Source organism: Dermacentor variabilis, chromosome 3, assembly GCF_050947875.1.
Source record: "Dermacentor variabilis isolate Ectoservices chromosome 3, ASM5094787v1, whole genome shotgun sequence".
NCBI lineage: Eukaryota > Metazoa > Arthropoda > Arachnida > Ixodida > Ixodidae > Dermacentor > Dermacentor variabilis.
This window is the reverse complement of record NC_134570.1, coordinates 153045293-153117381: the sequence shown is the minus strand read 5'-3', so window position 1 is coordinate 153117381 and position 72089 is coordinate 153045293. Positions and strand designations below refer to the sequence as shown.

At 48.0% G+C, this 72089-nt stretch overlaps 2 pseudogenes; one reads left to right on the top strand and one right to left on the bottom strand.

Moving 5' to 3' along the window:
• The first annotated feature begins 33380 nt into the window (after window positions 1–33380).
• On the top strand, window positions 33381–35144 carry LOC142574816 (uncharacterized; annotated as a pseudogene).
• A 31808-nt stretch (window positions 35145–66952) lies between these two features.
• The window catches only part of LOC142574815 (uncharacterized), a 15637-nt pseudogene continuing 10500 nt past the window's right edge, over window positions 66953–72089 (bottom strand).

The following is a 72089-nucleotide window of genomic DNA, read 5'->3' as shown; positions in this document are numbered from 1 at the left end:
GCCCATATTTTCATTGTACCTTGCGATTAGTGCAGGGCTTTTGACCTCAACGTGTTTTTTTTTTGTTTTCGGTCAAACCGCCTCACCTTTACAAGTGGGTTGACACCATGCACATTTGAGGCCACCATTACAAGCCTGTTATCGTACCACTCACAAACAATGATGCCATGCTCTCTATCGACTTTGTAGTCGAACGAGCCCCTGCCTTGTTTTCTCAGCTCTTTTTCAGGCATCAACGGGCATTTAGCTGCCCTGTTTCTGCGCAGGGTGCATGTCGCATGCAGTCCCTTATCCTTTAGGTGTGCCAGCAGCTCTGGGGACGCAAAGAAATTGTCAAAAAAAGGAACGTACTTGGAGGTACAGCTCTGGCAAGGCGCAGCACTACGCGTCCTGACGGGCCAATAGTCTGGGGTGCGTCAGGCGGGTCGGACTTCAGGTTGTCTCCGTGAAACTCTATTTCGTGAACATACCCGGACTGACCGGCCCTTACCCAGACTTTGTATCCCCATTTTTTTGGCTTGTTTGCCATGTACACCTTTAGCGAGTGCCTTCCTTTGAAGGGGATGATCTGCTCATCTATTGCCTGGCAAGACTCTGGTTCAGCCAAATTCTTGAATGAAGCATTCAGTTGGTCGATCATTGGACGAACTTTCTGGAGGCGATCGAAGCCTTCCTCAGAACTCTTCTTTTCTAAAGCAGCATCCTTGAGGTGAAGAACTGATAATATTTCCTCCCATCTGTTCACCGTCATTGCGTCAGCAACCATGTCCTGCCTAGTGTTTGAGGACCAGTACGAACGCCAAAAGGAGATGTCGACTATTGACATGTACATGCATATGCCCAAAAAAACCTCCATTTCATTCTTTGTTATCACCTTCATTTTTGGACGATTAGATATTCTGTGCCTGTTAGATTCAAATGTTAGCAGCTCAATGAGATCCTCACCATACATGAGCTTGAACATTTTCAGTGCAGTTTTGCCTTCGGCAGCTGCAGCCTTAGGCTTCAGCTCGTTATGCACTTTGGTGCAATGAGGAATATCTCTCTTATCCCAACGCCATACCTTCGGCTTTTCCTTCTGAATGCGACGCTGTTTTGGTGCGCCCTCGCCTTCAGCATCGCTGTCAACGTCTTCCTCCTCACTCGCACTGCTATCGGTTATATCACTCCATCTGTCCACTTCTGCTTCGTTCTGGCTATCATCTTCACTGTCAAGGCGATCATCGTCACTACCAGATGGCAAGTCTTCTCCAAGTAGCGCATTCACCTGGTCCCGTGGCAACGGGACATCCAATAGTTTATCGATTTCCGCATCGGTTAATTTCTTCTTTGAAGCCGGAATCCTCCTAATGAGAACAAAGTAAAGCTGCGTTAAAAACTATATAGAACATAATAAATAATGCACTCAAATCTGAGCAGCAGCAGTAAACCCTTACGAAAAGCCTCACATGGGCATGTCGTTTTCCCGCCATGCATGGTGTCCACCACAGTGGACATTTGAAAGAAGTTGTTCGGAAAACTGACCTATGTTTTACTCAGTCGTAATATCAATGGTGCGTACCTAACAGTATCACTTTTCTTGTTTCCGCATAATTATACATCGCAAATTAGGGAAATGTGCGAATGGTAAGCCAAAAAGTGAAGACAAACGTCACTTACCCGCTCGAGCAGGCGGCAGCCATCTTCGTAGCAAAATTTCGAGGCAGCCGCAGTATGGTGGCGCCATCTAGCGCATCGAAAACGCACCTTTTTTGTCCACTGTAGTGACCAGCATGCACAGGAGCACCTGGCGTACACTGAACTTGCTCTAAAAATCGCAGAAATTTGTCCACTGCAGTGGACACCATGCAACAAAGGGTTAAACTTGGAGCCAAATTCACCCTTTTGACCGTCCTTAGCTCCGCAAGCCCGACGCGTCACAAACTCCTCGGCTAGCTCGGCGGCTTTAGCCACCGTACTAACGTCTGGCCTATCCAAGACCCAGTACCGCACATTCTCAGGTAACCGACTATAGAACTGTTCCAGCCCGAAACACTGCAGAACTTTCTCGGGGTCACCAAACGCTTTCTCTTCTTTGAGCCACTCCTGCATGTTTGACAAAAGCCTGTAGGCAAACTCTGTATATGACTCACTTCTGCCTTTCTCATTTTCCCAAAGCTTCCGACGGAACGCCTCCGCTGACAGCCTGTACTTTTTTAGCAGACTCGATTTCACTTGGTTGAAATCCTCTGCCTCCTCTCTCTTCAAGCGAGCGACTACGTCGGCCGCCTCGCCGGGTAACAAAGTGAGCAAGCGCTGTGGCCACGTTTCCCAAGAGAACCCCTGCTTCTCGCACGTTCGCTCAAAGTTAACCAGGAACAAACCAATTTCCTCTCCAAGCTTAAACGGCCGCATCAGGTCAGTCATTTTGAACGATACTCATTCTCCTGCACCGTGTGCCTGACTTCCATTACAAGCACGTTCCATCTCTACCTTGAGACACTTCATTTCCAAAGCGTGTTGACGGTTGCGCTCCTCTTTCTCTTTTTGCTCTTTACGTTCGCGCTCCTGTCTTTTTGCCATCTCCCTCTCCTCAATGGTCTCAAGGCATTCCGACAGCTCGTCATCATCAGCTTCTAACTCAAGAATAGCCCTTAGCAGTTCTGGTTTTCTGAGTTTGTCTGAGACAGCCAGACCCAACTCTCTTGCAAGCTCCAGCAATTTCGGTTTGCGCAATGACTTCAAATCCATGGCTGCTCTGAATGCTGCTTTCTCTACTGCCTACTATTGTCTTGCCGCAAACTAACCCGGCAGCAACGACAACCACAATTACCAGCTCTGTTTCTGACACTAACAAAAGCCTTGCAAAACTCAGAAGAAGAAAGTCCCGCACTCACCAAACCTCGCATCCAAGAATTCAGCGCAGTCGTTCCGCTGCAGGCAACCAGTCATCACACAGGGCTCGTTGCACTGCTCCCTGATGGTCGTTGTGCTGCTCAGCATGCAGTCGACTGCATATCTTCGCTGCTGGCCTCCGTTGTCGCGATCCCACCGCTGGCAACCAGTTGTTGCAAATGGGTCGCAAGCCCCAAGGGTAGCGTTGGCCTAGCGGCCTGGGGCACAGCTGGAAGCATCCGAAGGTCCTGGCAAAGGATGAGTCGACTGCTAACAGAACAACTTGTTTATTCTAGCATCGCAAAAGAGCGGCAGGTCAGGTCGACTGAAGTGGAGAAACGGGAGACCACGTTGCTTGACTGAATAAATCGAAGCTTCTCTTTTGGCGTCCGGGGGCAGCTGCTTTTATACTCTCGGAGTCGAGGGCAAGAAGGAATGGCTCGGATGAGGCACACATGACGGCGGCGCACAGACACGTTGTGACAAGTGACAAGTATCCGCCGGGCCGGCGCCGGTCAGACCTCGCTTCACAGTTGGGGAGCTCCTTTCCCCGGCTGCTGCGCTTTGACAAGCGTGGGCACCAACATGCACACACACACACACACCCACGAAGACATGTGGCATTGAAACATGCCTGCACGCGCTTAGCAGGAGGTGTTGGGGCAGCGCTGAACTGGCCAAAATGTCCGCCCCTGTGAACAAAGCCCCGGCGTCCGTTGCATCCGCGCCGGCTATACCGCACGTCGGAGGCGAAACGTAACAATTGGTACTTAGCGTGCGTGCTCTCTCTTCGAAAGTGTCAAAGAGAGGTCGCAAAGAATTAACGAAGCCTTCTAGAGAGCTCAGCATGTCTACAGCAGTCTTCAGTCTAGGCCTGGTTTCTGAAGTGCTACGCTCGTCTTGTCAAAGCGCTCCAAGATTTCACTCCAGATAATCGCCATGAATGCAGTCTCTAGTTTTGTCATTTTCGAATTAACGAAGCCTTCTAGAGAGCTCAGCATGTCTACAGCAGCTGAAATGTCTAGGCCTGGTTTCTGAAGTGCTACGCTCGCTTTGTCAAAGCGCTCCAAGGTTTCACTCCAGAAAATCGCCATGAATGCAGGCTCTATTTTTGTCATTTTCTTGAAGAGAGAGTGCGCTTCGTTCCTAGTGTCACTGTTTTCTTCCGCGTTCTTTGATATAGCTTCAAGGCAACACAAGACTGCACTGAAATTTTTCAGAATGGCCTTACATGATTCAGCGTGTCTTGACCACCTGGTCTCAGAGAGACTTTTCAAAACAAGCTGCTGGCCAGTTCCGCCCATGCTGTCCAAAAGATACCTCCATCGCTTAGGTGAGGTAGCAAAGAACACATACAGTCACTGAATTACAGTGAAAAATTTGACTGCCTCAAGGCAACTGTCAATGCTACACGCGCCAACTAAGTTCAGTGAATGACCAGCACATGGGACGTAGACTGCCAATTCATTCAGGTGTTTGATTTGACCTTGCAGTCCTTTGTATTTTCCTGACTCGCATTATCATAAGCTTGGCCCCTACAGTCATCAATTGAGATGCCATTGGTCGTCAAAAGGGACATCACGGTACAAAAGATACAAGCCGGTATGCGATTCAATTGGAACGAATCCAAGAAAGCGTTTGTACACTTTCCCATTTAAATAGTATCGCTAAACAACTGACAGCTGATCAACATTCTTGATGTTGATCAGCTGTCACAATTGTTGATCACAATTGATGTTGATCAGCAATCACAATTCTTGATTCGTCACAGAGAAGTGGGTGCTTTCGTCGCCTCGTGGTAGCCACGTGGTGCAGGTAGTAAGGCAGCTCCCATGGCCTCGTGGTCGCCACGTGGTGCTCGTACTATGGCACCACACCGTCCTCCATGCCTGTTTCTGTGATGCTCTGGATTTTTGCGTCATTTTCCAGCTCTTCAGTTGTCACAGCACGTCCATCGTTGAAGACAAAGTCCTCGAGCATTACGTTGCTGGAAGCAGCACCCTGATCGCAGAGCATCTGCCACAAGCCAACGATATCCATGATGGATGCCAAGCTTTCATCGCCGTCATTTGCTTCTCACCCCACTTCATTCAAATAAATGTTCTCATTGAATCATGGCTTGTTTACACAGTTGTCCGCAATCTCCCTGTTTGTCGGCTGCCACGACCGTGAAAGCATCTCCAAGGCCATGAACACGTTCATATCTGTTTCTCTCTGGAGCTCAATGTTCAGCAGAAGCCTTTCGATGACCCACTTGTGGTACGCACACTTGACACTGCTTATTATTTCCTGGTCGAGTGGTTGTATCAGGGAGGTGCAGCTGGGAAATACTTCAGCTCAACATTGGAGAGCACACAGTCCTGAACATGATGAGCTGAGTGATTGTTTAAAAGGAAGCAGCTATTTCGTTCCGCCTTGTGCATCTCAGCATCCAGGTCCTTCAGCCAGTGGCGGAACCAATTCTGTGTCATCCATGCCTTTTTGTTTGACGAGCATTTTATTTGCATGCTCTTCCTGCTGAAACAATGTGGATTCTCACTTGTTCCAATCACTAATGGCACACATTTATCCCTGCTGTCCATGTTCATGCACAACAAAACAGTCAGATGCCACTTACTGTGTTTGCCACTGGGGCACTTTTCATTTTTGAAAGCCATCTCCCTTGGTAACAGCCGGTAGAAAAATGTAGTCTCGTTGGCATTGCTCATGTTGGGGACACTGTAATGTGCCAATATGTAGGGAGCACAATCACGCAGCCAGTCCTGCTTCAAATGCGTTCACCTATGCTGACTTGCCACTGACCATTTTGCCTACAATACCGTGCCGTTCCTTGAATCGTTGCAGCCAACCACTGCTGGCCTTGATATCGTTGCACCCAAGGATGCTTGGGAAGTTAAGGGCCTTTTGCTTGAGATTGGCCCCACACAATGGCATGCTTTTTGCTCACATGTTAAGGAACTATGAGTACAGGGCTTTTTCTACATCGACATAAGCTGCTTCCTTTAGCTTTTTTCTTTGTTAGTCAGTTGCAGACGCAGACCAGTCACTGTTGATCCGCTCAAGAAACCACCAGCTCCACCTGCATGCTTCTCCTAAGCCATCTGGTACTCCAACAAAACCTGAGAGAGCTTCGATTGAGGAAGAGTTGGGTCGCATTGCTTTTCCTGGGAACCGAGATGTCATGATACAGATGAGGCAGTTGATCCTCCTCTAAAAAAATCATGTGACTCATTACAAGTTTGAGCTCTTCAAAACATAGGTCTTACTTTACACTTTACTTATATTATTGCAATAGCAATTATAGGGACACTCCAAGTGAAAATTTGTTGTCATCGTCGCACTGATGCTATTGCTATCTGTGCTTTACCTTTTGGCTGAAACTGACTTTTTACAGCTGCACTTTAAATTCGAGTTAGGTTAAGAAACGCACATACACTAGTACACACACTTATCTATGTACATAAAAATAGGCATACATACTAACAGTGCAACCACCACATTCACTTATTCAACGGCATTATGACAATCTCCAAATTGTTACCTCAAAAATTCCTGTTTGCCATTTATAGGCCTAGTCTTTGCCTGAATGTCAGCCTTATAAAGGTGAATGCCTTGAAGAATTCTCTTACCGAAGATTTGGAACACGTAGGAAACTCTTCACTGTTCGAAAGAATTTGGCTGTTGATGGCTTTTGTTATTCCCTGCATTGCCTTTAACGTAAGGCTGCTGGAGTTGATCTTGTAAGCTTCTCTGACGTGGTGCATTGTTACCTGAACAAAAGTAAAAATATTACTAGACTTGTAAATACGTAAGCGAAATAGTCACTTTTGCTCAAACAAGCAATTTGGTAAATGTGACATCTGAAGGATTTGGTTTTATAACCATGTCTCCCTTTTGTCTGTTAATTACTGAAGAAAATAGCTTGCGTGCCCATCTGGTATGTTGAAAGGGCACTTCAACAGGCTGTTCCTCAAGAACTTGATAAGCCGCGGAAAGTCCAAAATTAAGTGAGTGTGATGGCTGTCATCAACTGGGTGTTCCACTTAGCACTTCGCATCTCCTGCTGTCCCCTGGGCGCTAACTTTCTACACACGGTGGTTTTATTTAGCACCATCACATGTAGTAAAATAAACGAAAAGCTCACTCTTTTCTGTGAGTGTTGTGGCTTCTATCATTACTTGAGCCAGCAAATCTCTTTTCATGTTGCCTTTTGTTACAAATGTCCCAATCACTTGCATCCACTCGCCAACCAATGGCACATATAGAATCTTCATACACATTAGATATCACGCACATTAGATAAACGCAGATGTCATGCATATTATATATCTTCATAAATAAATATCCAACTGTCCATTCTGAAAAAGCTGTGAAACTTCTTGATCTTACGAAGGCCTCACTAAAGCCATTTGAGAAGGTAAATTGCCTAACACAACTGGTCATTTCAGTATTTTTGTATAGTGCACCAAATACTCGTGAGGTTTCTTCGGAGTCCTGCAGGCTGGACGGGCTCATTCGTAAGTGGATCAAAAAGGTTCTTCATCTACCTCCAGGTTTTCCCAATATCCATGTGTAAATGAATGCTCGCGCCTTTGGGCTAACTCTAATTGCTGTCGCTCTTGGACAATTCCGCTAACTTTTGCTGCGTGTGAACTAAGGTGGACGGCGTCGGCTGTGCACGCAGGAGCCTCGGAGGAAGGAACTTCACTCGTTGGGATTCGTTTCGAGACTGGTTTAATTACAAAAGATAGATCGAAGAAAGGAGAAGGGAAAGGTAGAAGTTACACAAAGTCCACGTTCTCTTTTGGCCACACCGAGGCCTTCGTCCTTGTCGGGGGCGTTTCCACATCTGGCGTGGAGCCCGATCATCCCCGAGGAGAACTATGTCTCCCTCACCGATGCCTCTTCCTCTGCCTGGCTTTGTAACATGTGCTGAGCGAAGCTGCAGTAGGTATTCACGTCTCCACCGTTTCCAGAATGAGTCAACAAGCCCGGCGCGTCTCCCGCCAACAAGCCCGGCGCGGCGGAGTGTCTGTGCTGACGATTTGACTTCAGTGGTCTCTCGGAAGGGAGGCAAGCTCGTTAGCCTGCGACCGACTAGGAAATGTGCTGGAGTCAAGGGCATAAGCTCCCCCGCGTCCGAAGAGACGAAAGTCAACGGACGAGAATTTACGGCCGCCTTGACTTGGGTTAGAACCGTGGAGAGGCTGTCATGGTCAAGGCAGCTCCTTCCGAGCACTCTGCGAAGGGTGGCCTTCACGGTTCTCACCATTCTCTCACAAAAGCCATCGCACCACGCCGCTCTCTCAACAATAAATTTCCAACTGATATTTTGTGCACTAAAAAAGGACTGGACCTCGCTTCCCTTTATGGCGTGGAACATCTGGTTCAGATCTTTAGATGCCCGTTTAAATGTCAATGCGTTGTCGGACAGAACCATCTTGCAGATTCCCCTCCTTGACACAAATCTCTTAAACGCCATCAGAAATGACTTCGCCGAGAGGTCTCTAACAAGCTCCAGGTGAACGGCTCGTGTTGTCGCACAAGTAAACAAAGCAACATAAGCTTTGTGTTCGGACCCGCTATCATTGTAGAATATGAACCCCGCCAAGTCGATACCCGTCGTCTCAAATGGCTCAGCCTGGGTCACTCTGTAGGGGGGAAGCGGGGCAGTGGGCTCTTGTGCAGCTCGGCAACTCTGCCTCTGGCACGGAAGACAGCGTCGAATGACCGATTTGATGGCCTGTCTTCCTCGAATAATCCAGTAGCGTTCTCGAAGTTGGGATAACGTGTCCCGTACTCCGGCGTGCAGTAGGCGTCTATGCTCCAAAGAAATGAGCAAGCGTGTGAACGGATGAGACGGTGATAATATTACGGGATGCCTAGCGCTTTCTTCTTCTGTGCTGTACTGAAGCCGCCCGCCAACTCTCATTATACCGTCAGCGTCCAAGAATGGGTTCAACGCTATCACCGACGATGCCCGGTCGAGCGGTCTGGCGGCACGCAGCGCGCAAACATCGTTCCCGAACATGTCTAATTGACAGGTTCTTTGCCAAAGCTTTTCCGCGTCGGCTACCTCTTCAGCCGTCACCTCGCCCGTAAGTTTCGACCGGCATCGGCAGTTTAGAATGAAACGCCTGACCCACGCTGTTACGCGGAGCACTCTCGTTAGTGAGCTATAGTCTTCCAGGTTCATTAGTGGTTCCGGTGTGCTCTCTGTGATGGTGTGAAGAATATGGACCGCTCGCTCTTCTGCCATGCAAAGCTCGCCCTCCCGCATATCTGGCACCGTAATGACTCGCTCTTCCCTTTTAAGCCACTCTGGGCCTGTCCACCAGTCCTTGCGTCCGACCAGCTCCGCAGGCAAGATCCCACGGGTAAGTAAGTCCGCCGGGTTCTCTTTGCCGGGACAATGTTGCCACACAGTTGGGTCTGTTAGCATTTGAATTTCCTGCACTCGATTGCAAACGAAGGGTTTCCACCTTTGCGCAGAACTCCTGATCCAACTGAGTGCGACAGTGGAGTCTGTCCAACAGTGCACAGAAATGCCATCTACGTTCAGTTGTTTTGTCAGGTAGCCTGCGAGCCGTGCACCAATCAGCGCTCCCATCAGCTCTAGCCGCGGCAGTGACAGTCGCTTCAGTGGAGCGACTCTGGCCCTTGCCATTAATAGTGCTATGGTGATTTCACCCTCTTCATTTTGCACTTTTATGTAGGCCACTGCACCGTATGCTTTCGGGCTAGCGTCACAAAATAAGTGCAGCTCAGATTTCGTTCGGGCATGTCTTAGGTTACGAGCCAATATTCTTGGGACTGATATCTGCCGAAGTTGAGGAAGTTGTTAGCACCGTTTATCCCATGTCTCCTGTAAATCTGAAGGAAGCCTTTCGTCCCACGCTGTACCCCACTCCCAGAGGCTCTGGAACATGATCTTCGCCGTGATGGTAATGGCCGAGAGAAAGCCAAATGGGTCAAAAATGCGCGCCGAGGCCTGCAATACGAATCGCTTCGTGTCCTGCCGACTTGCCAAAAATCCAATCAGGGCAGTCATCTCAAAAACGAATTCGTCTGTGTCAGGCCTCCACTCTGCACCGAGAATCTTTGTGGGGCCTAGCTCCGGTAGAGTTTTTTGGGCGCTTTCAGTCTCGGCAAACGATGCAATCAGTTCTGGGTAGTTTGATCGCCATTTCCTGAGGTTCATACCTGCAGCCTTGAGTATGGACTGCGATTCCCTGATTATGCGCTCTGCCTCTTCTACACTGTCGGCACCAGTAACCAAGTCGTCTACATACAGGTTGTCACTCAGGATCTTAGTGGTGCGAGGAAATTTCTCCTGTACCATTTTAAGATGATGGCTTAACCTCTTCTAGCCTGAATTTAGCATACTGCATAAAAAAATTATTTTTGCTGTGGCTTTTTATGTTCTGGTTATGAGGAAGTTACACAGCAAGCGTGTCGGGGTTTTAGGAAGAAAGTTACAGCTATGTCGCGAAAACGCGACAACAGGTCGTAATGGATCAAAAAATGTTTATTTTCAAACACACTTGAGAGCTCATTTCTTTGAGTTTAGCACATTTGTATCTCAGTTCTTATGAAAAGAAATGAAACAATTTGAACTTTTTTTTATACACAGATGAACTTTGCACTTTGTGCAGAAGGAAACAGGTTGGCCTTTGCAGCCAGGCATCTTGCATCGTTGTCGTTGCTGCGACACTTCAGGCCAGTGGCCAACATTGTCTTGACGGACTTCAGCATTAGGTGTTGGAGCTGCTGGTCCTCTTCTTTTCTTCTTCTCAAGCTCTCCTTCCACGGAAAGAGACGGCCGGCCCCTCTTCTTCATCACGTCCTTGTTTTGATTGCACAGGCAGCTGGCTAGAGAAGCCTTGAACGCTAGAAGATCCAGTTGATGTTTCTTTGGGATTCCTAGAGCATCACAATCCCTCCGGTAGAGCAGCCAGCTGCTCACAACAGCCATGTCCACAAAATGAAAAAAAAATCGCAGGTAGAATTTCTTCGACTTCAGAAAAATTCTGTAGTACGCCATGAGCCCATCGAGAAGGTCGACTCCACCCATAAAAGTGTTGTAAGCCTTCACAATGGCTGGCTGCTCAACTTCACATCTTTCTTTCTTTTTGCGGTCATACCGCTGGCAGCTTCCTAGAGGCTGGGCACTCCCGAATGTGCTAGCAATATTCACTCCCCGGCTGTCGTACCACTTCACTACTCGGACTTCGACCCCTTCAATAGTAGCCTGCCTCTCCACGTGGCTTCCTCTACCGTTCTTCTTCATTTCTGCATCGCTGGGCAGTCGGCATCCAGAAATTCTGTTTGCGCGTGCAGTTCCCATTGCTGGAATACCACGCTGATGCAAATTTACCAGCAGTTTTATGGATGTGAACCAGTTGTCAAAAAAGAGCAAGTAGCTCTTGTTCTCTGGGATGGAGCGCGAAAGCTCGAGCACAACATTAGAGCTTGCTCCAAGGTCAGGTAATCCAGGAACAGGGCGGATGTCCCCTGTGTATATAGAGAAGTCAGAGACAAGTCCGTGGGTGTCGCAAAGTACAAAAATCTTGTAGCCCCACTTGTGAGGCTTGCTAGGGACGTACTGCTTGAGTGAGGAGCGGCCTTTGAACGGCACAATTTGCTCGTCGACCACCAGCATCTGTGACTTTGGAAGGATTTGAAATTTGAGCAGCAGATTGTCAATGAGTGGTCGCATTTTGAAGAGCCTGTCTTTGCCAGCATTTGCTTGTAGGAGATTGTTGTCGTTGAAATGAAGGCTGTTCTTTATCGCTTGCCACCTGTCACGTGACATAACTTCTGCCACTTTTTCTACTCGCATCTCGCGGTTCCAGTACATGCGCGATCGCGGAAGCCTGTATATGGACATATACATTGTGGCCCCAAGAAACTGCTCCAGTTCAGCGCGTGTTAGGCACAATGCTTTGTTGGCATTCTTCTGCACTGCATAGAGATTGGACTGGTCTGTAATCTCCTCAAGAAGCTTGTCGTCAAAAAAATACCGGAGGTACGCAATGGGAGCTTTCGGCTCATCTGGAGGGTCTGGAAGACCGTCTTCCCATTGAGGGTGGCATGTCCGCGGATGGTTCACTTGCTTCCAGAGGAAACTTCTTGCGCTTGACGTTGACGGCTCTTCCGTTTCACCTTCTTCATCTGCAAACAAAAAAAGAAAAAGAAATCACTGCGAGGTCGCAAACCACATTTGAGAAGCCACAAAAACCTTGGCTTGAAAAAATTGGCTGGGGCTTAGCTAAGGGCCTGGATATCTCGAAGCGAAAAGCTGCGGTGATCCGCGATAAACACGCGCTTGCGGCGAACGTCAAACGATGACGCATAGCGCGCGGCAGCGTGCGCCTGTTCTATGGGCAAGCGCGCCTTATATACCCCTCCTTTCAAATGCGCACGGCTGCGGCGAAAGGTCAAACGGTGGCGCGGAGAAGCGACGGCGCACATGGGCAGTAGCCTGCGCAGTGCGTGACGTCACTCGTGCTCCGACAAACGCGGTGTTGACTATCGTAGTGAAGCTTTTGGCTTCAAAAGAAAAAGACGCGCCACTGCAATACAACACGAAAGAACGCTGACGGCGTTTCACATTGCAGCCGAATGCAACTCGCCCAACAAACAAAAAATTGCGCACCTGTGTCGCTCCCAGACTGCCCAGATTGATCTGATGGGGCAGCATGTACTGTGTCAGGGCTGTATTCCGAATCGCTGTCGCTGAGGCAGCTATCTTCGCTTTCTTCAACGGGTGGAACCCTGATCCCGTAGAACCTTCTGGTGTCCATCACGAACAAAAAGCACCGAATAACTGCAAAAAACAAAAATTACTAGTTTTTTGACCACATGCCGAGGAAGACGAAGTTGTGCACAAATCGGGACGCTACAGCCTGTTGATGCGAAAACGCGACAAAGCGACACACGCTTGAAAACACAACTAATCTTCAAAAACAAATTATTTACGTGATCTGCGTGCATTATTCAACCAAGTGCCTGCAAAATTTTTTTATATTCAAAAAACTTACATACCTTGAATGGAGACGGATGTCAATGGATGGATAGTGAGAAATGTTCTTCGTCGGCATCAACTGGAGAAATGGCAGCCGTCAGCTCTTTACTGAATCGACGATAGATGGCGCTGCCTTTTCCACGTGTTGCCAGACATCTGTGGATTCCCTCTGAGCGCAGGGGTAGCGGCTACAGATGTTTTCTTCTGGTGGTGCGGCTTAAAACCGGTATGATGCGAAATCGCGACAACAGGTCATAAGAGGTTAAGGTAGCTGCGAGGAGGAACGGGCTACATGTAACGCCGAATGGCACCCTTGTCATGCGGTACTCTTTGATTGAAGGGAGCGCGTCACTCTGCCCTGGTGTACTTTGACACCACAGAAAGCGGACAGCGTCGCGCTCACTCTCTGCAAGCTCGATTTGAAGGAAAGCCTTTTCTATATCGGACATTATGGCCACATTATGCACTCGGAATCGAATCAGGATGTCCGCTAGGTTTGGATTTAGATTAGGTCCTGCGAAGAGGACGTCGTTCAGTGACAGCTTTCCCGCCGCTTTGGAGGAGGCATCGAATACGACTCTCAACTTAGTTGTTTCGCTACCAGGCCGGACAACACCTCGGTGCGGCATGTAGTAAATGGGCCCCAGTGGGGACTCACCCAGTTCGTTCGCTTCCTCGGCGTGTCCAGCTTGCAGGCAGTTCCTGATTGCCTGGTCATAATCGCGCATAAGGTCATTGTTGCCCATCAATTTTGTCGTCAACGACCTGAGCCTACTGAAAGCCGTGGCTTTGTTGTCTGCCAAATCGCCAGCATTCTCTTTCCAGGGAAGGGAAACTTGATATCGGCAGTTGTTGCTGGAGACGTTCTCCCGGAATTCCCGCAAAACTTGGTTGTCTTCCCCGTCGGCCTCTCCTTCGTCGACAATGCCAATGTGCTCGAGCTGCCAAAACGATTTAAGTTGAGCAGCAGTGTCGTCTTGGTCTTCCTCACTGATGACAGCCACGCGCAACACTCCCACAGTGGACACGTACGTTGCTGTTGATTCTGTGGTGTGCGTTGTCCCCTACAGGGTCCAGCCAAAAATAGTCTCCACGGCTACGAGACCGCTGTCCAGGCGCCTGACACCATTGGTTGTGACCTCCCAGTAGTAATCGGAGCCCAGCAGCAGCCCTATCTCTGCTCCATCCTGCGTACTGTCGGCGAGTTCGAGGCCTTGCTCTTCGAGGTAGTTGGCGGTGGAAGCTTCAGGTGCTGGCACGATGTCGCAGCAGATTTGTGGGATCTTAAGCGCTTCAACGCGGATCTTTTTTCCGCTGTGTCGACTGCACAGCCATAACTCCACTCGGCGGCACTTCATTCCTGAAGACGGCTTGTCGTTTCCAAATGTCATTATTTTCAGGGTCTCATCTCCCATCACACGTAGTTCCATCTTCTGTGAAACCTCTTTCTTGACAAAGGTGCGCTGACTTCCGCCGTCAATCATCAGCCTGACCATCGCTCGCTTCTCCCTACCCTGAACCCACGCTTGAGCTGTCTGCAGAAGGACACGGGTTCTCTTCTTGGTGCCTTCGACTTGCAGCGAAGACTGTACGATTGTCTCAGTGAGTACAGTCTTCTCTTCCGACTTTCCTGTTGCTGGTGGTCGATTCAGGTTACACAGGGCTGCAACGTGCCGGCCGGAACATCTCTTACATTTAAGCCATCTTGAGTTGCGGCATTCGTGTGCTCGATGACCTGCCTTGGCGCACCTAAAGCAAAGTCTTTCCCGCTGCACAATTGTCCTCTTCTGATCCGCAGTCAAATCAACATCACAGTCGGCAGTTAAGTGGCTGCTCGCTTCGCAAAATTTGCGCAGTGTTTCAGCTTTCATGACGGCAGTTAAAACCGACGCGGATGACTTCTTTTCAAGAATATCCTTGCGGATCGGGCGACTCAGCCTGTCGGCGCTCAGCTGTTGACGGGTTCCACATTCGGCCTCGACTTTCTACTTCGGTCTTGAGGAAACTGAGGAAATTTTGAAGATCATCTCCTGGCGCGACTGCAGATGTTGTCTTTATTCTGCAGTAACCGAGGCAAAGCTCATTCGGTATGTTCTTCCGTAGGACTGTTAATAAAAGCACTCCATAGGTGCTCGATGCCACACCCAATGCCTCGAGACTCCGAACCCCCGTCTGTACCTCATCATAAAGGGTCCGCAGCCTCTCGGTGTCGAGGATGTTATGGACAGGTCAGATGTTGAGCAACCTCGTCATATGTTCTTCAGTTATAACGTCGTCCTTTCCGAATCTTTTGACCAATGTCTTCACTGCAATTTCATAATTTCGGTCACTGAGTGGTAGCCCGTCGATAGCGGCTGCTGCTTTGTCGCTGAGATAGCTCGTCAAGTACTGAAACTTGTCAATTGGATGTAGAGCTGGATTCTTGTGGATGGTAGACTCGAACTGATTCCAGAATCTGTGCCATGAGCGCAGGTTTCCGTCGAATTTGGCGATCTCTAGCTTCGGAAGTCTTGTCGTTGTCGACGGTAGCTGAAGAGTCGTCGTAACTGCATGCTGGACGGAACCTGACTGTGCGACGTGGTCAGAGTTATTTCCTGTTTCTGACGATGTACTTGACCTCGTTTAGCTCGCGGCTCCACCTCTCAGTGCCCTTTTTATTCTTGTTTTCAAGGTGCAAATTCTCAAGCTGTACGCAGCACACTCTGTTAATACAGTGTCGAGCTCCTGTAGGTCCACTTTCTTTTCTATAGCGTCGTTGACTGTTTTAAGCTCTTCAGCTTGCTCAAGAAAAATGTCCAAATGTTCTTCAAGCTCACCCGTTGGTGCTTCTGTCGCTTGAAGTAAGGTGCTGGCCGCTGCGATGGTAGTGTCGATGGCTTGTCGCAGGGCCGCTTGCTTCCTTTGTAGTCGCTCCATGATGTGCAGGCGAAGTTACTCCAGATGTAGCACTCCTGGGTTTCGGCACCAAAAATGTAAATGAATGCTCGCGCCTTTGGGCTAACTCTAATTGCTGTCGCTCTTGGACGATTCCGCTAACTTTTGCTGCATGTTAACTAAGGTGGACGGCATCGGCCATGCACGCAGGAGCCTCGGAGGAAGGAACTTCACTCGTTGGGATCCGTTTCGAGACTGGTTTATTTACAAAAGATAGATCGAAGAAAGGAGAAGGGAAAGGGAGAAGTTACACAAAGTCCACATTCTCTTTTGGCCGCACCGAGGCCTTTGTCCTTGTCGGGGGCGCCCGCGCCTCGCACTGAGTAGGCGGTTCACCGAAAAGCCGGCGGTACATCATCAGGTTGTTTGTAGATGCGCCGGCCGGCACGTGCTGCAGTGGGGCGCCTCTCGTCCGTTCGCCGGCTCCCTCTTTCTCTTGTGTCGTCGGTCTCCCATCCATGGGTGCACAATGTATGGTGCTCGTTTGCGACTTTCAACACCATGTATGGCTACCGTCGAACAGTGGGGGGCTGGGCGTTATTCAGCTGCAGAGGGTGGCTCAGGCGGTTCAATTCAAGAGCCTTGCGCATTTACTTACGCTAGGGGATACATTCGTAAATAATCTTTTTGACAGTATTTTAGATAAGAATTTTCGAAGAATTGCTGAACTTTTCCAAATCCCTTCCGGAATAACTTCTCCGAAGGTGATTGAATCGGCATTAAATAGAGGACCCCTAAAGTGGTGGTCTGATGTAAGGTTAAAATATACCAATAAGGACCTCCTGGCACACCAAGACGAGGTCATGGCTAACACTTGGTTGAATCACGATTCCAAGTGGTTGAAGGAAGGTGATTGTCTTAAGGCTTTGCGCCTTAGGAATAATCTGTATCCAACCAGGTCTCTCACTAACAAACAAAGCAGTGATCCGACGTCACGGCTATGCCATCGCTGTCATGAAAAGCCGGAAACTACATTCCACATTTTGCAGGAGTGTGAGTCTGTGCACCTTGCACGTACTGAGTGACACAACTTCGTGGCTAAACAGGTTGCCTGCCTAGTGCAGGAAAAGACTCCGAGCATTACGGTTCAAGAAGAACCTCGGTTAACGACTCGGGAGGGCACTAGGCTGAAGCCTGATATAGTCATTGATACTGTAGACAAAGTGTCGGTGGTCGACTTAGCTGTTGTATGGGATGCCAATGTAGGGGTGCTTAAAGAAAAGGCATGTGAGAAGGCAGCAAAGTATGCTCCTTTGCAGAGCTGCTTCGATCCATGCCAGAAATTTTCTGCTCATGGTTTGGTTTTCGGAGCGAGAAGCACGACTTGTTGGGAAACTTTGGAGTTAGGCAAGACTTTGGGTCTATTTCGTTCAGATCTGGCTTGGTTAAGTGCCTGCATCTTCTGCAGTAGCTTAATTTGTCTCAGTAGGTTCAGGAAAAGAGTGTAGATGTTCCTCAGAGATTTGTCATGCGTTCGCTAACATTTCTAGTTGTCCTTTGTCATTTAACAATTTTTTTCTTTCTTTCACCTTTTTTTCCTTTTTCCCCCTTCCCTACGGTTTTTGTTTTCCACTGTGTTGCTCCAGTACGACATAATTGAGGTAGGCCACAGCTATAAAATATAAATATTACAGAGACACAATAGCTTTCCTCTAGGTAGCTCACTCACAAATGATGTTTTGGGGAGGCCAGTGCTGGACAGCAAAGGCCGACATGAGGTGGGGTTTCCCCTCCCGTGCTGGTTCTTCCCAAACGTCCGGCACATTAAATCTAGCTGTGGCCACTGTCACCACAGGTTTGTGGTAATGCATGTTAATAGCCAGCAAATCTCTTTTCATGTTGCCTTTTGTTACAAATGTCCCAAGCACTTGCGTCCACTTGCCAACCAATGGCACATATAGAATCACGATACTGTGATCCGAGTACATGGTTTTATATGCTTCAGTGGTGAAATCTCCTAAATCTACAAAACCTTCGAGTTGGCCAGATTGTTTTACAGACAGATGCCCTGAGAGCTTCAGCTCATCTACAAGAAGCCCACTGTGCTTCTTGAATGAGTCCATGTCTTGTGTCTTGCATTTCAGCTCCTCCAACACTTCCTTGCTGAAGCCAAATGCTGACCAGTACAGGGCCATGTATCATTTCACTGCAGATGTACTAGGTAATGCAAGTATTCCATTGCCGATTCTGTCGTCATAAAGACGGGAACTCATTTTCATTATGATGCATTGGAGTATTCACATTTTGCATCAGCGGAAACTTTTCTTTTTCACTGCCGCTGCTGCAAAGCACTGCTTTGCACATTTCTGTTGCTTCTGAATTGTACCCTTGCATCTTTTCAATGTCTTTCTTTCTTGTGGCAATTCGTGAAGCGAAGCGCTTGCTCTGCCGTGCCACTGATCTCAACTTTTTGGCAATGGCCTGGCAGGCGCTTGTTGAACGTTGGACCTCCTTGTAAGGGCCTTCTGGATGTATCTGCAGCTCAAGCATTGTCCACCTAAAAACAATAAAGCGCGAGGATTGTAGAAAATACTTATTTAAACACACCAAAAAAGAAAACTGTTATATGTCACAAAGGAAGCCAAGTACATAGCCACGGGCAAGTGAGAACCACAAAATTTGGTGACTATACATTACTCACCTTTGCTTGTTACTTTGCCGCTGCAGTTGGCATTGAAGTACGTCTCATGCATGATTTTGAGCTGCTTTCAGAGTCCTGCTGTCGAAAAGCACACATCATAATCTTTGGCATTTAGAGCATCAACACACAGTTCAGTAGCTTCCACAGTTTTCAGCATGTTCTCTGCTTGTTCCAGAAATTTCAGGCTGAGTTCTTCAATCAGTCCTCTCATATATACCTGGCAGCAGACATTGGGTTGTCTGTCTCAGAGCTACATGACTAGTTTATCGGACATGCGTCTTCTAGGTAGGTCAACATGCAATGAAGCACTCAGTCAAGCTCCTACAGAACTTGCTCCTCAGCCCATCCTTGCAGCCTCAACCTGATCACATGGCCAAACAGCGTTATAATAGAGTGTGGAAATCATGGCATAGGCCGATAGCTGTCCAGCAGTGTCCTGTCAGACCTCGCTTCAAGATGAGCTGAACATGCACGCATCTCTAGGCCTGTGGTACTGTTCCAGATGCCAGTACTTTATTTAGCATCTCCAGTAAGAGCATTCATGTCAGCTTTCTGGCATGCTTCAATAGCAAAGGGGAAAACCATGTGAGCCTGTCATAGACCTTCCCTCTGCCAGGCACCCCATGGGCACCCTGCAAGGCAGTTTTGCTGTACATGTCGCGCCACCTAGCAGCGGCGGTGAGCACCCGTGGGTAGGCCTTCGCTGCCATAGCACCTTTGTCCGTGCTGCGCTCAAGCACGCCTGACAGCCTAGTTTTCCAATTTTGCAATGGATTTACCGCGGCCTCTCGGCAGCTCCTCCGTGAGAGGTGTGAAAAACAACAAGCGCAAATACTGCTGCATTAAGGATTGCCACAACTGCGAAGGGGATGACGGCATCAAATTTTACCGCTTCCCTTCAAGATTGTGGGAAGCAACCCGGTGGCTGAAGTGGATCGCCGTGGATCGGCGCATCAAGTAAGTGTCGCTCTTGCGAATTTTCATTAAACGTACTAAGGCGTAAACGCCAAATAAAGTGACAACTGCATAAAGGCGTGTCAACTGATTCCTGCTGTTGTAAATTGGTTGAATAGTCGTTTAGCTCGTCTCGCTCCAAAACAAAGGTGCAGTGATTGTTACGTGTCAAATCTAGCTTCGTAAGCGCTCCGTGCTGGAGTTTTGTATGCAGTGTGCTTTTGTTGTGCATTGATAAGCCAACGTGCAGCTCCTGTCTGCGCCGGAATCAAGACGCGAGTGTTGGAAGCGGACTCAATCATGCTGATGCTTTCTCACGCGTAGAACAGAACCAAGGCTGGAGTGCACTGCACCACACGTCGAGTGTTCGCACGCTAGCACGCATTTGTTCAGTCTTCGCGTTACTTAATGTCAGCTGATTGGCCTCTGTCATGTTTCAGCGGTGATGACCTCTCACACTGGAGCCAAAATAACAATTAGAGAGTATGTTCGAGGCACTTTGTCAACGAAGGAAAAAGCAACATAGAGAATCCTCCGGGTTACCTGCCAACAATATTCCCACCCATCTTACAAGAAGCGGTTCCTGCTGCACAGATTTCCAGGTTCAGCAGGTATCTGCTTCACTCGTGCAGCGGTAAATAATTATATATGTTACGTATCGGATGGTCTCTTGTACAGGCGCTTACTTTTGTCGCTTCAGGAGAGTTTGGTGTTGGGCTAGTAGATATATAATGCAAAAAAAACAGCTAAAGAAATAGCATGAAGAAGAGTGACCAGTCAACACAACACTGACTTTCAACTGAAGGTTTATATTTGCAGTAACGCAAAATATATTCATGCAACGAATGGGGTGCTGGGCTGCATGGGACAAAAAGCAGCCACAACAGAAAGGGGGGGGGGAATTCTTTTGTAGCCGGAACTTCAGCTGCATTTTACTTGCGATGCTGAGGTGTGTAAATTTATTCATGTTGAATTGCTGTTATTCACTCATCCTTATTTGTTGTTATGATATCACTTTTGCTAGGGATATCAAATATACCTCATTTTCCTTTGACAACCTTCAACACATAAGCCTTCCTTTCAATGCTGCATTTTGCGTGCCTTCATCATAAATGAAATATGGCCTCTGGTGTGGTGTCACACTTTACAGCAGACATGATTACTGGCCGAATTACATAAAGAGAGGTTGTCACATTTGAGCTTTCCATGCATTTGCAGAGGGATGCACAGATCTGCGGCTTCGGCTACTGCAGCGCCTTGAGCGGCAGAAGTAGCAGAATTTGGTGCTGAAGACGCCAGCAGCAGTGCCATCTCTGTACCAGCCGAGGTGGTCGGTGACTCTATAGGTGCAGCAGCATGCGAGGGCCTGAACCTGTTGTGTGCTGCCGCTGAGGTCCACGTAGCGGTCAGGTCAGTGGTGAGCTTTATAAGAAGCTGTGCACTAGCACAAACACCAGACTACATTTCATCAACGGAAAATTTTGAAGTAAACCTTTCTTTGCCTCTTCTTGCAGTTTGGCATGAGTCTATGGTTTCTTGCCTGATATATTCGTGGATGCATATGTCAAGCTTATATGTGCTCTGAATGGTAGTACCAGCTAACAGGATTATATATACTGTATGTTAACCAACAAGGTGTGCGAGCAAGTGGGTGACTGTTGTGTGTAATAAAACATTATTTCATACATAACACATTAGCCAGTAATGTAGGCCTGTAGGCATCTCTAAAGGGCACCAATTCTTTGATGAAATAGCGCATTGTATTCAATGGCTTCCTTCAGGTGCTTTATTTTTTATGATTTAGCCATTCAGTATGTGCGAATTATTGGCTAATTGTCCAAAATGAGTACGTGCCACTGTTACAAAAGAAATATAAAAGCCTTCAATGTATTTACAATTAAATGCAAACACGGCCCAAGAGATATAGAAATTGTTATGCTTGTGGGGCATAAAAATAACTGTTGCACGAGATTACATGTTGCATATGGATGAAAGTAAACAATTGGTACGCAATGCCATTAGCTGTACAGAATTTACTAACCACTCCATTAAAGTTTTGCTTCATATATACTCCAGCATTTGCATTTGGATCTGCATAATTCTTTCAGAGTCCTCGTTTAAGGTTCTAATTTCTGTCATATCTAAAAGTATGCAGTCGATTATACCGATAGTGATTTTAGAACCTTTCTCACTACTGTAATTGTGAAGCACATTTCAAAAGAATGAGAGCATCTTCTTAAGGGGGTGGTACTACGGCAGCCATTTTGCGAGTAGATCATATTCCCCCACCAGGCGGCGCCACTAAGTCATAACTGAAAAAATGCTCTTTGCGGATGTAGCACAGCGTTATCTCTCGGCCACTCCATGCGCTCAGCGCAGGGCACGCCTGCATGTATCGGAAGTTTCTGTAACTTTATCGATGCTTCTATCCGTTGTCTGTTGTCACCGTCGCTTATGAAATCTGATTGTATGAGCGACGTGAATTGTCTATTACTTCCTGGAAGACATGGGAGCAGCATGGATTACTCTGGAACCTTCGATGACTCGTATAAAAGCCGACAACTTTCGCCGCTGATCAGATCTCGAGGATCGCCGACTGTGTTTGCCGCTATCGTTGTGCTTTGAGTGCAAGTTGCTTTTGTGGGCACAGGTTTGCCCAATCAAGTTCGTTTTGTCATTCACAGTTTTGCGACTGTTTTCTTCACTGTCACTACTACGTGACAGTAAGAATACAACTGAACATTAGTGTATCGTGACGATGAACGGCACGAACTCGGGAAACAATGAATCATGTTTATTGCGGTTCATACATTTATAGGGCCATGGGGAGAGAAGGAAGGAGTTAACAAGGGAGAGGGTAAGGGAGCATGTTGCACTGAACCGGCCGTTGATAGCAGGCAAGTATTGATACCTGATATGATACAACTAGTATGACAAATCCTTCTCACCACGAAGCTTACTGCAGGTCGCCTTTGCAGCGCCAGTTGATTAGTGTCTATTTAGGAATATCCGTAGCGTGAAGGAACATGACACAAAAGAAAAGCACGGTAGTCTGTCGACCTCAACATCTCCGCGACAACGAGGCATGCCTGGAAAGACGAATGCGTCCGTGTCCTGTGTTCTTTTTCTCCTTTCCCTGTCTTTGCGGCCGTCTTCCTGACCGTCCCGTCCCGACGCACTTACCACGTGCAGATGACAAGGCCTGGATTTTATGCGTGGTTGTGAGAAGAAAAGGCTGAGGGAAGTTTTGCTGGCCTGATAATGCGGATGGCTGACAGCTGAACATCGGCCAGCAGGAGGATAGGGTAAATAGTAGACGGGAGGGAAAGTGATAACTCAGCGCACTCCCGCATTGCGTGGTCAGCGCTGTCTCGTTCCGCGGGACATGTAGGCCATGGACAAAAGCGTGCATGTGCGCTTTCGTTTGCCATTCATGAGCAGATGCTGTTCTCGTACACGTCGAAAATTTGAGGGTATCCTGTCAAAAAGGCGCATTTTCGTAGAGCAAACTTCGCTATTACTGCTTTCTTCCTTTTTTTTTTATTCGAAGGCTTCGCTGAAGCAGGCGTGTCTCTTCTTTATTGATATATGATGTATGTAATGTTTTCCCTCTATTACATTCCTAGCTTACTTCAAGGACGTAAAAACTCGCTACAATAAATTGTGCTGCAGAAAAGCGACGATAACGGAAGCACATAACGATGTTCTTTGTCACACTTTCTCGACACGTATGGTACTGTGTAAAGCAAGACTTAAATGGGACACTATAGCTAATAAGGCTGTATTTCGGTTCCTGTCATCATTTACATGTTTCGGGTGGAGGGGGTTATGAGCTGCGCAACTATGAAATAGCGTGAAAAAACACAAATAGACGGGGCATTCACAATAATGCTGGCCACGAGGCTCCCTTTTCATCTTTCATGTACGTTGATTTTGGGACCCTCGTCTGCATACTATATGTACTAAAGAGATGTTCTACGAGGGCCGTTTTTTTTTCAACCTCCGATCGCTCCGTGCAGGCGCTACGCGGGCAGCAGGAAGCGGACATGCGCTGTAGGCAACTGCGCAGCTCTCGCACTACACACTCCACCATTGTTGACATTCAGGCATCAGTCGGCATTGTGCTACAGCCATGTAAACATGGCTGCCATTATTGTTGCTCCCGCCAAGTGTGAATTGCGAAGTGCTATTCGTTTTGTACAGGCTGAAGGCCATGGTGCTGCAGAAATCCATTGGAGAATGAGTCGAGTGTTTGGGGAAAACTTCATGAGTGATGGTGTTGTGCGTGAGTGGTGTCGAAATTTTAAAGATGGACGTAATGATGTGCATGATGAAGGGGTCCAAGGACGCAAATCTGTCGTTTCAGATGACCTGGTTCAACGAGTAGACAGAATGGTTAAAGAAAACCGCAGATTCACCATTACTGCTTTATCTACGGAATTTCCAGAAGTTTCAAGGTCTGTTTTGTACTCTATTGTTACTGAATGGTTACGCTACAAAAAACTTTGTGCACGTTGGGTCCCAAAAATGTTGACGGACGGCCACAAACTCGACGAATGGCGTCAGCTTTGGAGTTCCTTGAGCGTTATCAGGATGAAGGAGACAACCTTTTGAAATCAATTGTGACTGGGGATGAAACCTGGATACAATACGACGCACAGGAAACAAGACGACAATCACAACAATGGATGCATTCAAATTCACCAAACAAACCAAAGAAATTAAAACCTTCAACAACAGAAAGACCATGGCTACTGTGTTTTGGGATCAACAAGGTGTGTTGCTTGTGGAGTTTATAGAGCCCGGAACCACAATCACTGCAGCTGTTTATTGTGAAACTTTACGACGTTTGCGTAGAGCCATTCAGAACAAACGAAGAGGAAAGCTGACCGCTTCTTCTGATCCATGACAATGCCCGTCCACACACTGCTGGAGCAACTCAACGGCTTCTCGAACAATTTGGATGGGACATTTTTGATCATCCGCCATACAGTCCAGACTTAGCAACCTGTGACTTTCATCTTTTTCCTGGACTGAAGACGTGGCTTGGTGGGAAGCGCTTTCAAACCAATGGCGACCTTCAAGCCAACGTCAAGGACTACTTTAATTCATTGGCGGCAACTTTTTTTGAAGAGGGTATTGCAAAGCTTGTCCACAGATATGACAAATGCCTCAATCTCTTCGGTAATTATGTCGAAAAGTAACCGTAACTGTACTAATCTTTTGGTAATAAAATTATTGTTTTAGATGAACTTGTCTTTTATAGCCTATCGGAGGTTGAAAAGAAAACGGCCCTCGTATTATGTATTCTTCATTATCAACATATGAGCTGCTCTTTTTGTGCGCTGCGTCACATGTTCTCTGCTTGACGTTACTTATTATGACAATGCAATATGCGAAACTTTTTGCATTACGTTTGCGCTCGACTTTTAGGGAAGTGTTATAATAGTATATTGAACAGCGAAATTGCACATCAGGTTTGAATAGCCTGCTGAAACATGTTGTAATTGACAAATACGATCTCTGCAGCATTCGTTTTTCGGAACGCTCGATGTTGGTGAGTTTTCTTTAGAAAGTAGCGTTTTAAGGCCGCCAACTTCCATATATTTGCAAATCGTCTGTTAGGTTTGTCTATAGTCTCAAACCAAATCGTAGGGCGTGTGCGATCCCCACTTCAGCAGTGGAATAGCATACTCAGGTCGATTTTACTCTGAAACACTGCCAGGGTGCACGTGCCCAAACGACAAAAAAAAAGGAGCCTATCCATTAGAAACGTGCGTCAAAATAGGGAGGACCCCATTAGCTAAAACACGACAATTAGGAAGGACAGAGTGGAACCTATGACAGCATTTTTTTTTGTTTCTTTTCTATTCTTCAAAAGACTAGTCACTACACAGAGCATTACAAGTCGTCTGTTAACAAACACTGATAAAAGCAATAAAAAACAGCGCTAAACAACAGGGCGAGTGAAGGGACACAGACAACAGCGCTGACTAACAACCAAAGTGTCTTTATTCTTTCAATCAGCATATATATACTCCACCGCTATCTCAAACCACAGAATCAACAGAATTGGGAATGCGCAGGGGGGATTGCAATGCGATAGGAAGGCAACCTCCTTCGGAAGGAGAGACATAGAGGGAAGGCTTACACATGCTTTACCGCTACTATGAATGTGGAAAGCTTCGGAAATAAGGCGTGCGCGGTCATCACAGTATTTTGACAGGTAGGTCACATCTTTGAAAGACGGCTTGCAGCCGCAATCATTACAATGCAGTGATAACTGACTATCTTTAGCTCATTTTTGAACTTCGTTTGAGTGCTTGCGCAAGCGGTCATTGATGCGCCGCCCTGTTTAGCCAATATAAAAATGATTGCATGATAGGGGAATCTTATACAGGTAATCTTAACTACATGTAATCTTACCTCGTAATCATGAACCAACCAGCCCAAATGCGTACTCTTCTACTGATAAAAGTGTGCGCTGTGGTAGGAACAGCTCCTCAACACAGAGCTGACGCACCGGCAAGCCTACCAGTCGAGGTCGCGGCGAGTGTCGGAGAGGCTACTATGCTTTGTCAGCTTGCTCTTCGTTGCAGCTTCTTTGATTTTTCGCTGTGCTTCAATCGCTCGCTCATTCCACTGTGGCCTGCGGATGGGCATGCTGCGCGTAATGCGGGGATCTACAATTTCGGGAAGAAGGCAGTCTCTAAAATCTGATGAGGAAAGGAAGCATTTTCAATTTCCAAAAGCTTTCTTCCCTTTCAACCTGCTGTACGTGAATTCCTTTTGATGTGCAGACAACAAAGTGACAGAAACTTCTTTTGGGGATATTTAGCTGGCCTTGACCTGATAGTAGTACCTATGAGAATTGCTTATTGCGGGTGGTTTGAGGATTTGGCTCCTCTGGTTGAATTTCTTAGCAGCCTCATATGGTTCCATCTCTTTCACTGTGAACGGACACTTGACCTCCAAGATACCGTCGCTCCCAACTAATCCACCGGGAGATGCTGCTAAGAAACCATACTCTTGATCAACAAATAACCGACATGGTTGCACGCGAGTTCCCGTCTCTTCGTACAACCGCACTGCGACTTGTTCTTGCTGCTACCATGCTTAAGAGCGGCACTAGTGAAACTATTTTTGTAAAGTAGGCTTTTCACGAGTGCGTCACATGTCGTCGACTCTCTACTACACACAGCGTAAAAATTGGATGCAGTTAGACGCATTTGTCTTTCTACATGCCACGTGCAATTGTCTGCTTGACCTCTAGTGTGCTCCTCAATCTCAATCCTCCGTTTTTTGTCCACCTGCAGGCTTTTCAAAATATTTGCTTCCTTTTCCGAGAATTGTTCAAGCGGCATATCGGGTTTCTGACAGTTTGGGCTGTAATGGCACCTTGAGTCTTTCATCGGGGACTCCTTGCGCCGACGCTGCTGGTGGTCATTTTCTTCAAATAGCTTTTGCCTCAGAGACTCTTTGCTAGCCTTCTGACACAATTTCTTGTTTGCGTAGCGCTTCAAGGTGGCTGCAGGACTCTTGCAGGTGACCGCCTTAGTTGTAGCGCTATGCCAGTGGGGCCCCAGCTGAAAGCTGAGCTCAGCTCCATAACACTGGTGTTCATACGAGCCTTTCTGACACCTGTTTATCTGCTTTCAACCAGACAATTTGGCTACCAGTGACATTACTGCCTCGGCAAGGTTACTGGTGTCATTCGTGACAAGACGGCCAGCTTTCTCCGCAATTATGTTGGCGGCGGTCATTATTTTCAGCTGGAGCACTTTAGGCATATTCTCATAAACGTTGCCGCCTTTGGTACCATAACAAAAATAGCTCTTGCATTTGTTGTGGCACCCAAACACATGTTTTGGACCATTTATGAGGTCGGCAGCTAGCTCTAAGGTGAGTTCTGCTTTCTGTGCATCTTTTTCTTCTGCAGTGCCCTGTACATCCAGCAGAATGTTGGCACAATGCTTGATAGCCTTCCGTGCACCATTCTTTATGCGCTTAATTCTGGGACCACTTAGGTAGGCTGAACTTCCTTTAGTTTCTTTAGCAACAGCGTAGAGGCGAGTGGCGTAGCATTTCACTACATGGTTCGCGCACTCCCTCTTCTTTACAAAACGGCCATATTCCACTTTTGTAAGGATCTGATGCAAGACTGAAGAATCGCCGTCCCCTATGAACGTCTGATATTCGACACCATGCATTTCGACGCTCCTCTGGAAGCCTTCAACAATAATATCGGACTCCATTGCACCTGAGCTTTCGTTACAATTCTTACAGCACAGATGCTCCTTTTTCTCCTTGCCCGTCCTGGCGTAGTGCTCACACGTGCTGCACAGTTTGTTTCTCACTCCTAAGTATAGGAGCTTTTTAGTAAGCTTTCCTATAATAACAGCCACACCAGAATTGGCAGAATACCGGTGTCCGTGACTGTGATGTGCCCAACCACCATTGACAGTCACTGTGATGTGGGGGGTTACGCCTTCTTCACAAAAATCCCCGGCTTCTTCTGCAAGTGTTTTCTCTTCCTTGCCGGCTTTTATCATCTGTTCCAGAGGGACGGCTTTCCAGCACTGAAACAAAATAAAATTACGCCAGACTATGAGCTCAAAACATTTCACAATGCTGGCGTTACACTTCGTAACGTGACCCCTGCGTGCATGTCAACTGCAGGTTTGCTGCCATAGCGGCAATCCTGTAATTACACCAGGAACGTTTAGATTCACCAACTAAAGAATGAATGGGGAAATGTGCACTATGTCGTATTTTTAAATGCTCAGCACAGCTGCAACGTTACGTTAGTTCTTCCAACAACTGCACTCCAAATCCGCATAAAAACAGAAAAGTGTGTCTAAATAACTTTACCTTTCCAAGAGGCTCCTCTCGACATAGAAAAGCCCCTTTACTCATAGCGGGAACTTCAATGATTGACATCGCTTCCTTGAACTGCGAGTGACCAGATCCGATGCTCATAAAAGCACACACGGCAGCATCGTTGATCCCTAATATTGTCTTGTCGGTGAGGGACGTTGGTTTTGTGGGACGGGGTCAGTCGTCAACTTCTTGATTTCCCCGCAATCAGTGCAGGAAAACGTAAGCTCTGACCACAGCCCCACTTTGCGTTCCTTCACAAATACAAAGCGACCAGTCGATTTGGGGCACATGTGGTTGTCGAGAATCCGAACAGCATCTACAAAATGACCCAGTGACACGATTCGCCTCCCGGAGATGTTCGGCTCCTCTGTCTGAGTTGACGCGGAGCTTGATTCAATACTCAGGTCTGGCAGAGGCTCTTCACTGATGCCGAAACTATCCCAGTACTCGACCGTTGTGCCATCCTCTATGGTAGTGCCATTGTCTTCCAAGGACGGAGTGCACGCTGCACTTCACTGTTGCTCACTGCTCTCCTGCGATCCTTCCTTACTGAAAAATTGAAACAGTACTGTTCTTACTTCATAATTTCGTCTGGATAATTCAATCAATAGTTGACAAAATTCTTATTCTCCCCCTGATATGTACGGTATATGCACTTGCACCAGATGCACAGATATGGTGTTGACAACGCTGCCATAGCTGGTGTGCATCTGTCAGCTGATGTAAACCGGCTGCATATGATATAAAGCCCGAAATAACCAGACAATAGAAGGCACCTCATAGCCCGTCAAACCTCACTGCCTTACCAAGTATACTAAAAGCCTACCGCCACAAATGAGCTGGTCATCGCCTGAATTACAAGGTAAGGCTCCCACCTCGGCGTTTTTATGTCGTGATGTTCGCCTTCCTTCACCACAATTACGTCTAAACTAAAGAATCAGCTCTCCAACGCAAATGGAAAAAACACTTTTTTGGTATTGCTGCTTTGCTTTGGTTTATCGAATGTCCCCTTCTATGGTAGTTACAAACCCCAGTAACAGAAAGGGTCTTAGCTCGAGTGGTGTGAAAACGCAGTTGCTGCCCATGCTAGGCGAGATGCTGTGACGGCTCTCTTCCTTTTTCGTGAAGCACTTTCCTTGCGATTTCCCATGACTTGGACAAAGGCTGTCTGTGCTAAGTTCTCTCACAGGCAACCACTACGCACGCTCGATAAAATAAAAATGCCCACCAGGGCCTGTATTTTGTAGTAGTGCGTTATGCTAATCTATGCTAGTCCACCGCTCACGGCCAGCTGACCCCGTTAATAACGTGAGCGGACCGTTACTCTAACCACTGTTAGATACGGGCCCTTTTTCTGGCATCCTTTGAGTTCACCAGACCACATCGAACCACGTTCCCGAGACGCAGCACGTTCAAACAAATTGGTGTCCCCCACCTCGTGCGCCGCACGTAGAGCTATTGACCTACTGCTTGACTCCTCCCGAAAGTGTAGCTGGAGCCTGGCACGATTCCAGGTAACCTGGGTCTCGAGCAAAGCTGATTTGCAGCTCTGAAAGGTCGCTTAAAAACAACCTGTCTCCCCCAGCTGAGTGCTTGCAACCCGGAAGGAACGATAGCGGTAAGTCACTGTGAAGCCCTCGGAACCCCCATCCGCCTATTGTGACGGTGCTTGCAAGCCGCGAGGCAACGCCGGTGGAAAGTCACCGTGAACTCCTCGGAACCCCCACCCGCCTATTGTGACGGCGCTTGCAAGCCGCGAGGCAACGCCCGTGGCAAGTCACTCTTCCTATGGTGGAGCCCCCGCCGAATATGACTAAACTCGCATGGGCGCCTGCCATTGGAGGAAAATGACGACACCTGAGAGGGCTCGACGATTCGCTGAAAAGGACGTAACCTCGAGACACCGAAGGGGTGACAGGGCGCCGAGAGAAGTATTCCTTCATTCATCTCTTTTGGGCTTCTTGCCATGGGCCACAGCGTCCAATCTGCTGTTGGCCATCAATTTAGTTACTTCATGTGTTTACTGTAAATCATGTAAATAAATCTCCAGTTTTCATCTCAAAGTTTTCCTCAATGTCGGCCAACTCCCGCACTTAGCAGCAAGATCCAATATCTGGGGGACAGCGGTGGGATTGACCTCCAGATCCAACACCACTGACCAATCACGAAAAGCACAAAAATGCATTATCATCAAGAAGGCATCGCTACAAAATACCGGCCCAGACCAATGGCGACACCATGTGGTGTGGAGGAGGTCTAATTTGTTCTCTGCAGTCTCGTCCTACTGCGCGTTGAGTACTACAACATGCGTGCTTTTCACGTCGTTCATACAATCAGATTACATTAGCGCCGGTGACAACAGACAACGGATAAAGCATCGATAACTTTTGAGAAACTTCCGATACATGCAGGCGCGTCCTGCATCCGGTAAAAAGCGGTCACAGGTGTACACATGTCAATACAACTCCATTCCAATGCGTTGTGTCAGCCAAAGAAAAAAGAGAAGGGGAAGATTCCTCTTTTGTGTTACTGTAATCGCACCACCTACAAGGCCGACGACTGAACAGAAGTTTCAAGGAGGAATTTTAGCGCACCATGGGTGAGGCCTCCTCCCTTCTTCAGCCAAGCAGGCGGCTTTTATGCTTGGCTGGCGCGTGCTTTCGCCATGGCTGCTATTCACGTACTAGCCCAACAAAAGCAGGAAACAACAGCATGTCTCGCGGCCTTAGCCATGCCTCTGGGAGGGGTTCCTCTATTCAGGATGATTGACAGGCATTGTGGAGGAGCCCAGGGCTGGTATCTTATAACAGTTCCCAATGCGAACCGGTTCGCTTCACCGCTTACGTCACTAAATGGACCACTCCCAAGCCTGAGGTGGAAGACGGGGAGTACGCGACCAATAAACGAGAGGGTGCCGCCTCTGAAGTGTACGTCATCATATGACGAGTTAAGAATTGCGTAATGTTTCTTCTTGCTCAATAAATATGAACTGTTATTTAAATATTGTCCTGAAAGTTTTCAGTTGTTGTCGCGTGTTGACATATTCTTTTATTGTGCATTAGGCAATATAAAATTGCCATTTCTTAAACTGTTCGTCGCCAGGTAGTAATGCACGCGTTAAAAATTGTTAACACTCGAATCAAAGGAAATAGCCCCATCACCAACAGTTGTGCGAAAATTTTGAAAGTTGGTTCTTTATTGTGTGATATCGTCACACAGGGACATTTTCCTCGGGCTGCACGTCTCGCACCAGCAAAGAGCGATGGCTGCTCATCTCCTTCAGTTCGTCGCACAGCCATCGGATGGTTCCCTTTGACAGACGATAATGACGATGAAACTCCTCATCGGTCAGCTCTGATAACGCATCTAGCACCTCCAGTCGTTGACGGGTCGGGGAGAGCAACCCGAGGCAAGAAATGAGGGGCGCCGCCATGTTTTCATGGGTATGAAGTCGTACCTTAGAGATGATCAACGCGCGTAAGCGCGCACCATCCGCGAGTCTCCCAGGCGGTGCCGCCATGGTCGCAAGCAAACAGCCAAGCCACAGCAACGAAACCCAAAGCGGACTACCTCTTCGCCGGTTCCACTCATGGCCGACGACGGGTTCCCTTTGAAAATTCTTGACATATGCGTGACGTGTTCAAAATTTGCAGTACCGCCCGCGTCTCTGACGGCCGCTGATGCAACCACTATTCTGACCAATCACGTGAGGGCAAGGGAACCGGCTCTTTCGGAACCGCTATAAATTCCGCCCAGGAATTGTTTGGTGGAAAAGTCTAAAACGTTCGTTCCTGAAGTAAAATGTTTTGGCCCGCCACATTCGGAGAAACTGTCAACTTCCCGGTTCAGCACTTTTGTGGCTGTCGTGTACATGGCGCTAGGTGAAAATTTTGCATGCGAGTGCGAAAATAGTATAAATTTCTTGCTTTCTTTGCAGTTTGTCGCTGATTATAGCATATTACAATAACAAATGACCATAGCTGCTAATTTTTAAGATACGAGTCCTTAGATTATGGTACGATTTGAACATTGCATCAACTTTATCGATGTTACCAGTGACAAAAAAATAGTAAAATTTGCGCGTCCCGTACAGCATTTCTTTTTGCTTCATTGGAAAAGTATGCATTGAGATCTTGAATTCAGGCTTCTAATTGTCTCATCCAAAACTGCAACTTCGTAGCTTCAGTACCTTGCCGCGAAAATGGGCAAAAGTAGGACCAGAATTCTAAATATTGCCTAATTTCTGTCACATTATTAGGAAACCTAATAAAGGTACATAAATGAAATTGTGTCCTAAATGGAAATTTCTTGAACTCTAACTTATCCAAAATTTAGCTTCCTTGAGCGTGTACTAGCCGGACTGTTTACATAAACGTTGCAATATTTTGCACTCTTCAAAGGCAAATTATCCATAAAGTAAAAATTCAACATTATTTTGCTGCGTCTAAAAAAGACATAAATGTGTCGTAAAGCTACAGAGCAAGCCGCGGTGCCGTAAATGCAATAGTTTCTTCTAAATATGGTCACAACTGAGGCACTGTTCGCAAAAACCATGTATCTCGTGCTTGTTCTTGAACATTGATTTCTAAATCACATTAATCAATTTTTTTATATTACATATAGTTGGAATCTACAAGAAATAATCTTTGTTATGGTATATACGACAACTTTATATCCTAAGTAGAAGAGCCGCCATGGTTGCTCCAAATGTACTGAAAACAGGGGTCTCGTGCCGCCGGAGTGGGACCGCCACCTTAAGTGCCTAGTCATCTGGGTTGTGCTTTTGTGTCAACAGAAGCAATTGGCAGTCTTTGTAGAAGCTGAAAAGAAATTGCAGTCATGACAATAAAATGTGTCTGCTGCATATGAAAGCCATGGCTTTATAAATAGAATGCAGCGATATAGAAATGTTACATCAGCTGTTGCACTGACAATTTTTTATCCTAGTTATCCTTACAAGATTTGCCACAAAGCAAATCTTTTGAGTACATGTCGAAGTCTGTACTTTAATTGCTATGAAGTGTTAGAATTGTGACAGCAGCACTTCCCTAATACAACATCAAATTTCTTTTAGGAAACTCAACATCGGAGACGAGCAGTGCGACCACAAGCTTTTCAGTGTTTATTTGCTGCACTGAAGGCAACAACCTGTCAACGCAGATAACCCACCACGAGACATGCGGCTGTGAAGTGCAGCACACTCCGAACGTTGCCAGCAAGCACAGTGGCCCAGACCATCAGACAACCTATTTTGCTGGCCACAAAAATGTTTCAAGGAGTCCTAGTGCTTTCGAGGTAATGTAAGTCAGGTGGTGTTTGCCCTGCTCTTGAGTGTGTTTCCAGTCTCGACTGAGCGCACATGTGATGCGCCTAAAGAAGACCAACTGCTGCTGTTCCTGATGAAACTGAAACTTGGCATCAGCTATTCATCCCTGCCTACCCTGTTCAGTATTAGTGAAACGTCAGCCTCACGGCATTTCAAAAGTGTCCTCAAAACCTTGGCATTTGCTACAAAACAGTGGATTTTTTGTCCTCTACTCAGAGTTATCCAGGCTACCATGCCAGACTGTTTTAGGGCACATTATCCGGACTGCACAATGATAATTGACTGCACAGAAATCTGCACTGAGCAGCCACCTACTGTACAGCAGCAGAGGACTCTACTCGCAGTACAAAGGCGGCTATACTTTGAAATTCCTTGTTGGGGTCACACCTGGAGGCATGATATGTTTTCACTCAGATGCATATGGGGAGAGGGTGTCCGACACATACATTACTGTCGATTCTGGTTTCCTTTTAATGTCATTGAGGCTGGTGATAAAGTACTTGCAGACAAGGGATTTTCCGAGATACGTACAGTTATTGGTGAACGAAATGCTGTGCTTGTCATGCCCCCATTTTTGCAAGGCCCTCAGTTCAGTGCTCAAGAAGTCAGGGACACATACAATATTGCGCAAGTGCGAGTTCATGTGGAGAGGATGATCCAGAGAATTAAAGTGCATAACATCTTAAAAAATAGGGTGTTAATTGAAATGATATCACTAATGACAGACGTGTTTCACGTGTGCTGTGTGCTGGCAAACCTTCAGCCTCCAATAATTAAATTCAGTTAAATCCCTGAGAATCGAGTCATCTAGCGTAGCAACTGCCTCATTTAACAGATAATTTTTGTCGGCATCCACAAGGTGGAGGAAGGCTCACAAAACAAAAATTAGTAAATGGCAGCCACACCTTCATGCATAGCAGCATACTGTTGTCTGCGTCTGTGCATGCTCCAACGAAATGCAGTTATCTTCAAGTACAAATGGAAAAAAAGAGCCTTGTATGTATGTTGCACTTGAAATGGCTTATGGGCGTCTTGCACTGGAGTTTGAGGTATAGTAGCGGCGCCTGGTGGCGGCGCGCGTAACGTTATCTGGTTAGTACCGGCTTGGGTAGTATTGAGCCCTGGCTGTGGCGAAGCATGTTTCTAGCCTGAGTTTTGCGTCGATTCGCGCTTTTTTCTACCCTGTTGCAAGTGCAAAAAGGCTCGTCACTTCTCACAGACCACGCCGACCACGCTGCGAGCTAGCCGCAGCCTATAGTTTAACGAAAGCGAACTCTCCGTGAGACGTAATGCTGGAAGCAGAGGGAATCGGTGACGCCGATCCGGAGACACATAGCTCAGCCTAGAAAAAGCGTAACCATCATTACTTCTGCGTCGTGGGCTGCGATGAACAAGAAGGCTTGAATCCCAACATCAGATTCTACCGTTTTCCTTCAAGGTCTCACAAAGCGTAGCGTCGGCGCGCTGGATAACTGCAGTTCGTTGCGCTGGGTAAGCGAAACTTCGCGCCATGCTGACTGCTTTGCCTGTCTTGAAGTTTGCTTGATTACTGTATATGTGTTCTAAAATTCAGTCTTTTGTGTCTACAGTCCCAACGGCAGACCGACATGGCAGCAGGCATAGCTGGTGATTCACGATTCGAGACCCGTCCACAGCGACAATTAACAATTTGACTGGTGCGAAGTGGTGAAGTGACCAGGTGTGTGCAAATGACCACCAATGGTCGGGCTGATTCGGTGACAATTCACTACCCCACTACGAGCAGCACAGGTTAGAGAGTTAAAGGGCTCCTCCTTGACCTCAAGCCAGCATGTTGAGGCAGCGCAGCAAGGTAGTATGGATTGCAGCACATCGATGTTCGAGCGCTGTCATTAAAAGCTACATCAAGCGAGCAGCGCACGAGCTCGCGCTGCAGCGCGATTTGCACAGAAGTTTTACTGCAAGCTCATATGCATTACATCAGTTATTTATCAGTTGCTAAAGGAACAGATGGCTGCTACTACAGTACAGGCATAACTACTTGTTGGGTGGCATGCAGTCAACAAAGATTGCAGGAGGCCTGCCCTTTCGGGGCATGTCGAAAGGCCGCTGCCGTCACGGCGCGCACATCGTGGCATGCTGAAAGACCGCTGCCGTTGTGGTGCGTACGGTTGTGCGCTCGAGCAGTTCCGTACACATGGTGTCTGCTTATCGCTGCTGTGAATTCATTTATAGCAAGCATTTCCTCACGTTTGTGCACCTGAATCTAGCAGCATGCTAACCTTACCTGAAGTGCAACTTCTTACGCGACTTGCTTCACTTGCGATTGACACCGCGCTAAATCTTCGCCGCTTATTTCTTGAACGGCGTACACGCATTCGACGTTTCATAATTTATTGCCTTTACGCAGCGTGCCACCCCTGAAAAAATCTTCGGCGCCCGATATTCGCTGCAAGCCGCGGTACAACAAAACTGAAAGTGGTGCGTCCATATTGTAAGTGTGCTTTCCGAAGCAGACGACCGAGCTTGGTACTACCCAGTTCAGAACAGAGGGCGCTTTTTAGCACATTTTTCGCAGCGTCCCCTGGGCAATGCAAGAGCCCCACACAGTCACCGACTGATTTTTCAGACTCCAAAAATTTGGACATGCTCGATTATTCGGTTTGCTTCGCGGCACCGCCATTCTCCCCATAGACCATAATGTATAACAACTGCCGAAAGTTCGGACACCTTCCAACCTCTCGTCAGATTTCTCGGACACTCCTTGAGCCAACTCGATTGAGAGCACCATGCACCGACTCTGACCGGTGCATGGTTCGACTTGCTGAACGCCATTTTTGGTTTGAACGAAGCCTCCTTGCTGCCCCACGAAGTGGCGCTGCTGCAAATCCCCGCTCATTATCATCGTTTTTGCCTGGTTCGATAGAGTGGCTCTACAGCAGTTCCGGTTTTAGTTAAGTAAGCCATGTCAAGAGAATCCAGCAGCTGATTTGTTTCTTCGCGCACAACATTGCAAGTAGGCTACGTTTTTCGTTTGTGCGACTGGTGTGTGCTTTGTGTGCTGTGTCGAGGTTCCGGTGATCCAACACGGCATATGGAAACATCGCGTCAAGTGTCTAATGGCGCCATCAGTGCCTGCGCAGACTGCGCTGGGGAATCCTGGCAAGCGGGTGCTGGGAGGCCTAAGATTTGTCGCCTTCTGATGTGCTCCCGACTGACACGGAAAATGTTCTGATGATGATAGTGATCTAAAGAAAGGAAGGACACTTGATTCTGCAACCCGTGAGGGAGCATGACGAAGCGTCGTCAGGGGAGAGGGAGTGGGAAGTGAAAGATGATAGAGAAAGAGGGAGGATGTGGTCCAATAGACTCCAATATGTGCGACAGGTGGCAGTTCTCAGTAAAGTTGCCAGCGTTGTAGCGGGCGCTTATAGGGTGTCTATTCCCGTGGAACTTATAAACTCCAGCAGGTTTCGTAGTGCAGGGAGCTGTGGACACACCAGGTACAGCAGGTCAGTCTCTGTGGCCGCTGGAAGGCCGTGGCGTCCGTAGGTGTTGATCACTGTGGAGCGTTCCTGCACCAAGGATGGGCGGGCACAGAGAAGGTGCTCCAGAGTCTCGGGGTTCCCGCACCTCTTGCAGGCAGCTGACGTGGCGCGGCCCTTGGCGTACAGCCGGGCCGCAGTCCAAGTGCAGCCAGTCTGCAAGCGCAGGAGTGTGGAACGGTCTCTTCTGGAGAGGCCGTTCTCTGGAAGCGGCTTGGGGGCCCTGCCACTAGCCACTCGGGGGTCCGGGTGAAAGGAGGTGAGCAGGCACCGTAGCCATTCTCGAGTAGTCCGAAGCCGCTACCGCTCTGGTAACCGGGACTACATCATGATGAGCAGCTTTGGCATAGGTATCCGCCTCCTTGTTACCGGCTACCCCGACATGTGAGGGCAGCCAGTGGAAGGATATTGGGATTCCGGCGGTGGCTAGAGCCGTTAACTTGGCAAGCAGCAGCACCACTATAAGTCCTGCCCGCCGTGGGTTGACGAGGGCCTGGAGCGCTGGCTTGGAGTCGCACACCACCACCACCAGCTGCTGGGGAGGGTGCTCAGCAAGGAGGTCGGCAGCCAGGTGCAGCCCCGCGAGCTCAGCTGCAGTAGAGCTTGCTGTTAACGGGAGCCTACACTGCCTGTGACAGGCAAGAGTTGGAACTGTGCATGCCGCTGCTGCCGACCCGCTGGGGAGGACTGAACCATCCGTGAACACCAGCAAGTGTCCTTCCAACTCCTCCTGGAGCTTGCAGACTGCCGCCTGCTGCAGGGCTGCGGCTGGTGCTCTCCGCTTGGCTATTCCCTTGAGGGAGAGGTGCACTTCCGGAGGTCCGTGATGGGCAGGAGGAAGAGCCACTGCCACAGGTATTTGGGGAACTGTCTCCTCATAGAGGCGACACAGGCTGCCCGTACCTGCCCATACATGAAGCCGACAGGCTCCGGAGCCGGTCTAGGAGAGCCTGGCCGTCTGGTGCGCAATGTAGCCTGTCAATATGCCCCAGTGACAGTGGCCATTCGCCAGCCTCAGCCAGTGTTGCGGCCATCTTGGAGTGCCTTGGAAGCCCCAGCACATTTTTGATGGTCATCCTGTGCAGAACCTGTAGTTGTCCTTTTCTGGCATGCGTCAGGGAAATTAGCGGCAGGGCATACAACAAAGACGATGTTGCTGCAGCCTTGTTCAGGCGCAGGGCCCACTTGGTGGAGCATCCTCGGCCTTGTTGAAGGAGTCGGCCCACGGCTGCATGTACTCGGCGCACCTTAGCGCTGAGGGCCTTAGTAGCCGCGATCCACGTCACCCAGTGGTCTATGGTGAGGCCAAGGTACGTCACTGTCTGCTTCCACGGAAGGGGGTCGGTGCCGATTCTCAACTGGTGGACGCTGAGGCAGGAGGCAGCCCTCGGGTGTATCAGTAGGGCCTCCGTCTTTGTAGGAGACGGTTAAGCAGATGGTATGGTAAAACTTTAATGAAGTCCTGCAGATCATGAAGCTCGGGAGATTGGTTAAGCCGATGCTCCCAAGGATTGTTGTCACCGCATCCAGGGCCCCCTGCAGTGATCTCCGGACAGCTGGAAGGCACTGCCTTGGTCCCCGGACACAGAGGGCCACATCATCAGCGTAGATGGAGCACTGTGTGTGGTACCGGGTGTCTGCCGGTAGTGCGGCTGGCAGACCTGCCAGGGCTGCATTGAACAGAAACGGGCTCAGCACTGATGCCTGCAGCACGCCATTGGCGATGGCTCGAGGGGCGCTGAGCACCTGGACCACTCGTACTCGGAACGTTCTTCCCACGAGAAAGGCAGAGACAAAGCGCCTGAGGCTGCCAGTGATCCCGAGGATATCTAAGGAGGCCTCGATAACCTCGTGGGGCAGGCTGTCAAAGGTGCTCTGCACGTCAAGCAGCACGAGAAAGGCCACATCACCACTACTGTTCTTTGCATCCTCCAGTGTGGCCACGACGTCGGCGATTGAGTCGGCAGTGCAGCGGTGGCGCCTGAAGCCGGTCTGCTGCTCTGGGAAGTAGTGCACCTGCACGGTGATCCACTCCATGCATGCCAGGACAATCCTCTCCATCACCTTATAGGCGGCAGAGGTGAGAGATACTGGCCTGTACGAGGAGGGTGCCACCGCAGGTTTTCGTGGCTTAAGGACTGGCGCCACCAACACAGTGAGCCAGCTGTCTGGGAGAGCCCCAGTGCTCCAGATGGTGTTGAAGTACTCCAGGAGACAATCTTGCTCTGCATCTTGCAGGTTCCGAAGCACCTGGAACGTGATTCCACCCGCTCCTGGAGTGCTCCGTCGCTTGCTTTGTCCTAGGGCGGCCTTCAGCTCATGCACCCGGATGGGCTCGCAGCAAAGAGCATTAATCTGCTCGAGCACCCACTCCGGATGGTGACAGGGGGGGGGGGAGGTACTGAGGCCCAGTAGTTGGCGAAGGCAGGACCCGCTGTACCAAGGGGCGGGCAATAAACCGGTCGGCTAGTAACTCCGCCAGAGTAGATGCGGAGATACCCAGGGAAATGGCTGCTGAGAGCACCTGTCGTTGTACACGAGGTCCTATCAGCAAGGCCCTCAGCAGGCGCCAGGCATGAGCTCCATCCAGCGTCCTGATGATCGTGGCACAGATGCCCTGCCAGCTTTGGCGCCTGCGTTGCCGGGAGTGTCGTCTGCAGGCGGCGTCGATGCGACGGTGTTCCGTCCAGTGCTCCACCTGATTGGTTCGCAGTGCTCTACGTTCAGTCCTGTGCCTGGCAGCTCGTAGCTGGAGGTGCCGAATGTCTGGTGCTGGTTGGCCCTCCTGCGCAGTGGACCAGACTGTGGCTGCGTGGCTGCTGTCCGCCACAAGCTGCAGGAAGTCCATGGTACTGGTGTCCTGCTGGCACAGCTTACGGAAAGCACTCCAATCGACAGTGGCGCACACGCGCATCCAGGGTGTCTTGCCCCTGAACGGGGCCAGCACGATAGGGAAGTGGTCGGACCCCCAGTTGTCTGGTTGTGGTGCCCAAGTGTATCGGCAGCCCTGAGTGGCCAGGCTCACGTCAATTGTCGTGCTGATGGCACGGGATGTGCGGTGGACGAAAGTGGAAGCCCCGGTGTTTAGAATCTTCAGACCCAGCTGGTTAACAATGTCCACAACGCTGCTACCTCGCCCGCAGCAGCAGTGACTGCCCCAAATGGTGTGGTGAGCATTGATGTCTCTGCAGAGGACGAAGTCTCTGCTGAAACGTAGGGCTAGCTGCAGCAGGTATGAGGGATCTCAGGACCGGCATGGTCGAATATACACGCTGGCCACAGTGGTGTCAATGCCTCCAAGACGCACACGAACAGCACAGCACAGCATTTGAGTGGTCCTCCAGTCAGATACGCCACGTCGAGCTCAGCTTGCAGCACACCCGCTCGCATGTACACCGCACTGTGGATGTTCTTTGTTGAGACATGGGGTCGCCGTGCAGGGTTGCAGTGTGCATGAAGTGCGGCTGCTGTAGCCTACGTAGCCAGGTAGACGCAAATCATCTGCAGTCGCATACACCTCCTGCAAAGCAAGTACGTCGTAGCTGCTCTGCAGGAGGTGCAAGGAGAGGTCTGCTTGTCGCTGCCACAACAAGTGCGCCTTCCACTGAAGCACGCTCGGCCAGCGACGGTGGTTCCCAGCTGGGGCGTTAGCCATGGTGGCTCTGCTGAGGAGGCTGCCCACCTGCCTGGAGGCAGATTGAGCGCAACTTGTTGTCGGCTGGCAGTAGGTCAGCAACGGCCCACAGAAGGAGCCTCAGGCTGGTGGCCTCTGACTGCTGCTCAGAAGTGTGGCTGGATGGCGCCATGTCACTTGCGGCTGGGAGTGCGCCTGCTGCATTTGCCGGGGCCGCCTTGCACCCCAGCTTCTCTTGGCCACGCCGGGTTCCTTTCGACGAGGTGCTTTTGGCGGAGCCAGTGGCCACAGCTGCATAGCTGGGGCGCACCGGCCTTTCCAGTGCATGGACTCCCGAAGCGATGGGAGAGGCTTGTGTCTTAACGGAGGCACACATAGCTGCTCGAGCTTCCCGGTGAGGCATGTGGGTCGGCGCTGCAGCCTTTATTGTGGCTATGCGCCTCTCAGCCTGCCACAGCTTGCATGTAGGGGCATCGGCAGCGTGTGCCCCTCCACAGTAGAAGCACTTTGGCTTGGCTGTGCACTGGTGATCAGTCGCATGCTTACCGCCACAGTGCAGGCACCGCTCCGGCCATTTGCACGCCGCCGCTGCGTGGTCATAGCGCCCACACCACCGGCACTGCAAGGGCCAGGGCCGCGACGGTCGCACATCGAAAGGCAACCGGAACAGAAGGATGTGGGCCGGTGGGCTCGGGGCGGCAAAGCGCAGGGTCAGGGTGCGACTGCTCCGCTTGACCGCAGTTACCGGCACGACCGAAGTCACTTCCGCCAACAGTGCCTCGTCGGAGAAGTCACCGTCAACACCATGTACCGTGCCCGCGCCCTGGGAACGGTCCGCAGGGAGACGAGCAGTGACAGCGATCCCGGCCAGCTCGATCGTAGCCAGCAGGAACTGTAGCCGCGTGGGTGTTGTGGCGTCAGCCGCCACAATGTTCTTTTTCGTATTCACGCGCAGCTCCTCGACTCCAGGCAGCACGGAGAGCGCTTGCGCGATGGCGAGGCGAGATGTTGGGTGAAACGGAGCTGCCGCAGATTCCGGCTTCAAGAGGACCGTGCCAGCGACGCTGGGTGCAGGCGCAGCAGGAACTGTCAGCAGGCAGGAACCAGCGTCGGCAGCAGGCATTGGTGCCGCAGCGGTTCCCGGGAGGTGGGCGGCAGGGGCCGCACTAGCGGCGATCCGCTCTTGTGTTGATGCAAGCAGGTGGCGTTTTTGCTTGTGTGAGATCACATTTGTGGAGATCTCTTCATCGTGAAGCTCCGTGGCACTGCGTTGTGTTGGCTGTGCCGTCATCTGAATGCTGTACAGAGTCCACAGCCTGCATCACGCCGTTTTCGCAGACAGGCGTCACAGGAGGGGGCGATTCATCAGAACCTGTCGCCGCTAGCTTGCGCGGGGCTTCATCGTCGCTGCAGGACTCGCGCGGGCGCGAGGACGAGGTGTCCATCATGTCGTTATCGTCATCCGAATCCGGGAGTGGAGCGCTCGATAGCTCGCTGATTTCCACAGCTGGGTAAGTGCTAACGGTAGCACTCATGATGGCGGCGGAAGTTACGGAGTTCGGCAGAAAAACTGGAGTGTTCGGCGTCTCATGCAGTGCGAGAACCGATGCAGCAGCGGGCGGGACCAGCGAGGCAGCATCCGCACCGGCACCCGCGGCCGTGTTGTGTTGGCGTCCGGTGGTGAAGCTTGACACTTGGTCGTGGCTGGCATCCCTTGTGCCCCGGTGTCGTAAGCCATCGACGCAGCCATAGCAGACTGCGGCATCGCCCTGGTAATCGCGTCGGTAGCGGGTGATCCATGTGAACGCTTGGGCCAGTTGGCGGCTGCGCAGAGCCACCGTGCCTGCTCCTGGCGTTGAAGGGTCTCCTCGCACTGGGCAATCATGTGCCGAAGAGACCGCGGGCACGCAACGCTCTCTGAGCACTTGTGCTGCGATGAACGCGTACTGGCCGCCGCGTTCCTTCAGCAGTTGATACCATTGGGGTGGACGTGTCCGGCTCCATCGCTGTGACCGAAGGGTTGGCACTATGCGCTAGCATCGATCAAAAGCAACAATTCACGTGTGGTCGCCTGTTCCACTAGTTGGCAGCTCGAAAGATGCGGTGGAAACACCGCGCACAGAGAGAGCGCGGACGCGACTGGCGTTGCGAAGAGGAACGTGAAACAGCAGAGCACGTTCCGGCGTGACCTCTTCCAACGGTGGTTCAGACAAGGCTCCCCAAATGTTCTGCCGAGACATGCGCAGTGGTTGCATTGCGATTCCGTACACCATCTCATTTGACAGTTCCACAGGTACTGACACTGCTGTACTGACATGCGCAGAACTCGACGACGGCGAGATCATTCGTCAGGTTTCTGCTGCACCGCCGGATGATGACTCCGAGTCGGAAGATGACGCACTATGTGCTACGTTGCCGTCGCGTGCGGAGCGTGCACAAGCAGTGACCGTGCTTTCAGGAGCCTGTAGTGACCGGTCAGTACGACCCTCTCCGAGATTCAGGCTTATCTGATTGCGCGTAAACGGAACGGCGTGCAATGGCGCATTCGCAATTCGTTCAAGCCTACGGCCGAGCCCGAATAAATGCGTGGAAATAAAGCATTAAATTTTTTTTCTTAATCTACTTTTTCGGACACCTGTTTATTCGGATATTTCCGCAGTCCCCGTGAGGTTCGAATAAACGGTCGACGACTGTATATTCATTTCAGAATAGTAAGCTGCTGGATTAGTTGGTTTGACATGATTTTTGCAAAGGGGAGTGCAGAATCGTTGTGTAAGAAGGAGACGTGGACAGGAAAGATGCTCACTTGCAACTAAGTATATTTTTAGAGACAAACCACAAGGAATGTTATTGCGCATGCACTGCCATCGAGAATTGTGGAAAAAAAATGTTTACAATTTCTTTTACATATAAAAATCGCCTAACAATGGGGCATGCATCACTACATCAATAATGACAGCTAGTGTAGGTGATAGCAACAAAGGCAGGTGCAAGCGGCCTGACAGAAATCATTCCGAAAAACCTTCAGGGGAAGGACGACAGAGGAGGGCGCCTAGAAACTTCAGCCAAGGGTGAGGAACGTAAATTCCTTATCCATCAGATGCACTGACGGGGCACTAATACATAGGTCAGTGCAACGTTTCACTTGGTGAAAATCTTGTGTACTCGGCACAGTTAATATTGACATGAGTGCTGCAACATCCGTGGAAGTAATCCTGTTGCGTGTTGTTACTCCACAAGGTTTAATATATTAGTATATAAGTGGCACCTTGACGTGACCATTGTAGGATATTATGTTATTTCATTTGTTCCACTTGTACAGCAAAATACATGCTAGGATGCATTGTACAATATGTGAACTTGTTTCGGTGCTGTTATTGCTTCTAGGTTTGCGCCGAACACATTTGTTTATCATATGTGCAGTCTGCAGTAAGGCAACAATATGTTTGTCATCACTTTTGTTTCACAACAGAATTTGTTGTGTCCACTAAGTCTCAATTCTTGATTTTACAGTTATTCCTGTTTAATTTCATTAGCTTGCTTTGTCTACCTTGTATGTATATTTTATCATGTGTTTAATATTTTTATTTTGCACCTGAATTTGGGCACTATATATTGCTGCAATGAGAAATTATATATGCACTACCAGAATTAATTCAATTGCAAACAATTTCAGAACAGCAGTGCCTTGTTGTTTTCAGGTTCACCTACATTTTTAATAAGCTTCATTTACTCCAAAATGTACACTTGGCACTGCTCTGTGCTTAGAAACTAGCTAGAGTATGCTCACACATTGCACTTTCAGTGATGATACTGGCCTTGGCCATTTTGGAGCAGCTTTTGGAGCAGGCAAAAATGCTTTTCGGAGCAGTAAAATGGGCTTTCGGAGCAGGCAGAAATGCTTTTTTGAAGAAGTAAAATGGGGCTTTCGGAGCAGGCAAAATTGCTTTTCGGAGCAGTAAAACGGGTGTTCGAAATGGGTGTCTGTTAAAACAATTGCAAAACATATGTGCATCTTTTACAGCAAGCAAATAATAGGAAAGCAAGAAGTGCTGAGTGGTGTTCTATCATAGCGAAAATATAACAGACGCAACTTATTTTAATTATTAATACCACCAACTAGTCTAGCTTTAACTAAAGTTACCAGACAAACAATGTGTAAGTATACAATTATTGCACTTTATTATAAAATGTCTTAAGGCAACAAGACTATCACAGCAGCTTGGGCAAATATTTGCACGTGCTTGTACAGGAAAGATCACAGGAACAGATCTCATGATTAAATATCACAACAGTGGCCTTTCGCAAAGGAAATAGAATACACTCACTTGGGTGAGGCAATGTGACCGATAAAGCTGTCATGAAACAAAGCAATGAATATATGCTCATGGGACTAGCACGACTTGTGAACAAACGTTTTGCAAAAAGGAATACTCAAAATAGTGAGGCAACGTGACTAAAGAACAATCCTCTTACGAGACAAACCAAGGAATACAATTATCCTAGTGAGGCAACATTACTAGCAAGCAAACCTTGTTGGTAATAAAGCAAGGAACCCAGTAATGAGAGGAAGCATGACTAGAGAGCAACCTTTTTACAAAACTAAGCAATACATTCACCCAAGTGAAGCAGCATGACTAGAGAACAAACCTTTTACAAAACATACCAGAGAATACACTCACTTGAGTGAAACAGCAGGACTAGCGAAGAGCTGTGTGTATAGTCATGAGTGAGGCAGCTTGACTAGCGAAAAAACCTTTAACAAAAAAAGAAAGAAAAGCAGAGAATACACTCACTCAAGTGAAAGTGCATGACTAACTGTGCGGGCCTAAACATACCACAGCGGGAACAATAGCACCTTGACAGAGAACCCTGTTCATGAAAACATATCTAGGTACCAAATTTAAAGACATTATGAATATACAGAAGCACAGCAATGAATATGAAGAAAATTCTGGTTATGTGCCAACCAGAACCAATAAACTGCCAACTAAAAAGTATAGTGAAGAAAATTCGCACAAGTTTCAACATCAGTCAGGCTTGGGTCCACAAAACTACTGTGAAATCCCCGGAAAAGTACTTCACCTGCATGCAGCCACATTTTTTCTTTTACTTTCAGCCATCTTTTCAAGGGCCACTGCAAGTCTAGATTTGCCCTCAGCCAGAAGAGAATTGCCACTTTCAATGTCAGCAAAGTCCTTTGACTTGAGGCCACGGCTAATTAAAAGTTCAGCATTTGTTAGCATCTTCTTTGCGGTTTCTACTTCCTTTTGAAGGTCTGCTTGATCACCGCTGCTTGAGCCTGCCTCATCTGCCTTGCGTTGTCGCTTCACTGACTGCTCTTCCTCAGAAGCAATGCGTTTAGAGTACAGTTTCTTTGGGTTCCACACAACTCTAACAACCTCAGGCGTAATGCTGAAACGGCTGGGGTCACTCTTGAAGCGCTTGCCATAGGACACAACATGACGTATCCCATTGATGCTCTCTACCGTTAGCCGCGCCCTGTCATGAAGAAGTCTATGATTCTCACTAAAACCCCTTTCAACATCTGCATTTGCCTGGGGAATGCTGAGCAAAGCCTTTACCACTTCATTGAATAGTGGATACTTATGCGAGCCATCACTCTTTTTTAAGTCAAAGATGACCTGCCAATATTTATCAACCCTTGGAGCACTTTCAATTGTCTCCAGTTGAAAAACTGTATACTCATCCATCAGGGTTGAGATTTCGCTTGGCTGTATCACCTGAGGCAACTTTGCAGCTAAGCACCTCATTTCAGCTTCTGATGACTCCTCCTCACTGGCCTTAGGAGAAAGGCAACATAGGCTCCACAGGGCCATGTTCCCAAAGGGCAGTCGTGATATCAGGTGTTCAGTGGCTTTTAAGTAGAAACTTCGGGCACCCAACCGAAAAGCCTTTTCTTGGGCTGGTTCCCATTGGGACGTAGCTGCTTCTTTGTCTCCACCAACTTCTACAACAGCCTTCCACATTGCAGAACAGTGAATATCCAAATGTGGCAGGTCCTTGCTGTTAACTGTACGGTAAGCTTCGATTTTCATAAAGCGACCAAGCAGCTTCTGAGCGAGAAACACCATCTCTTCATATAGTCGATGCACCAGTGGTTCACTTCCCTGTAAGAGTGATAGGAATGAAACAAAATTTCAGAAACGTTCCTAATGAAGAGGAGCTTGGCGTAGAAGGTCTTGTCAGAGAACGTCTTCCTCAGTCGTTCACGCAACTGGCCTCCTGTGTGACAGGATGTGTCTGACAACATGACTTTCTTCACAGCAGGATACTGCTCTATCAAGCGATCAACAGCAAGCCCCAAAGTGAGCCACCTTGAGCTCACATGGCGCAAAAATACAGTTTCAGGAAGACCAAGTGTCACTTGTCTCGCTTTAATTGCTGCGCTCTGCACAGCTGAATTCTCAAAAAAGTAACAAACATCTATCACAGCCCCCTCGATGTCCGACTCGAAGGCACTCAATCCTCGAGCAAACGAGTTGTGCACTTTGTGCAGGCAGCACTCTCCCAAGTCGATGATATTCGGGTAAGCCTCTTGCATTTTCTTTTTCAAGCTTTTCATTACATTTGGACCATCGGTAAAAAAGCAAATGAAGTTCTTCTGCTCCATGATTGCTTTCTGAATCTCACCTGCCAAAATTTCTGCTGTTGCGGAACCCAGCCGGTACGACTGCAGGTGCTCACTACTACCTGCTGCGCTTTGTCAGAGAAATATCTAACCACCACATCAAGCTGTTGGCACCTTTGCTCTGGAATAGGGGTTTCATCTATGGCAATAGGGTAAAACACATCTGCCTTGTTGAGCTCGTCGACCACAAGCTTCTTGAAGTATGAACCCAGGCAGTCAGAAACAATTTAAGAGGTTTTGGACCTCTTGCAGGAAAATTTCTTGGCTATTTCTGAATCCAGGAACATTTTTGGATACAAGTCAGTTGCTGTGTCTGCCCACGAATACGGAATGCCCTTTAGTGTCATACGAAGGGCAAAAAGTGTCTCTGCGTGTGTCATTTGGTCATTCAGTGGAATGTTTCGTTGGCTTGCTAATTCCAGAGTTGGCTGAGTAGTCTTCGGTTTTTGAAGGGCACCTGAAGTGTCTCGGTGCTGACTGGCAGAGTCAACGTGGCGCTTTGTGGTGGCATGCCACCTTATAGCCGTTACGCCGTGCTGCCTGCAGTTAATGCTGCTGTCGCACAAAACACAAAAGCCAGTTGCTTCGTTTGCTTGACGTCGCCACAGTGATATTTTGTCACCATTTTGGTCAGTCTCGAGAAGAATGTCCTGATTGAACTTGGTGGAGCGGCCTGCACAAAAAAAAAAAAGGAAATTTCTCATTTCTACTAAATAATGCAATTTACGCTAACCTAAAGGAAAATAAGGTTAAATTGCTCATTACCGACATTTTAGCATTACACGATATACCAGAAATAAAACAAATTCTTTCACATGCACGAATGTTTATCAAGATCGCTTCATCAGTTAGTTTAGCACTTCAACCTTTGTCCTGCATTAGAACAGAGCCTACAAGTCCAAATTCAACCTGGCAAAAAAACAGCGGAGACTCGCCAAGACGCTAGAGAAGGGACGAGGTTTTATTGAGTGCCCCTTCGATTCCCTTTCTGTTCAACTCTTTCTGCCCCTGTGAACAGCTTGCATTATCATTGCCGCGAGCAGCCACGATACGTTAGCTGTCATGCAAGTTCAGGCATAGCAAGCATGCAGTTCCATAGTCCTGACTGAAATAGCTCACGCAAACAGCTAAAATTATAGGTTCTAAAGCATAACGCAGGCATGTTTCACAGTCAAATAAAAAGGTAGAAAGTGCTCAACCCCGTGTACTAGACATTACACCACGCTAACGTGACAACTTAACGTGGCACCTGACATATGTCGGAATTGGCTCCGTAAGCGTGTTCGGAGTCGGCGCAGGTGGCCACTGCTGCGCGCTATGCGTCATCGTTTGACGTTCGCCGCAAGCGCGTGTTTATCGCAGAGGCCGACTATATAACCGCTTGCCAGAGAATAGGCATGCGCATCCAACATGGAAAGAGAAGAGAGTGATACTACCGATACAGAGAGCTGTGTTTATGGCTGTACAGAAATCGCAAGACAATGTGCCCAACAATGATGAATAAAGAAGTTTAATAATCCTGCATAACTTATGGTATATATCATTGATAAGCAATTTGCATAACTACACAAGGCACACGTATAGCATAACCATAAGCTAACCAAAGCATATCCATAAGTGAAACCGTAAGCATAATCATAGGCTAAATCATGAAGCATAACCATAAGCTAAACCGTAAGCATCCATAGGCTAAATCATAAAGCATAACCATAAGATAAACCATAAGCATCACCAAACCATTTCGCTTCGAGATATCCAGGCTTAACCTTAGCTAAGCCCCAGCCAATTTCTTTTATTTTCTACTTTGTTAGGAGAGCGACACAGAAGATGAACATTCTCCAAATTAATTGAGAGGAAACGTCAGTATGGAGTACATCGAGTTAATGGTACACATGCGATTTGATCATGGCTATCAAACGAAACAATAAAGGTTGATTCGATTATAATCACTAGGCCCTTGCCGGGAGGCTTCGGTCGCTAGCAAATACGATTCACTTTTCTACTGCGATATCCGCAGCCTCCACTCAAAGACCTTGTCGTTGGTACCGCTAAAACAGTCATGAATACCATTAAATTGCATAACTGGTATAGTCGAACCACTAGTGATCACAAGTGAAATACAATGCACAGTTCGAGGTTATTGGCGTTTTGCACAACATAACGTCATATACATCCAATGAAATATGATGAAACGAGTGACTCACTATGCCTACTATAAACTCGTATACTTCAGTCACTAGTGAATATTATTCACCTATTTTACTATCCCTGAGGCAGCTTTCCCTCATGAGGGCCGTCAGTAGTAACAATGAAGCTGTAGCACGATGAGCACTTTTGCGTTACCACTGCCAACTGATACTGCCGAGTTTTTAGTCATCACTAGTGATGCGCTCACTGCGATGTTCTCGAATTTTCATGCAGAATAGCGTCATAGATATGAAATGAAATGTAATTCAGATGGCTATTCACTAACTATAATTTAATAACTATAGGAGATACTGAGATTGATTCACTTTAGTGATTAAGAATCACTTTGTGTAGTTTGATGGTGACAGCCATCAATAATGCACGCCATCAATGGTGTAAATGAAAGTGTCAGTAAATGAGAGTTTTAATCAGTCACCGAAAGGCGGCGCTCGCAGCCGACCCACTTCCGATGGCGGCGGAAGTGACGACTTCAAGACCGGCAGCCCGGTGCGCGCTCGGCAAGAGCGTCTGCTTGAGAGGAATTCATACGTAAGTCTTCGACCACTTTCGGGGATATCAATTTCAGTTCGCGTCGATAGACGAGGTAATTGATATCAACAGCATGGCCATAACTCTGGGAGAGCATCATACTCACCACTATGTCGCACGAAACTAAAAATATTGCTGTTACGCGTTCAATGAAAAGCTTGGTATTATATATAAACTTCACAATGAGCATCACATTCTTTCTTGTGTTTTTCGCTCGACCTCCTTTGCAATTCCACGAAAGATTAAGCTAATCAGTTGGATTCGACCCTTATATTTATAGCGCTGGGTATGTAAAAGACATAAGTTCATTCATACATAGGACATGCAAATGATGCCTACGTTTTTACAGCAGCTTTGGACACTATGTTCACATAGAGCCGAACACTTGGTGCAGTCCTTGCACTGGAAAGCTTCATCTTTTGGTTCTATTCATCATCATCATCATCATCATCATCATCATCAGTCTGGTTATGCCCACTGCAGGGCAAAGGCCTCTCCCATATTTCTCCAACTACCCCGGTCATGTACTAATTGTAGCCATGTTGTCCCTGCAAACTTCTTAATCTCGTCCGCCCACCTAACTTTCTGCCATCCTCTGCTACGCTTCCCTTCCCTTGGAATCCATTCCATAACTCTTAATGACCATCGGTTATCTTCCCTCCTCATTACATGTCCTGCCCATGCCCATTTCTTTTTCTTGATTTCAACTAAGATATCATTAACTCGCGTTTGTTCCCTCACCTAATCTGCTCTTTTCTTATCCCTTAACGTTACACCTATCATTCTTCTTTCCATAGCTCGTTGCGTCGTCCTCAATTTAAGTAGAACCCTTTTCATAAGCCTCCAGGTTTCTGCCCCGTACGTGAGTACTGGTAAGACACAGCTATTATAAACTTTTCTCTTGAGGGATAATGGCAACCTGCTGTTCATGATCAGAGAGGGCCTGCCAAACGCACCCCAGCCCATTCTTATTCTTCTGATTATTTCAGTCTCATGATCCGGATCTGCAGTCACTACCTGCACTAAGTAGATGTATTCCCTTACCACTTCCAGTGCCTCGCTACCTATTGTAAACTGCTGTTCCCTTCCGAGACTGTTAAACATTACTTTAGTTTTCTGCAGATTAATTTTTAGACCCACCCTTCGGCTTTGCCTCTCAGGTCAGTGAGCATGCATTGCAGTTGGTCCCCTGAGTTACTAAGCAAGGCAATATCATCAGCGAATCGCAAGTTATTAAGGTATTCTCCATTAACTCTTATCCCCAATTCTTTGCCAATCCAGGTCTCTGAATATCTCCCGTAAACGCGCTGTGAATAGCATTGGAGAGATCGTATCTCCCTGCCTGATGCCTTCCTTTATTTGGATTTTATTGCTTTCTTTATGGAGGACTACGGTGGTTGTGCAGTCACTATAGACATCTTTCAGTATTTTTACATACGGCTCGTCTACACCCTGATTCCGCAATGCCTCCATGACTGTGGAGGTTTCGACTGAATCAAACGCTTTCTCGTAATCAATGAAAGCTATATATAAAGGTTGGTTATATTCCACACATTTTTCTATCACCTGATTGATAGTGTGAATATGGTCTATTGTTGAGTAGCCTTTATGGAATCCTGCCTAGTCCTTTGGTTGACGGAAGTCTAAGGTGTCCCTGATTCTATTTCTAAATAGCTTGTAGGCAACGGACAGTAAGCTGATCGGTCTATAATTTTTCAAGTCTTTGGCGTCCCCTTTCTTATGGATTAGGATTATGTTAGCGTTTTTCCAAGATTCTGGTACGCTCGAAGTCATGAGGCATTGCGTATACAGGGTAGCCAGTTTCTCTAGAACAATGTGCCCACCATCCTTCAACAAATCTGCTGTTACCTGATCCTCCCCAGCTGCCTTCCCCCTTTGCATAGCTCCCAAGGCTTTCTTTACTTCTTCCGGCGTTACCTGTGGGATTTCGAGTTCCTCTAGACTATTCTGTCTTCCATTATCATCATGGGTGCCACTGGTACTGTATAAATCTCTATAGAACTCCTCAGCCACTTGAACTATCTCATCCATTGTAGAAGGATCGACATTTGGGCGAGTTGGTACTGGTTGAACATCTTGAAGGGGCAGCGCAAAAAGACGATGACAGAAGGCAGGAACACACAGGACAGCGCTGTCCTGTGTGTTCCTGCCTTCTGTCATCGTCTTTTTGCGCTGCCCCTTCAAGATATCTCATCCATATTAGTAATGATATTGCCGGCTTTGTCTCCTAACGCATGCATCTGATTCTTGCCAATTCCTAGTTTCTTCTTCACTGCTTTTAGGCTTCCTCCGTTCCTGAGAGCATGTTCAATTCTATCCATATTATACTTCCTTATGTCAGCTGTCTTATGCTTGTTGATTAACTTTCATATTCATAGATGCACAAATGCACGAATGCGTGTTGTTGTGCACTACAAGACAACCCCGAGTGCTTTGCCGAGAGATGCTCTGCCTGGACGAGGCACACACATACGAGTTTACTGGCACTTCCACCAATAACAAATAAGCGTCTCGATGTAGTCAAAGGAGTTGACCAGTCACCTTGTTTGCCAGGCACTTGAGTCCTTGAAGACGAGTTCAGTTCCCCGCACACGATGGGCCTATAGTGTCCAAACTACATTGCGAAGGCACAGGCATCACAGTAACATATGTTTCTGGCGCATTAACAGGGTATGCCAGGTGTGCACCCAACAGGTTTGCAGAGATTGCACAGAGCGTAAAGCAAGGCGGTTACTTCTCAGATCCACTTGCTGGAGTTGTAGCAAACACTTATCATTTCTACCTACAAGTCTTAGAGAACGTCCGAAAGTCTACGCCATTGCTCTCGAGACATTAGGTTGGCGCACACAGACACAAAATTGTAAGTCAGCGTTGTGCTTGTCTCACTTTCCCATCCTGTTCCTTGCGGTGTTTTTGCTTTCAGAATCATGTACCACATAGCCAACAACAAACTCTCCTAAAGTTCACTTGAGACGCAGGGCATACCGCCAGGTGCGGATCCTGTGTTTTTTTTTTCATAGGGCTGTGACTTTGATGTGGTGAATAACGACAACAGCGATGGGTCTTTTACATGCTGGTGGGTTGTTTTAAACGATTATTGACCCTTTCTTGTCGCTCCGGTAAAAAAAAACAGTAGCATCTGGGAAGGCTTAAGGACATGCGTTTGCCACGTGCCGTACGCCGGCGCTGCGCACCCAAACTTTAAGGGTGGGCGACAGGACATGCGGACATCCACCTTGGATCCGCGCATAAATATCGTAAGTTTAACGCATGACACCTACAACTTCAACACTTTTCACGATAATGGCTTTCGCTGCAGCATCTTGACAACAGCATTCCTGTTAGTAGTTCCCAGCGCGTAAGTGGCGAGAAGTGGCTTCATCAATTTCTTGGTTATTAGTACCAGAAACCTCTTGCGGTGATCGCTGTTCGTGTTTCCACAGCTCAGGATTGGTAGTCCCATGAGAACCTCTACACTTTTTCCACGCAGACCTCCAGTGGTTTAGTTATGCATTTTCTGTGCGGAAGAACGCTGTCGACAAATTTTCAGAGCCCTACAAAAATTTTCACAGGTTCGTGACTTGGGTAGAATAGGCCACCCTGGTTTCGGTGTGCGATAAGTCCGAGGAGAGGGGTGCTGGCTTTTGGTCCTTGCAGCAGCCCAACACAGCGCAGGGAATGTTCTCACTTGCCGCCCTTACAATGAATCCACTCACCATTGCAAGGCTGGCGTTGTCTGGATTTGGTGCGCATGGTGCTTGTGATGAACAGTGCTCCTTTAGCATCTGCACAGATGCGTCCAAGATCGTTTTTGTGCTGCTGCTGAGGTTGGCGGAGCTCTGGTGTGATCGCAGAAGCTTTTGTGGTGCGAACGGGGCTGAGCTTCTGACATTGCTTTGGTTGGAAGCAGCAACGATGCCGGTCTTGATCATTTTCTCTAATCCGTTAGCAGCACTCTTCACATCCAATGTGTCATTGCAGCCGGAGCCACGCCGCAGAAATCCAAACAGTGACTCAATAGGGTCGCTCGAAAATTTTTGTGTGAGCACGAACTTGAACTCCTTTTCAGTCAGCAGGTAGCGAATGCACTGCAGATTCGACTTGGTGCTCAATACGAGCGCATGATGCGTTTCGTTGCTAAGGAAGTTTTGTGCAAGGCTCTCAGTTTTCAACACTTCAACGTAGTCGAGAAAATCATTTTCAAGCCACTGGAGCCTCGGGTGTTCGATTTCGTCAAACTGGTGGGCATTTTCATCGTTGCAGTGAATGTGTTGCTGGAGGTTGCTCACATCCATGCAGGCGAACCACTTGTGAATAGCCTCCATGAACCTGATGGTCGACTCCGCCAACGCAAACTCCAAATCACAACTATGACCTGCCTGATCTTTCAGATACTTCAGTGCTGCTGTGACTGCAGGTGAAAACAGCTGCACAGCTGTCTTCACATTCATTTTTTCTATGTGGGTGGGATACACGTGTTTCCGTGTGAGAAACCTGATTGGCCGTACAATTGAGTGCTTCTGCATCTTGTACAGAGTCTTCACGTACTTTGCTGTCACCTCCTTCTTTGCTGCAAAATCCTTTGCCAAAAATGGCAACCTGATATTTTTTATAATATGGCTTTGATCAAAGGCCAAAAAAGGTGTCTTTTGATGGATCGGCAAGATGTGGTGCCCGTATGTCTGCTTCTCCTCCGCACAAATTGTCCATTGCTGCCACGTTGACTTTGTGGTTGTCAGGGATGACGCGGATGATGTCGAAGCCTACATCTGCTGCCTTTTTGACGATGTGGCGTATGATCTCGGTGAGCTGCACTCTGGTGCAACATCTGGTGAAAAAATAACCAATGGGAATTTTAAACCTTGCGTGCAGGGCACAAAGCAGAAAACACAGAAGTGAATTTGCCAAATTCTGATTTTCTGGTGTAGGAACCAGATGCCCAAGGTCAGGGCACAGATCAACATCACCGACAAAAGCATCCCTTTGTTTGTGGTATATCAACTTTTCTTGTATCCTCATCTCATCGATGATAAGTCCGCATACCTTGGACTATGGTGTGTCCAGTGCTCGGGCCTCTATTTCAAGTCGGCAACGCACCAGCTCGCTAAAACCAACTTCACCTGATGTTGCGCCGATGTACTTTTGCAGTGTTGTTCTGCAAAGAAATGCGAGGAGTTTTTCGCTCCTTATATACTCGTACGCTTTTGTGGACAGGTGCCGCATTACAATGCAGCGCCTGAGTGTGGTCTCTGACCACTGCGGCTTTATTCTTTTGTAATTTTTTACCTCGACCACCAGCAAAGTTGCTTTTGGGACGCCCTCTCCCGTGTCAGCCACGACGTCTAAAAATTGACTGACATAGCACACTCCTCCTTGAGCCTCCGAAGTTCTTCCTTGTAGGCATCAGCAGTTCTGCTTAGCCTTTCATTTTTTTCTTTTAACTTGCGTTCTCTTCGTCAATACCGTTTGCGCTCGACAAAAAGAAAGCTTGATGAGCTTGATGACGTCTGCATCTTGCATGATCTCTTGGCAAATGCTCTCGATGTTCGTTTTTCCTTGGCATCTGCAAAGCCTGGCCTAGTTACTTCTGTAAGCACTCCATGACATTGCGTGGGCTCATTTATGATGGATTCGGAAGGAAGTGCAAATGTTTCAGAGGGCGCCGGAGGGCTGGTTGGCGAAGCAATGCAAGTGAAGCGTTCGTTTTCTTGTGCAGGATCCTCGTTCGTGGCGACTTTGCTGGTTGCAGTACGTGATTTCCGTCTTGAAGTGATAAATGACTGCAATCTTTTCTTAGCGGAGCTTGTTAAGGAATCGTCAGCTTGGGTATGACATTCGCTATCGGCTCCAACTTGTCTGTTTTCAGAGTCGGCATTCAATAATAATGAGTCGTGTACTCGGGACGTTACTCTGCCCACAGCTGAGGGCGGCGCGCAACCCTGGGTGTATGTGGGTGCATTGCTTGGTGACGGCTTTCTTTTACGTTTCTTCACGCCTGCAGTTGGCACAGCTTCAGCACCTTCCGTACAAGGTGTCTGGTCTCCGAAGAGACTGGGTGCGGCATCTGGTTTAAGCCGCCTTATTCTGCAGTTCTCCTGGAAATCTGCCTTTCAAAAATGTAAACTGCACACGACAGTATGGTTTGATGTAAAGTTCGGGGTCCCATTCTCTCTTGAAAGAGCCGCCAGCCACCGTTCACGCAAATCGCTGTTAGCTGGAAGTTCGTGAAAAGATACACCAGGTACTTTCCTTCTCTGGCTTGATTTACAGTGCAGCACGCAGCAGCGACGCATGGCGAGTGTTTCGTGATGACGAGACACAGACTCGGCATGAAGTGTAAATTGGCACAGTTGTTAAAACAAAAGGCAAAGCCTCAAACCCCACGCACCGGCACACAACGGTCAGACTGCTAGCTGCTTTGCTGTATGTCTGCTAGCTCGTTTTAGTGGAAGCACCAAACATTTATTTAAGAAGCCATTAAATCGGCTTTAAAAGATTGAAATGGTGTTATTAGAGTAATCTATTTCATTTAATGAAATACACAAGAACATCACATTAGATTTCGTCTACTTCAGGTTTGGCGAAATGCATTCTGTGCGCCATGTCGTGTGCAGATGTTGTCTGCAACACACCCGGTTCGCCGCTCAGGCCAGCGAAAAAAAATTGGATGAAAAAAAATTGGACTTGAAAAGGCTGTGGAGGATCTCTTTAGGGCCTCTGTGGGCACGCAAAGTGGTATGAGCTGCTGTGCTGCTGACGCGCACTTTACGTTCCTTGTGCCACCTGCATAGATGTATGTATACATAACATAAACATAACGAAACTGACATGTCAGAAATATACCTATGCAATGCTTTCTGAACCATTGTTACATCCGACAACTTGAATGGCCAGCAGTCAGCACGCATAGCTCATTAAAAGACTTGCATACAAAAAATCGTTGTAAAAAGCCCTCTCCTCTGGTGTCAGCCTTTGTAGATGGATCCTTGGGGCTATGGTTACGTTAGGGAAGTCACCTAACACGTCCAGCATGTGAAGTGGTCTGTGTGGTGACTTAAGCAGTATGCTAAGCTTTTGCCACAGCAATGTTCTTCGATCTTTTTCAAAAATTCGATGAAGAATTTCGCCATGCCTGATCTCCGCCTCACTTTTCTCCATCTCCTTAAGTGCGGTTGTAAAAGGGGATTCAATGCCCCGAAATGTTGGATGACATAGGTAGGTGGGAGCTCTGCAGGCTGCTTGTTTCCCACGAAGGACTGTTTTATCTGCAAACAGGAGGACGTGAAAGAGCATAGGGCATTAAAATAATACACGGAAAGAACGATTTGACTTCGCACAGGAGTAGATTTCGAGAGAAGAAGTGGGAAGAAAAACACTGCTTACTTGGTTATGTCAGGTTGCACAGTTAAAAGGATACACTTTCCCTCATAAGCGACCCATCTTTGGTTCAAGCAAGAAAATTCTAAAGGCATGCTTTAATTGCACTCTGTGAAATAATAAACAGCCATTATGAGCCATTATGAAAAACTCATCTGTTTCTATTCACGTGTACACTGCACAGAAAAAAATCGCAGTGCGTACATAACACTAGCTAGGATAAAAAGGCTAAATAATATAGCGAAAGCACATAGAACAGAAAGCGTGAGCATCCTGCCTCCAAACAGCTTTCTAAGTGGCACTTTGTCGTCATGGTCGGGCTTCGTCAATGGTTTCCCCCATGACTGCGGGCCGCTCGAACACGACACGTCCTCATGCAGGTTGATGTAAAACACTACCGCTGTGCAGTGTTTACATTCACCGAGGGCGCCGTAACGGCACGTAGTACATGCCCCCTTCAGAATCGTTCAAGACGTGTTCGTTAGCTGTAAATGAAGACGTCGAACAAAAAAAAAAAAAGAAGAAAAGAGAAGTGAGCATTAGGCATGATGCGCGGTGGCATACGCTTACGTAGTACATCACGAGTGAACGGGTGTCTGCACATGGGAGCAGCAAGGGGAGGCAGCAACAAAACCACAAACACACCCAGCACAGAAGGAGCAAGTGTCAGGACGTGAGAGCGTCTGGCACATAGCCACGCACACTTCTCGGGCAGAAGGAGGCAGCGGCAGGTGTCTGCACATGGGAGCAGCAAGGGGAGGCAGCAACAAAACCACAAACGCACCCAGCACAAAAGGAGCAAGTGTCAGCACGTGAGCGCGTCTGGCACATAGCCACGCACACTTCTCGGGCAGGAGGCAGCGTCAGGTGTCTGCACATGGGAGCAGCAAGGGGAGGCAGTAACAAAACCACAAACGCACCCAGCACAAAAGGAGCAAGTGTCAGCACGTGAGCGCGTCTGGCACATAGCCACGCACACTTCTCGGGCAGGAGGCAGCGTCAGGTGTCTGCACATGGGAGCAGCAAGGGGAGGCAGCAACAAAACCACAAACGCACCCAGCACAAAAGGAGCAAGTGTCAGCACGTGAGCGCGTCTGGCACATAGCCACGCACACTTCTCGGGCAGGAGGCAGCGTCAGGTGTCTGCACATGGGAGCAGCAAGGGGAGGCAGCAACAAAACCACAAACGCACCCAGCACAAAAGGAGCAAGTGTCAGCACGTGAGCACGTCTGGCACATAGCCACGCACACTTCTCGGGCAGGAGGCAGCGTCAGGTGTCTGCACATGGGAGCAGCAAGGGGAGGCAGTAACAAAACCACAAACGCACCCAGCACAGAAGGAGCAAGTGCCAGCACGTGAGAGCGTCTGGAACATAGCCACGCACACTTCTCGGGCGCAAGGAGGTGGCGGCAGGTGTCGGCACCTCCTATAGGTGTCGGCACACAATATAGGGCATCATACACACGCATCGAGTACAGATTTCTCTTGAGAGCAACATCGTTACTACTCACCGAGAAGGCACTTGCCGTCTTGGACGGCAATGCGGCCGCTGACAATGCGCTGGCGAAGCGACGCGTACCACCACACGTGCGCGTCGTGACACGACCCAGTGAACCGTGGGATAACCTAAAGGACCTTCAAGTCCGAGTCACACACCTGAAACAGATTGCAAACAACAGTGTGGTGGTGATGCCAATGACTGTCCAACAATTGTCGCTCTATTACATGCAATTTCGTTTAAAACTTACCACCATTGCATTGAGGGCGTAATAGCCCTCCCGGCGCCAGTACGTTGCCTTCTGCACAGGAGGCAGCTTCGGGGCGACGATGGCGACGAATGTGCCATCCACACACCCAATCACTCCGCCAAGCCGGTCGTACTGCAAGAACCCCTGCTTAATTGCAGCTCGCTCGCTGCCAGTGCATGGGAAGGCCACCCATCCTTGCTCCTTCCCAACCACAACAATGGCTCGCACGGCTTACAGATGGCTGGGACATGTCAATGGTCGCCTCACTGCTGACTGATGACTGGAAGCTGCCTGTTGCAAAGAACGTGAGGGTACAGAGAACTTGGTCCTCAACGCTCAGACCCCCCGCGATCAGTGGTTCCAGGAAGTGGGCTAGCTCACTGCAAAGCAGCCGGACGGCACTCTTGTCATCCGGAAATGCCGCCGAAAAGCTTCTCGCCTCATGGCGAAGGTATAGTGTACTAGATTAGGTGTAGTGGGGCAAGGACTGGAGCCGCTGTGAAGCTATAATCCCAGGCACGCCTAGGTGGCACTGCAGTATCTTTCACCTGGGTCATCGTCTGCACTTCCGCATGCTCCCACTCAAGTGGCGTTCTGGTGTGCGCATCGAATGTGTTTTATGAAGTCGATTAAACGCTAATTCTATGGACGCTTAAAAGAAAGAAAGCATGCAACACTACATATATTGTTTACAAGTAGGGCTATGAGGAGACTTCGCAAAAAAAAACATGGGACCTTTTACCACACACAGAACAGCATTTATTTAATTCAAATATACAGCACTGAAGGATAAAAGTATGTAGGAACCACAGTTCACATGCTCCTGCTGAGTTTAAGATGTTTAACTCGCTGCCGTTTTGTGGCATTTGAGCTATTCAGGCCCTTAACAAGGAAGTGGAAGTGCGTGAGTATGTAAAATTAAACAATTTTTACACTCACTTGTTCCCTGTGCTGAACACAACCAACACTGTTGGAGCTCAAAAAGTTTGCTTTAACTTGCGACGCAACATCACAGATGCTGTTGGCATGCAGCTCTGTTACACTAAAACATTTAGTGAATATATTTTCGAGTGCAAGCATGAAGTTGTACAGCACTTTTGATGGGTACAACAGTCTACCCCAGTCGCATTGTTCAGTAAAGTTAGAGGGGAGGTGGTCAAAAGCTGCTGCTGCTGGCTCAATTAGTAGTATCTTCTTACACGACGCACAGTTGAGGCTGAGCACGCATTTTCGTGCAACATATCCAGCAGTGTAGTATATAAGCCGTGCATCGCTTCTCTCAATCAAAAGTGAGAAATGTTGAGCACTGCTGCGAGGGATTGTTTTTAAAGAAATTTATGCTTCCTCGAGTTTGCCTTGAGCAAGCATCTCATCAATCCTTTTTAGCCCAGGATGTGAGCATTCCCGGTCATCAATACAAATCAGTGTACTGACAATGTGATGCTCAGCATTAGCGCCATCAACGCTTCTGGCTAGGTTATAAAAGGAAAGGCAATTAACTGTAATCAAGAACTGCTCTGGTGAGGGGTGGGCATTGCAGCCACTTGACTGATTTACAATGCCAAAGAGGTTTTCTAGAGGGTCAGTGCTAAGCCGTGACATCATCATGTATTTGAACCCAATAGTCTTGAGTCAGGTACTGCAACAGCGAAAGTGTACTCATGATAGTGACTCTGAGTCCCGTTGATGTCGATTCACTAACAAAACCACCCTTACATGCTTCCCATCTCTTTAAATAATCCAGGAAGTCTACAAGGGTGGCAGCATCTGCAGAATTTGGCCTCAGTGTCTGAGCTGCCTACCAGGACATCATGAGACTAATCAACTTTTCAATCCTTCTGCAAAAGCAAACAGCAAAAATGTAAATCATCGAACTATGCTGTCAAATATGTAGAAAAACTTCTAAATGCCTACTCACGCAAAGAACTCCTGAGTTGCAGTGATGCTGCCACATTTTCTCTCAATATCATTCTTGTAGAACATCATTCCTCTCAAGACATTTGATCCGAAAAGTTGAAATGCATAAGACAGTCTCATTTTCTCAAATGAGTTCAGATCAAGGTGTGCCTCTGTCAAACCAGGCATCACCTTCAGTGTCCTCACGTTGTTGTCACGGAGAAATGCCTCTCGGACTGGCCGTACAGATACCTAGAAGCAACAGCATAAAGAGGAAGAAATATTAGTCTCAGTAGAAATGCAACCACTGAAGAAAAAAAAAACTGTAGCACCACGCATCCCTGACCATGGTGACTTGTATCACAGAAGGCTTACATGAAGTACAGATGATAATGCTTTCCTGTGAAATGAATATGAGGACAGGCAGAAGCAAGTAAACAACAAAGATCATTGTTTGCACAATGAGACTAATCTGGCCGATTGCCTAAAGAATAAATACACCAATTTACCATGCATGACATGATGCATATAGAAGGTTCAGATGAGCATTCACTCTGGTAATGCTAATACCACTGAAAAAGAAAAAGAACTGTAGCACCACATATCCCTGATGATGGTGACTTGTATCACAGGAGGCTTACATGAAGTACAGATGATAAAGCTTTGCTGTGTAATGAATATGATGACAGGTAGAAGCAAGTAAAAAACACAAATAATACCTAATATTTCTCTGTACAATATGAACCTAATAGCCCTGCAACGCGTAATCAAGTTGCATAGAGCCTATATGTAGTCTGATATCTCGGGCATCCATGGTTCTTGACTAGGCCATGCTGTAAGTCGCTGCAAGTCACTGTAAAAAAATATACCTGCTTTATAGGCTTGTTTCCAGTAGTCGGAAGCTGTTGTGATGGCAATTGTAAATTTTGCTATTTTAACTCGGCTGGGTTAATATTATCATTAGACAGTGAGCGTTGTGACAGATGGCATCAGTTACTGTATGGAAGAGAATGAGAATTGTAATGCTGGTCTTCCCACCATTTTGGCTGTGTTGCAGCTCGCTGCAGAGCGCTTGTAAATATATCTCTCTACTCGTGGCGTTTTGCTGGAGTGGTTATGCCGTGTTGCTGCTAAGCACAAAGTCATGTGTCTGATTCACTGATAGCACCAAAATGCTTATGCCATACGGTGTACTATATTTACATGTAAATAACATGAAGGAGGACTTTTTGTTTCTCTGAAAAAAAAGAAGAACAAATTACACATATAATGGCAAGTGATGACAGCGGCAGAACAGGAAACGACGAACAAAATAGGGTGGCTGCTGGGGCCATTACTCATTGTTATTATGAGCTGTCGTGGCAAAATACAGTGAAAGGACGAGCGCAGCCACAATTTACGCATCACTGTTGACATCTTAGTTATGTCGGCAAGAGCTACTTTGTCCTCCATTCCAGAAAAGTTATTGAACAGGCAGCACCGCAGAAAAACCTGCAGCACAATTAAACATGGCTTCGTGCACATTAGTGATTGCGGGGGTGCTGTTAGATACGGGACCTTTTCCTGAGCCTCCTTCGAGTTCACCAGACCACATCGAATCGCGCCACAGCTAATTAAGGAGCGCAGAAGCACTTATACCACATTCCCGAAGCACGGCACGTGCAAGCAAGTTGGCGGCCCCCACCTCGTACGCCGCATCTGAAGCTACTCACTGCTTGACTCTTCCCGAAAGTGAAGCGAGAGCCTGGCACTGTTCCAGGTAACATGGGTCCAAGAGGCAAGACGGGTGTAATGCACCGTGATGCCCTGGTAGCATTCCCCCCCCCGTTCGCCTTTGCCATGGTAGTTGCAGACAGGGAAGGCAAGACCGCAGAGAGAAGTAAGCACTCGGACAATTGGGGACCAAGGAGCATTCCTTCATTAATCTCTTTCGAGCTTCTTGCCATGGGCCGCAGTGTAGGAGTTGCTGCCGGCCCATAATGATTTTATGACTGTTAATTTCTTGGTCGTCCTCTCACTGTAAATAATGTAAATGAACCTCCAGTTTTTCATCCCAACGTCCTCCTCAACTCTTACAGTGCCTAGTAGTTTAGCTTACTGTAGTTTGAAGTGCCACGGAAAATCAAGAAAAAAATAAATTTGTTATGTTCATTTTGTGAACCAGAATATAATGCGAGGCGTGTTCCGACGCCTGAAACTTTGAACAGTCTCACATTATGTTCACCCAAATACAGCATGGTATAGTCGCCAGGATGCAACAGTCACTTGCACTAGTCTTTATACTATACTGTCTCTTCCAGCGTTTGATCCCTGCCCAAGCTCCCTACCCCGAAATATTCTTCCTAAACTAAATCGAAAAAAGTAAGTCTGATGTCTTTTAAATAAAATGAAATGCATTCCACATGTATACCAAGCGTTGAAAAGCCCTATTCAGTAAATAGAAGTATCACTCTAGAGTGAGGCATCATTCATGCTACTAACTTTGCTGCCTTACGCAAAATCCACTGAAAATAAAATTGTTCAAGAGTTGGAATAGCTTCTTGAAGGCAGGCATCATCCCTACAGATAACCATGGTCACGCTCTGCTTGTTTGAACACTGCTTTGCATTAAGCAGGTACATCAAAATCTGGACCTGTGTATAGTATCTATAGTAAGCTTGTTACAGTGCAACACAAGACAAGGACAAAAGAAGGTATAAAACGGCGACACGGTGCTTTATACTACGCTTTTTATACCTTCTTTTGCCCTTGTCTTGTGTTGCGCTGTAACAAACTTACTATGAATCCCAACCAACTGGCCCAACTTGCCGTTTCCATCAACATGATGCACATAGTCAATGATGCTGTGCCCTGAATCATCAAAAATCCCTCTGTCTATGCATTTGTGTGGGCACTTTATCTCCAGCAAGCATGTCTCACCATAGAGAGAAAAAATTCCATCAGGGCTTCCACATGCCATGGCTGTTGCGGATGAAGTAGCAGGCCCACCTGAAATGTCATTTTTTGCTCATTTGGGTTACGCAGACAAAAATTGTTGCACACATTATTTCTTTTCCCATTATTTATATAAATATTGTCAACATTTCCTCGAGCTTCCTAATAGTCAAGATGTATATTTAGGCTAGTTGGTTCATATCCGCAATAAAACAGCTCCAGAGAACACAAGGGACGAGACGAAGAAAATTACGTACACAGGGTGCTTATGGTGACAGAATAAAGGGTTAATAAAACCTACGTTTTACAACATTAGTACAATTTGATAAAGATGTATAAAAGAAGCAGGGTGCGAGACTGGGATAGTTGGTAATCTATGACGGGGTGCACAGTTCAACAATGGACAGAAAGGCACAACGAAGGCAAGCGCTTGCCTCTCTCATGCCTTTCCGGTCCACTGTCATGCCGCGCACATCAGCATAAAAGATGACAATGTACTTTGATATGTTGTCAGTTCACCTGTAGGCTGCCTGCAAAAATATGCAGCAGGATATGAGACGACACGTACTGTAACATTAAACATTGCATAGTTGAAACTGATTCCAACTATTATGTTTTTTATTTGTTATCACCAAATAGGCTGTACTTCGCTCTCCAGATAATGCAAGTGATGTGCTCACCTGTGTCACCGTAACACCACGCTGCTGCTCAAAGTCCTTCCTGGCCACTGGCTCCATACGTATTCCTAATATAGAACACACACACGTAATTTATATTGCTTAGATCCAACAATCTTAACGTACCATATGTTGTAGCCTCGGACGAAAAAAAAAATTGGACTTGAAAAGGCTGTGAAGGATCTCTTTAGGGCCTCTGCGGGTACGTAAAATGGTATGAGCTGCTGTGCTGCTGACATGCACTTTACGTTCCTTGTGCCACCTGCATAGACATATATATACACAGCATAAACATAACGAAACTGACATGCCAGAAATCTACCTATGCAATGGTTTCTGAGCCATTGTTACCTCGGACAACTTGACTGGCCAGCAGTCAGCACGCATAGCTCATTAACAGACTCGCATAAAACAAAATCGTTGTAAGAAGCCCTCTCCTCTGGTGTAAGCCTTTGTAGATGGTTTTTTGGGTTTTTGGGGCTATGGTTACTTTAGGGAAGTCACCTAACACTTCCAGCATGTGAAGTGGTCTATGTGGTGACTTAAGCAGTATGCTAAGCTTTTGCCGCAGCAATGTTCTTCAATCTTTTTCAAAAATTCGATGAAGAATTTCGCCATGCCTGATCTCCGCCTCACTTTTCTCCATATCCTTAAGTGCGGTTGTAAAAGGGCATTCAATGCCCCCGAAATGTTGGATGACATAGGTAGGTGGGAGCTCTGCAGGCTGCTTGTTTCCCACAAAGGGACTGTTGTTATCTGCAAACAGGAGGACGTGAAAGAGCATAGGGCATTAAAATAATACACGGAAAGACCGATTTGACTACGCACAGGAGTAGATTTCAAGAGAAGAAGCGGGAAGAAAAACACTGCTTACTTGGTTATGTCAGGTTGTACAGTTAAAAGAATACACCTTTCCTCATAAGTGACCCATCTTTGGTTCAACAAGAAAATTCTAAAGGCATGCTTTAATTGCACTTTGTGAAATAATAAACAGCCATTATGAGCCATTATGAAAAACGCAACTGTTTCTATTCACGTGTACACTGCACAGAAAAAATTCGCAGTGCATACATAACACTAGCTAGGATAAAAAGGCTAAATAATATAGTGAAAGCACATAGAACATAAAGCGTGAGAATCCTACCTCCAAACAGCTAAGTGGCACTTTGTCGTCATGGTCGGGCTTCGTCGATGGTTTCCCCCATGACTGGGGGCCGCTCGTACACAACATGTTCTCATGCAGGTTGTTGTAAAACACCACTGCTGTGCAGTGTATACATTCACCGAGGGCGCCGTAACGGCACGTAGTGCATGTCCCCTTCAGAATCGTTCAAGGCGCGTTCGACAGCTGTAAATGAAGACGCCGAACGAAAAAAAAAAAAGAAGAGGTGAGCGTTAGGCATGATGCGCGGTGGCATACGCATACGTAGTACATCGCGAGCGAACAGGTGTCTGCACATGGGAGCAGCAAGGGGAGGCAGCAACAAAACCATAAACGCACCCAGCACAGAAGGAGCAAGTGCCAGCACGTGAGAGCGTCTGGCACATAGCCACGCACACTTCTCGGGCGCAAGGAGGTGGCGGCAGGTGTCGGCACATGGGAGCAGCAAGGGGAGGCAGCTACTGCCACAAAACGGCGCACACTTCCAGCGCAGAAGGACTAATGTCAGCACACGGCAGTGTCTGGCACGAAGACACGCTCACTTCTAGCACACAATAACAAGTGTCAGCACATGGCACCGTCTGGCACGAAAGCACTTGCGCTTCTAGCGCAACATGACTAGCACCAGCACATTGCAGTGTCTGGCACAAAACCGACACTACCAGTGGAGAAGGGCAAGTGTTAGTGTACGGCAGCCTCAAGGGAGGGCAGCATACGTTGTTGAAGCACATGCCAGGAGTGGCAATGCCTGCATGTGTAATCCACTGCTGCTGGGAAAACTGCTACAGCCCACCATTGCAGGTGATGTGCATGGCAAACTGCTCTCTGTACATGCTGTAAGTGCCGATTACGAGCAATCGAAAGTATTGCAATTTGCATTGCACATGCTGCCCTCCCGCGCAAATATAGTGCTGGCCTGGCCCGAGGTGCTTCACTCTGTGATCCTGGGCTACTTCAGGCGTGCGGACGGTCGCCGTCGTTGTCGTCTCCTTCAGAGTACACGTGGCCCGTATGCAGCACATCTGCGTCAATGCACAGATTGTGCAGTGCCGCACGCGCTGCCACAATTGTAGCTGCCTTTTTGGGGCCGTAATGTAAGGCGCGGTGTTGCTGCAGACATGATAAGCGGCTCTTCATGATGCCGATGCAGCGCTTCACTGCTGACCTTGCAGAAGTATGCGCAGCGTTGTAGCGCCCTTCCAGTGTGTGGAGGGCAGGGTAGCCGGGTGCAGGTGTCAAGAGCCACAGCTCTAGAGGGCAGGCACTGTCGCCTGCACATACAAAGATAGCAGTCATAGTATTTCTGACATCTTACACAATATAGGACATCATACACACGCATTGAGTACAGTTTTATTTTGAGATCAACTTCGTTGCTACTCACCAAGAAGGTACTCGGCATCTTGGATGGCAATGCAGCCGCTGACAATGCGCCGGTGAAGCGACGCGTACCGCCACACGTGGGCGCCGTGACATGACCCAGCGAACCGCGGGTCAATGTAAAGTACCTTCAAGTCCGATTCACACACCTGAAACACATTGCAGATAATAGTGTGACAGTGATGCCAATGACTGTCCATTGATTGCTGCTCCATTACATGCAATCTTGTTTACCATATACCACCATTGCATTGAGGGCGTAATAGCCATTCCGGCACCAGTACGTTGCCTTCTGCGCAAGAGGCAGCTACGGGGCGACGACGGCGATGAACCTGCCATCCACACACCCAATAACACCGCCGAGCCTGCCGTGCTGCAAGCACCCCTGCCTAACTGCAGCTCGCTCGCTGGCGGTGTGTGGGAAGGCCACCCATCCTTGCTCCTTCCCAACCACAACAATGGCCTGCGCGACTGTCGCGATGCAGCGGCTTACAGACGGCTGGGACATGTCAATGGTCGCCTCACTGCCGACTGACGACTGCAAGCTGCCTGTTGCAAAGAACCCGAGGGTACAGAGAACTTGGTCATCAACGCTCAGGCCCCCCGCAGTCAGCAGCTCCAGCAAGTGGGCTAGCTCACTGCAAAGCAGCCGGACGGCACTCTTCGTCATTCAGAAATGCCGCCGAAAAACTTCTCCCCTCATGGCAAAGGCTTCACGGCTGGAGCGGGTATGTCGTTCCCGCCGTTGCGCGAGGAACCATGCGAGCAGTGCGTTGTTGATTGCGCTGCTGTCAGCTGCTCAAAAACACTGCCACCCACACGTGTCACTTGCACAAGGGAACACAACCTAACAACAACAGTAATCAATAAATAATCGCCTCGAAACAACACGTTCAGCACGCCATCAAAAACACCACTATAAGCTACCACCTTTCTACCCTCTACTAGACTCCACCAGCAACCGAACGCCAAAAGGCGTCTTCGCTTATTCTATATAGCACCCAACGACACCATGAAGTTAATATGATGTAGACAGGAACTACTAGGTGGCACAAGTAAATTTTCAGTTTTGTCAAAGCAGCCATTCAGCGCGTGCCATTGGCGGAGGCGTGGCCAGGGCGAAACTTTCGTGGAGGGCGAATGTTTCAGAATACGGCCCCTGTCAACGGGAAAGAAAGCGTGAGAAGTGCCTGTCGTTTACCAGCACGGACGCGAGGTGCAAGTACACTTCTGATATGTAGCGCGCGATAAACGAGAACAAAAAAGAGAGACAGATGGACGGGGACACAAGCCTTCCCTTTTGTTCTTGCTTATTGTTTACAAGTCGCCAAAACTTCTACAAGTGAGAGATGCAAGGCACATTCCAAGTAATTAAGTTACAAATGACAGTTGAAAAACCTCTAAAGCTGTATGTGTGCACGCAAGTGCAATAAAATAATTATTTGTCAACTTATTTGGAGTTCGACGTCGTAAGCCTGCTTGCTTTGTTGTGACAAGCACTTCGCTCAGATGTCCGTGCCGTTTACTTCTCTGACACGATATACATGGTTGTTGTCATAAAGCTGACATCCTTTTTCAAGCGTCGATGGTCGGAAATGAGCCTCGATGTTTCCGATTGCCTTAAATCCACAATGCAGAACGACCAACATCATTCAAGCGAGCGCCTCAAAAGCATGCCTTCCTAGTAGTGGCCGCCTCAGTGTTTTGCAGAACTGACACGGTGGCGCTGATGGCTGGGCCGATTGCTGCACCGCCTAACCATTGCAGGGTGCCTATAGGCCGATTCAACTGACCCTGCGTGATGCAATTACTAGAAGGTGGTGGAGAGGGAAGATGCCTTGCAGGTTTCGCATTATCAGACTCGTGGAGGCCGTCCACAGACTGCAGCTTACAGACCATGCACTTTTCAACCAGGTGGAGGCATTCTTCGGCTTCGAATACCTGCCCGGTGGTTGGGTCCCTGAACTGCCTGCTGGGGTGGCTGGAGTTCACCTGCTGGGCTTTTATGTGCTGCCAGAATGTTTGGACAGAGTCGCATCTAGCCTCCTTTACAGTTTGCAGCAGCCTTCTGTTTATGCTGCTCATCTTTTGTTGCACTATTGTTACCATGTTGTTCTTCACAACCAGATATGGTGCCCACAGTTTGCAGGCATGGGTATCCATTGCTACATGCTGCAGAGCCAGCTGATGCTGCCTGGAACACACTGCTTGGGGCAGGCTAAAACGGTGGCGACTTTCCTGTTCCACCAGGCCTTCCAGTGGGTCTTCTTTTTGCCCCTAGATACCTGGCCAGCTGCACACTCTTCATAAAGTGCCTGCTATACCTACTGCTGTTAGTGCTGATAATCTCGCACCTCCATGTGTGTTACTTGTTCTTCGAGTACAGCCATCACTTTGTCTACAGCCTTGTTGGAAAGGGTCCTAGAGCTGGCCACTGACGTACTGTACTCCATCTTGGGTGGGCAAGATCCAAACGACAGAGATATGCTGGGATCCACAATGGTGACAGCACCAAGACCAGTGCTGTCAATGCTCATATAGGCAAGCTGTGGGAGGGGGATGGGGAACATGAAACAACAATCTATACAAGATCACATGCTGCTTACTGTCCATCTGGTGCATTATTCACTTGTGTTGCCCATAGTGAGGCCCATCCCTCTGCCCACACGAACAGCAGCCTGCCAGCCTTGTTCATTGCCCCATCCAAGGCCTCGATGTGGTCATTCGTATCTCCCACCACCACAACCACCACAGGCCTGCTTAGATCAGTGATGTCCCTGTATGTGCAGGTCAGGGCCTCTACATTTTTCTACATCCTTGCTTGTCCGGAAGTTCTGTTATCCATATGTGCTTCTCGTGGGCCCCGGGGCTCTGTACCATTGCGTGTCCACCCTGCTGAGAAAGCCGAGGCCCCCGCCCTTCCGCTCTCCTTAGGCGCGGTTCACTCTGGTTCAGACAACAGTTTGTTGGGTGGCGGTGCGTCAGCATCATGCAGGTGGGTTTATGCTAGGCAGGCTGCCACTATCCTCCTTCCTAACAATGCAATACAATTCTTTGTTCTTTGCCTCTAGGCACCCTCCTTGCATGTTGAGCTGGAAAAATCTCTCCTGCCCTCCTTTATGCTTGCGCTGTCTCCACATGTGCACAAGCACCTTCCACTGTGTCCTCCTAGCGGGGAGGGTGGCCTCTACCACTGAAGGTGGCTTCCTCGGGGGCATCTTTGCCTGTTTTTTCGGGGAGATCGTCCTTCCTCTATTTGCATGATGGCCCACCCCAGAACCGTTATCAGGGTTCCTGCAGCTGGGTGTGAATGTGGTTAACCCAGGAACCTCTGGTGCCTGGCTGGCACCTGAAGGCTTGGAAAAGCACATAGCCTGAGGCCTAGGCACTGGCCCAGTATCTCCGCCGTGTCAGCCCGATTTGTCGGGCCCTGCTGCCCACCACACACAGCCATCTGGTGGCCACAAATTCCACTCAGGGTCCCACCTCCTCACACATTTGCCTCACAGCCACATTCCCTTCCCTACGTGGATCATTAAGAGGTTCCATTCAGATGCACTCTCTGTGACGGCATATACCACAAAACCTGTGCCTGAGCTTTTTGCAGCCTTTTGTTCAACTGAAAGTGGAGCTGTGCCTTCGAGCTTCCTGGAGCCTACGTTGCCATTTTCCAAGGAGCTAGTGTAGAGCACCACCATGGCCTCCTCAGCCTTCCATATGTCATCACTCACGTCTGTTGCTGTGCAGAGTGGCCCCCTCCTTTGAGTGGAAAATAAGGCGTCTACTGCACAATCATCATCAGCCTATTTTATGTCCACTGCAGGATGAAGGCCTGCATGATGCTGAAGGCCCTGCGATCTCCAATTACCCCTGACTTGCACTAGCCGATTCCAACTTGCGCCTGCAAGTTCGAAGCATTAGCAGCCATAAAACACAGAAGCAACTATTTGACATCTAAAATATGTCATGAACGGCTAATTGAAGATTGTAGTAGCTGTCTTGATCAAGACATTTTTTAGCTGTGGATGCCTAGAGGTACCTCAATAAGCTTTGCTAATGTTGCTCTAAAAGCTGGCTAACGAACATTTTAATAAGAACAACTGATGACTTATTAGATATTACCAAAACCTTTTGTGGCAGCGCTTATGGTAACACAAGGGTGTCCACAGTTCCAGTTTATTATTAAATGAGGCACGGACACAAAAATGTTTTTTATAGTGTTGGATAGGGATGTACAGGTAGTTCCAGACGTGAACCATATTCTTTCTTTAGGAAGTAGCTGAAGCATGGCATTATATAGCCTCACTGGTCAGCAAGCACATTTTGCTTAGACCAATCAATTGAATGCCCCCTGTAACAATTATTTTTGAAATGAAACAAGATCTGTATCAAACACATTATTATTTAAATGTTGCCCTGCTGGGTCTCCTGAGAACTGAAATAGTTTCTAGCGGTGAAACATTTTGTCAGTGAAGTGCGATTCCGGCAGAACTGACAAGCTGGTTTCATTTACAGGTGGATATAAGCATAACTACAGCATGCAAAATAGTGCTTTGCTACAATAATTTCCTACAAAAATAGATGGGTCACACCTGGAAGAACAGTCTGTGCATCACTCTTTCCTTCAATACCAATATTTTATTTTTCGATGTCCATGCACCATTTAAAAGTGAATAGCAATTACTTTTGGGAGTGTCCCTCATGAAATATC